Genomic DNA, 66,453 nt, shown 5'->3' on the forward strand with positions numbered 1-66,453 from the left:
TTGGCCATAGGGACCTTCGTCTCGTGGATACCCCACACATAGTTCCTCTCTGATCTGATCATCTGTTTAATTCCTGGAAAAGTTGTATTTCATGAACGATATCAGGTGTCGGCGTCACCTGCTGTTAATCGCACCCTCCCCTTGTACATCAGCGAGATGAAGTACCGATATTACGTCAAGTTCTTTGGTGTTCTTCAAAGATCAAGATCCTAGTCAACATTTTTGAAAAAACGAATCATTTGACAGATATATGTGAATTAATATATATTTTTAAAAGCTTTAAAGCAGATGGGTCGATGCCCCAACTGAGAATATTTTAAATACAAAAAAAAATGTTTTATGTGCAGAGGGAAACTTTTTATGATCTCATTAGTGGAGCATTATAAAATATCAGCATTTAAGTTGGTGAGGGACTAGGCCAAAAAAGGAAGCCTTTGGATTTTCCTTAATACCAGTCCTAAGGCCTTAGATAAAAACTATAATTATACCAATTTCCTCTGAGATGTGTTCAATATTCTTTTTACGTCGTGGGTCTGATTGTTCCATCTTAGCAGCGGCGGTAATCCACAGACTCGCATCAATCGGCCATTGGAACCCTGGAAGGAATTCTATACATTTATGTTCGTGTTTCTTGACCAAATCGTACCTATAGAGCCACGGCTAGGCTATTGGTGGCCGTCGGAGTTGAAAGCTCTAAATCTGGGTAATTTAAAAAACAGAACGTTAATTTAGTAAAAATAATACTTTAAAAAAAAAAAAAGTGATTTTCAGTGCTTGGTTTTATCTCAGATGTGACAGTTCCTAATTCTGGTAATTTTGAGCAGCAGGACACAAGGGGCCTGATCTTCCCCAAGAGCGATCTGCTCCCCTGTACCTGCCACCCTAGGCCAGGATACATCATTGGGTGGATGGGGCACATAACATAGCCCTCTATTCCCATCAGCCTGATTAGGACAACCAAACTCTAGAAAAAGCTCAACTGCCAACTCAGCCAAAGATTTGACTCACAAACGTAATCACAAACTCAATGAAACTTGATCAGCAACTCAGCCAAGTGCAACAAAATCGTTGAGGGTCTCAAGATGTCTATATTGACGTCCCTCAAGGAAGCCTTTTTCTCAATGCGGTTGCTGTTGGGAGTTGTTTTGGTTTCTGTCACAATATTGAGTGAAGTCAGTTGAGTGAAGTCAGATGACTCAAACCTCGGGGAATTTACATGTTTAAATATATAAAATGTATAAATACCATAAAACTCGGTGTCGTCGTTAGGGATGATGTGGCGGTTTCTCTATCTATACTCTGTATTATAAGTAGTGTTTTTCTATGTTGAGGACTGAATCGGCATCGACTACTGGAGCGGGTTGAAACAATTTTGCTCCTTTTTAGTAAAAGAGACCTAGAAATTCCATCCCCTGCGTCCGCGCACAGTCATTGGATAAATGGAGGGCTGTAAATAATTAAAGAGAGGCATTTTGTAATGTTCTGACCTCTCTGCTCTCCACATCCTCCAGTCTGATGCTTAAAGGATCTTCTCGTCTCCTTAATCTCTTTCATGCACAGTATTTCAGGATCCAAGTCGTATAAAACATGATAGGATCAGGGCTCGTAATGATAAGGGGTATCGTTAAAGAGCTATTCTGTACCAGAGTTTTAAAAGTGATGCAATCGCCATAGCAACCAGTGGACCGCTTGCCCAATTGCTGTACCGCATACTAGAATAGTTCTTTATACAGTCCGTAGACCCCATGAGCCAAAACTAAATACTAATTTAAAACTAAAACCTATTACACCTATGAGTGCGTTATTGCAGTTTATGAAAAATAAACTTCACAAAAGAATCACAGAAAATGTAGAAAAAATACGCCAAAAAAGTGTAATAATATAAAAAAACTACGAGGCATTTCGTAGCAGGAGCGGGTGGTTTTGTGTCAATAGGTAGAGAAACGAACATTGATCCGATGCTTTATGGCAATATAAATGAAGTCCGTTCCTCCATAGACTTTCATTAGTCAGTGTGTCCGGCTAGGGTGGTTAGGACTGAGCCATTCTATTATTTCCCACATGCAGTATGATATGGGGTCAGGGTGTTTAGTAGAGTGTACTGTATGCGAGCTCTATTGGAAACAACATACAATACAAGTAATAGTGAATACTAATACTAATACTAATAATAATAATAATAATAATAATAATGTCACTGTGATGGATAATACTAATATTATTATTATTATTATTATTATTATTAGGTTATGGTCAGCCACCAATCAAAATGGATACATAAGAAGCTATGAATTTAGATAGTTATACAGCCGAATATTACATAAACATGCCGTGTTGCATATGTTCTTGTGGCAATGTTTTAAAGTTCCGTTTTAGAATGAATCAACGCTTTCATTTTAATTCAATTTGCGACTGGTTTTATGGCCTAATCATTCGGGTCATAGGCCGTGTGAATAAAATACATCATCATTTTCAGGTTTCTAACATTGGAAATTAATAGTTTTAGAGAATCGTTAATTGACATGTAATCCAACAAATACAATTGTTTATCACTCAGCAATCAAATTCCAACAGGACGAATTCATCCAAAAGGAAGACTCCCTTTAGACCCATTGGCAATGGACATCACGGTTGGTTTATGTCTTCTTAGTAGTCACATAACCCTTTCTTCTGTTGGTTATAATGGTCGGCCAAGTGATGGTCGACCATGGTTGATGTCACCTACATCTTCTCCCCGTGGAACCAGGTCCCATCTCCTCTCTTCTTCCTTTTCTCCTCTATAATTTGGCCTCAGTAACTGCTCACTCGTAAGCCGTAGAGTAACGGCCTGATGGTTTCCAGTTGGAGGCCAACTACAACCTTCTGGATCTCAGCGTCCATTGGATCTTTTAAGGTTTTGTAATGTTCTTGTAGTTTGTGATAACAAAGTATCCACTTTGCCCAAATGTAACTTAATGCGCCTAATGTTATTTTGGTTGAGGCATAGGCTGGGTCGAGAGAAAAGAGAGAGATGCTTGGGATAGGCATACGGCTCCTGAATCTAAGACGAGACCAATGACTGATTAAGGTTCAAGTCTTTACAGCAGGAGAAACGGCCGACCAGACGGGGGCCGAATGGTTCTTATCCGCCTTCAAATTCCATCTCTCCAGAAGGTCCAATTTTGTACCCTGGAACAAATATTTTGGGACAGCATTTGTCTGGGATGAAAACGGTTATTTTATCGTTGACCGCCGCCTCTTTATGGATAAAGAAGACTAATTGTTCCTAGGCGTGAATGGGTTTTTATAGCAGGAACGGGGAATTAATAGCCAATTCTTCCCATCCTACAAGAAGATGCTAACCAGAAGCTATAATGAACTGGATATTAAACACAATAAACCCGCGTTACTTCAGCATAGAGAAAATCATATTACATGTTAAGTGCACTCCTTCCAAGACCTACAAAATAATTCATGTACAGAGTCCTAAAAAGCACCGCTCCCTCCGCCCCCCCCGGGTGAATCATCTCGCGGCGTTCGCCGAGCTGGGTGGACAATGTGGGTCAGTGTGATGTTTAAACCCTTAAGTGGTTCCACTAATCTCCATTAATCTGACTTTAAAGATGAAACATAATGCTTAATACAAGAGCATAAGAGTTGTTAATGCATGCGCCTGCAACGGGATGCGTTAATACATCGCATATTCAGATAAAATATGCACTTGGTGATTGTTTGTTTTATTAACCCATTAGAGAGAGGGTAAAAAATGGATTTCCACCCCCCCTCCCCTCTCTTAAGCCCCGAGTGTTTTTGTTTTTAAGTTCAGTTCATTCGCTTTGAAAAGCAGGGTTCCATAACCCATTTCATTAAGCCGCGGAGCGCATCCGTTATTTCACGAGCCCCCCTAGAAATATTTGTTACTTTTTTTTTTTTTTTTTTTAATCATTGCTTGTCCAAATAATATAAATATAAAATTTATATCCAGATTTTTAGTTCGCACAATTTTAAACTAAACAAACAAAAAAAAAGTTAAGACGAGTTAAAAAAAAAAAAAATAAGTGTTTTTTTTTTTTGCATTTTTTATTAAATCCACTTGCCAAAAAATGTAAATAAAAAAAAATATATACAGAATTATTTCTATCACTGTTTATCCATTAAATTACGCTTTAGATAGATTTGGGTGTCAGGGGCTTAGACGTTATGTATTTTGTTCACTCAAAGGGTGGCGGATAGAGTGGATAAGTGGAACATTCTTCCAGCAGAGGTGGTAGGGATTAATACAGTGAGATAATTTAACCATTCATGGGATAAGAATAAGGCTTTTTTTTTATATAAGACATGGCCATGTAAGATTTGAGATCCAATGCCAGCTAAGGAGTGGTAGACTAGACGCCCATCAACTCTTTTACTTCCTATATAGTAATATATGGGAAGTATTTTTTTGTATTACTAGTATCACATTACAAAAAACCTTTTTCAAAAATATTGTGCTTTTTTTCTAACTAATACGTCTATGGAGGAACAGACTTCATTAGCATCGCCATAAAGCATCAGCTCAGTGTGGGAAAATCACCCAAAATATCACATGACTGACAGCGACGGCGGCTCCAGGTCTGCAGATAAAGGGAGTTTATTGGAGCAAAAACCAGGTTTTTGTCAAAGCCTTCCAATGCCGCTGCGTCACACCCGTTGCACTATAGATAGCCCTTATAATGTACGTTATTATGTTATGTTGACCACACAATAATTACTAAATAATTATTATTTTTGGGGTAAATCTATTAATTAAGCAGTTGGAATGATTTCATTATTTGTTAACAAAGACATTGGGCCCGACTGGGAATGACTCGGCGGACAGCGCACTTTAAGGCCAGCGGTTTCAGGTAGCCGCCAGCTGGATAGGCGGCGCGTTTTTATACTCACACAGCGTGCGGCCCTGCGATCCAATAAGCCGCAGGACCCTATCTGCTGCTGGAGCGGCCGTATTGGTAATTACGTGGCCCTACCGGCCCCCCAGGTATCTGCCTATTGTGTCAGATGGACAGTCCGGGCCTGATTGGGATGATACTTGATAGATGGAATGCTAAACTTTCTATAATAATTTGCTTTAACGTAATTAGCAGCCTTTTACAGGAATTCCTGTTTTTTGGCTTTTTTTGTGCAGAACGCCAGCACATCCCTGGGTGCCGTATATTTCCAGATGCCACATTTGGGAAGAATTTGCCCCAAAATAATAAAAGCATTGTCACAATAACAGTTCCCTGCGCTTTATCCCCGCTTCCCCATCTGCTACATTCTTGAAACACAGAATCTGCCGACAGATCAGCCCCAATTCGGCCCCCGTCTAGTCGCCCGTTTCTCCTGCTATAAAGACTCAAACCTTAATCAGTCGTTGGTCTCGTCCATATGCCCATCTTATGCATGTTTAAATCCCCTCTACCACTTCTGCTGGGATGCTATCCCACTTATCTACCACCCTCTCAGTAAAACTAAACTTCTTCCCCCATGTTCTTAATCTAAGCGCGTTTTCAGCGGTCTCTCGGAGCTCCTGGTCTGGAATATCAATCGGGGGAATTTCACATGGAGGAAGCAGAGCGGCGGGATTATGATTATTATTATTTTTGATTTTTTTTGCGCAGACGAAAGCTCATGTTGCCGAGCGATGCCTTAAACCCTTGGCCAACGGATCATCTCATTGGCCAAACGCTCCCTGGAACTCGACCAATGGACGACTGCATTTGCGACACCAACATTCTATTTTGGAATGTTCGCTTCCACGTACAGAATCTCCCCTTTCTTTATCTGCATTACGCTCTATAACAGCGCGATAATAATAATAATAATGAATAATATAATGAATAACACGATTCTCCGGGTTAAGACGAGCCGCTGTGTGCGTTTCTCATTAATCATACGCCGTTTATTAATGCCCTGTCAATGGTTAACAGAATCGCCGCGCTGTCAGCCCTCCTCCCCGTTAGCTTCGTGCAAACAGTGGTGATTAAGTACCAGATTATAAAAAAAATAAATAAATAAATAAATAAAAATCATCATTAATATTTAAGCGGCTGTTTTTTCGAAAGTTTCCTGTCCTTTTACGCTAATAGCCCCCATTAAAACTTGTTTACAAGCCAACGGCGAGAGCAACCGCGAGCAGCACTTTAAAAAAAAAAACCGGAGAGCGAGGTTCCCCCAAGAGGAGGGCTCTCAGCGTGCGAGGAGGGAGAGGCATCCGATCGATGGACTCCTTAAAGTAAGACTGTCTGCCCCGGCCCAATGGAAACGAGCCGCAGCGCAGACGCGAGGCAGCTGGCGGCGCCCCAACTTGTTAATTAACAATGAACCAAACGCGAGGTCTCTGGCACGCGCCGGCGCGATATTCGGGATCATTCGCCAAATCACTTCCTATTACCTTGTAAAAAAAAGCGAAGGAGTCGCCAGATAATGACTTTGTTTAACGAACTAGGAGTCGGAGCGCTGGCAGAGCTCCTGCGTCTTGACTCCCGGCCAAGAGTCTGTTTAATGCGCCGTCCGCATTGACTTCACATACGTGTTTCCGAGCGTACGTGTAGAACGTCTTTATTCCACCCCGGTTTTAGAAGACCAATCAAAGAGGACCTTAAGGATAAAGTAAGACGCAGTGCACATCCCCCGGCCCCCCCGGCCAGCTATCTCACCGCAGACAGCGTTATTGATCGGACGTATGTGTGAAAATGTTTATATTGCTGTTTTCGCCCCGGATTCGTCGGGTTATTTTTGCTCACGGACAGAAGCGTTAAATAGTCTGGAGAAACCGCATTTTCTAATGGCTGCTGCTTACGTTGTCTGGGGGGCCGGGGAGAGGGCCGGGAAAATGTATTAGGAATAATTATAAGGATCAGCAACCATCATAGAAACCTAGACGAGTAGAATAGGATAAGAGGCCATCTAGTCTGCCCAGCAAGCCTGACTTGGTCATTGGCACGACTCCCCTTTAGGCGAACAAAATTCTCCTTGAGCATAAATTCCAGCGCTGTATACAATAATATACCCCCCCAGAGCTGTATACAGTAATATAACCCCCCCAGAGCTGTATACAGTAATATAACCCCCAGCGCTGTATACAGTAATATAACCCCCCCAGAGCTGTATACAGTAATATAACCCCCAGAGCTGTATACAATAATATACCCCCCCAGCGCTTTATACAGTAATATAACCCCCAGCGCTGTATACAGTAATATAACCCCCCCCAGAGCTGTATACAGTAATATAACCCCCCAGCGCTGTATACAGTAATATAACCCCCCCAGCGCTGTATACAGTAATATAACCCCCAGCGCTGTACACGATAATAACCCCTCAGCACTGTATACAGTAATATAACCCCCCAGCGCTGTATACAGTAATAAAACCCCCCCAGCGCTGTATACAGTAATATAACCCCCCGCGCTGTATACAGTAATATAACCCCCCAGCGCTGTATACAGTAATATAACCCCCCCGCGCTGTATACAGTAATATAACCCCCCAGCGCTGTATACAGTAATATAACCCCCCAGCGCTGTACTCTGTAATAGCACCTAGTCATGTGATATTTTGGGTGACTTTCCGGCTCAAACACCACACTGAGCTGATGCTTTATGGCGATGCTAATGAAGTCCGTTCCTCCATAGACTTTCATTAGTCAGAGAGTCTGTGTGACTAAGACAGAGTCATTCCTTTGTTTCCCACAGGCAGTATGAGGAGGAGTCGGGGGGTTTAGTAGATTGGGGGTCAGATAACAGAGCGAGAACTCAAACAAACGGCTGATATGCAGCTGCCTGAAAACATTATATTATGGGCAAAAACTGGATTACAAAAAGAAACCAGTCCAATATTTTTTAAACATATTTTTTTATTCGATAGTAGTAATAAAAATGGTCGGATATCCCCTTCTATATAATTTAGGACAGATTGTAAGCTCTTTGAGCCGGCCCCTTCTCACCTTATGTTTCTGTAAATCCAAATTGTTAGGATGCACTTCTTGTACATTAATAACAAATAATAATAATAATATAATAATAATAATAATAATAATAATAATAATGACTGCACTGGATCTCTTCTCACTGATTGGCTTCTCGTTGTAGGTAGGTCTATATCCATGAAACGCTGTAACTAATGCAGGACGTAGCAGAGGTCAAGGCGGGGTAAAGGTTGAAGGTTAATTAGCCTGTTCTCCATTTGTGTCTCTGGAATAATGAGGTTCAAGGCAAGTAGATAAATAAATTATTAAGCGCATCATATGGACAGATCCGTATACTCCATCGATCCGTATAAACTTGAGTTTTGGTGACAGGGACACTCCAGCCATTGCAGGCACTTTACTGCATATGATATCTTGTGGGGTCCCTTTACAGTTTTGTGATGTTCTCCATGTAAACTCACAGGGGGTTCTATAGAATCCCCCTCCATGTATGTTCATCTTTTGCCCCCCACCCCACCTTCCATGCTGATATGTTGCTGCACGTGATATACTCGCCTCCTGTCAGGCTATGGGAACACTTGAAGCAGCCAATCAGTGGCAAGGATGATCAGACTCCAGAGGAGAATGGGGGAAGCTGCAGTAATGGGGGAAGCTGCAGTAATGGGGGAAGCTGCAGTAATGGGGGAAGCTGCAGTAATGGGGGAAGCTGCAGCTCCAGAGGATTTCCCACTAGGTAGACGGATCATGTGCTACGCAGTCAAGGTTTACATGGTGCTAAAGGAAACATTAGAGACGGACCTTGGGGGGTCAGAACTTCCTTCTCCAGCACCCAGATGTAGGATCACATGACATTACAGGATGGGGAGGCAGGGGGCAGATTCAGCAAGTGCCCCAGTAATTAAACAGCACTTAATATGGACTATCCAACCCTGTCCAGAAAACATATACAGAATTGGAGGACGAAAAGGATCCAGTTATTATGTAAATGCTGTCTTCTGACCCTGACTTACAGAGCCCTTAACCCCTTAAGGACAATGGGCAGTCCCTCAACCCATTGAAAACAATGCATTTTGTCATTAAGGGGTTAACAACTCCGCACGTCCCCTATACCTCTACCCTCCTATCCAAATACCCCCCAACCGCCCTCTTCGCTCCTCTCGTGACCTGCGTCTCTCTTCTGCCGTCATTACCTCTTCCCCCTTCCAGGATTTTCCCCACGCTACACCCCCCTCTCTGGAAATCCCTCCCCGTCCCGTCAGACTTTCTCCCTCGTCTCCGACTTTCAAAAGCTCTCTGAAAACCCATCTCTTTCTAAAAGAGCACAATCTTTCCTCCCAACACTCTCAGCCAGCATCCTAATCAACCCATCTGAACCACCAACAGATCATCCGGACCCGACAGACTCATCCCCACCCAAGCCGTCCTCTCCCTAAACCACCGACTAGATTGTAAGCTCCCGGGAGCAGCGCCCTCCTCTCCTTTTGTACCAGTTTGTTATTGTGCGGGACTTTAAATGATGCCACTGACAGCCGTCCCCTACTTTCATCGGCTAATTTCGATTTTTGTCCAAGAGAGAGAACCTTAGGACTGAAAATCAGTCAGAAAATGCTGGCTCTGCCACAAGCTGCCACCGTGCTCGTCTTTAATTACGTTCAATTTCAAGCTAAAATAGGCTTTCCATGAAGTTGTAATAAGACCCCTATTCCGGAAAAAAAAATTGTGGATTATTGTTGAGATATTTAACAAAATTCTGCCCTAAATGGAAAAGATATTTTTTTTAACGCATATAACGTATATCATCCCAATCCCAATCTTTTTGTTCTTCTTTCATTAGAAATCTGGTTATGATGATGTCATGTCACGTTAGGATTCGGGAAGTGAAATGTCCTCGGTTTGGAGAAATGATCGTTCTCTCTCTGTAGACGCCACGGATTGACAAGGAGCAAATTCGGAAATTGGGAGAGAAAAAATTGTGACAAATAGACAAACAGAAAGGGGTCACGAGAAGCGGCGGACGGAAATAATAGAAGGTTTATTGAACCAGTCACCCACATAATATATTCCGCTATGTACAATTCTAGCATTTTTAGTGTAAAAAACAAAAATCTCTTTTTTTTTTTTGTACGAGACAATTTTATGTCCTGTTATACGTAGGTTTTAATAAGTCTTATTTCTTTGAATTGAAGGTGGGGGAGGGGATGGGTTTTTTTTGTTTTTTTTACAGGGTTTGGGTGCTGGAGGGGGGGGGAATTTTATTGCAATGGGTTATGGGATCATTTTTAAAAAAAAATAGTTACAAAAAAAAAAAACACTTATAAACGTGAAAGCTATATAATGAGACGTTTGTTCCAAGGAAATGTGTGTATTAATATTCATATTTCGTTACATGCCCCGGCCCCTTTTGATGGATATCCTTCCTCTGCTACCTAATTATGGGCATCCATCTCAGTACTGTACATGCCAAAAAATTTGGATCCAAAATTTAGAATTTCATATCCTGCTCAGCACTTTCTAGGATTTTTATATAGTTGTAGGGAGGAGAATACGGTTATTAAAGTATTTTTAACATATTTTAAAAAAATTTAACACAATATTATATATATATACAATATTATATCTTCTGAGGCTCTGACCTGTCCTTTCAGGGAATTATTAAATATAAAGTCAACAAAACATATACTGTCTAATAGAATTTAAGTCTATGGTGTTCCGGGCCCTCTTGGACTGGTTGAGCTGCCACCTACCAGCACCATAACTGAATCAAGTATATAAGTCACCTATAGGATGAGTCCCGATCCCGGCCAAGCTGGCAATGACAGGGTGGCCCTGGCACTTTAAGGCCAGCGGCCACCTGATGACTTAAGTGCGGCCGACAGATAGATATGTGCCACTGCTTGCTACATTTTCAGGCAGATCATGTTAGAGCGTGATGCTGTTGGCCAGTGGCCCACCGGGCAATTACCCGCTATGCCAGAAGGTCAGTCCAGACCTGGGCCAATATGTGATATTACATAGGAAGAGGTGGAACAGGAGTGGGGGTCAGATGTATGGGGGTTGACTTGTAATGTTGGGAGCAGGAACATAAAGGGACAGGGCGATGGAATGAGGGACAAGATGTATAGAGGGGTAAGATACACAGACGAGGTAGAAAATGCAACACCCCGGTGAGGTAGAGCAGTAATGGGGGGGATACACAGGGGGAGGTAGAGCAGTAATGGGGGGGATACACAGGGGGAGGTAGAGCAGTAGTGAGGGGGAGATACACAGGGGGAGGTAGAGCAGTAATGGGGGGGATACACAGGGGGAGGTAGAGCAGTAGTGAGGGGGAGATACACAGGGGGAGGTAGAGCAGTAATGGGGGCGAGATACACAGGGGGGTACAGCAGTAATGGGGTGAGATACACAGGGGGAGGTAGAGCAGTAATGGGGGTGAGATATACAGGGTAGGTAGAGAAGTAATGGGGAGATGTAATGTAGGGAGGGGCAAGGTGGAAGGGATGATGTATAGTAGCACAGAGGGGTAGGGGTTAGTGGTAGAGGGTCTGATTTATTGAGAACCTCCTTATTCACCCCTCTTTCTCCTACCCCAGAATCAGAAGCCCTTCCATGTTCCAGAAATCCATTGCCCCCAATAATTCTTTACTTGTGCCACGCATTGGGATAAATCAGCTATAGGGGCAGACCGACATTACTTAATACTCAAGGACTCTTAACGAAATAGTATAGATTTGGAAGAAACCCAATGAGGATGAGCCCCCCCCTCACATACATATACATGTATACATTACAAGTCCATACCATTCTAAGCCCATACAATCTGGCAATAACAAAGGAGGGCAGCAAAACCATTATATTATACATACAGACTCATTATATACATCGAATACATACATAATAATACACATATTACCATTAGCTTATTTTATAAAGAATCGTGTGAATTTCTGCAGAAACCCAACACTTAATTTACTTATTTAAAATTGCAAGAAGAATGGAAAAATGTGTAACGCATCCCTGTATTTACATATAGATGGGTTAATTTTCATTAATGTTTAACCATTTTGATTATAAAAATGATTTTAAAAATTGTGAATATTTGGATAAACACAAATATGATTTTTATAATATGGGCTCCTTCTAGATTGCAAGCTCTTGGAACAATGTGTTGAGAGTCAGAGGAACTAAACCGGATTGAACAGAACGATGTGTTTTGTTTTGTTGTTTTTTTAGTAACATCTCATCTAAAACACAAACCCTTTCATACAGCAAAGAACTGCCTCTTTACCCCTATAGGAGTCATGGGCACAATTAATATGATTTGCCCCAGCACCCATATACAGCAGATCTATCATTTAGCGCCTCCAGACACTGCGCTAGACGCAAAAGGTCTGCACTAATTGCAAGACTGCGTTACTAACATATGGAGAATGCATCTGATTTACAGTAAATATGACTATATATCAAATGTGTTATATACATATATATATATATATATATATATATATATATACATTTATTTTATATATATAAATATATATATATATTATATATAAAATGAATATTTGACCTTTAGGAAACTACATTATTAACTTCTAGTATTAGTGCACATATTGAATTAGGGTTTTCTTTTTAGGAAATATATATATATATATATTTATATATATATATCGGATCGGTTTCAGACACCTTATAATTCCGTGTTTTTAAAGTTAATCCTTATCACTCCAGTCAGTTGCTTCATATTTCTATTTAATAGTAATATTGGGCTCCCTGCACAGACACACGGGTAATAAAGTGGATACGAGTATATTACCGGTAATTAGGGTCAAATTAATTATAACATTGAATAATATTTCTCAGTCATTTATGTTACATTGTTAAGAAACCATATAAACCCCTGCAAAGAAGCACCTTTAGATCCAATATCTATGTCATATACATACATACACACACACACAAAACATGATTTTAGATAGATATACATTTATATATATATATAAATATATATAAAACCCTAAATTATGTGTATATAAACACATAACACACATAAATATAAAAATATATATAAATTTATAAATATGTATATATAATTATGTATTGTTTTATATATATATATATATGTAACAAATAATAAAAAATTGGTTATTGTATCCATTATTAGTCACTTATAGATACACCAGCCAGCTCCAAATAAAGCCTTGTACTTCTTCCACCTGCCGTTCCTGTCTGCTGTCTATAATGTGCATCCACTGAAGATATACTCTGTGCTGCACCATACAATGTAATCTACCCCTGATGTCTTCCCAGCTAAAAACTGATCTCTTAATGAATTACTAATGAGCTGAAATTGGACAGCAGGCTTAATTAAAGTGTAGTGGCAAAGTGTTTACCACATTGTAATTGAACTCATTAGGGCTATGGCTATGGCTTTTTCTCTTTTTTTTTTTGTTTAATTTTTTTTCTTGCTTTTGTTAATCAAATTAGCTCCCTGAAACGAGCATTAACAGAGGAAATATTGCAAATCAATGTAAGACATAACAACAGAACATCAGGATATTCATCTTTTTTTTCCTCCCCGGTGAACTGAAAACAATGGAATTCATGAGGATCCTAAATATGTTACGGTTCACAGCAAACTATTTTAAACCCCAATTTTAAGGATTTGATGAGTTTACTGGCAGTGATCTACTAAAGGGATCATGTAAATCAGGTGATTTGCTGGGTAAAGTCCCTTCTTGGTGATCTACTGACAATAACCCCTTTAAGTGATCCGTTTGTGTGTTATCTATAGGAGACGATAATTAGAATGACATAAGTAACTAATAAAATAAAGGAAAATTGTAATTAATGATGGTTATTTCAGAATTTAGAGATGAGAATTTATTTAGGGATCCAACAGAAACAATCAATCAATATATATATATACAAAATAGCAGTAATTATTTAGGGATCAAAAGATATATATATATATATATATATATATATATATATATATATATATATATATATATATATATATATATATATATATATATATAGGCTACTCAGTGGATCCCAACTCTCTACTAGGATTGCAATGGGTTAATGTGGTCAGATATGTAACACCAGTACAACTATGCAGACAGAAAGTGATTTCATGATGTCCTGGAATAGGATCTGAAACTGTTTCAGAGTGACTTCTCTTCCACTTGGCTGGAGGATAATAGAAGGAAATTGAAACCAAATTAAAACTGTGCCCAAAAAAAGAGAGGGGCTGTCTTTAGGCTGAGTTTATCTTAGGCTTGGCTGAGCTGAGGGACTTAAGCCCTGTAAGGTTTTTTAACGACTGCCCCAGAGAGTTACCCAGAAAAAGAAAGAATTCTATGAAAAGAGTAGAAGTCAATGGACTTGTTTTCTAACCCCCTTTCAGTTCATTTAGTGGGTGGGATTGTGATGTCTCTACCACCACCCCCCCTGACAGGCTGATCTCTGTCCCCCCTTGGAAAGTATTGGATTGAATGTGATAGGGTGAGGGATAGCACAGCTCTGGCTGACTGATAATAGGCGTTGAACATCACAGTCTGACACAGGAGATGGAAAGATCCCTTTGGAAGAATTAAAGAAAACATTTCCAAGACACAAGGACCCACAGACCAGCAAGGGAGGGCAAGGCAAAGGCTGGCAGCACATGGGTTGGAGGTGATCATCTCTAAGAAGGTTTGGCATCGAGCAGACATGAGGATCTGAGGAGCAGGAGAAGCCTTGTGTGTCTGAAGGCTTGTAAGGGGCACATTTCTTACCCCCACCAGCCAGCATCTCAGCACCTCTCAGGTACTGTACACTAATTAATAGCTCAAGGGCCACACAGGCTGGACTACAGGGCTGACTGGGATCCTTATGTCAAAACATCTAATTGCCAAGATTGATTCCTGGTATTTAAAAGTGTGATTTTAATTGTGTGAGCAGCTCCTGCCCCCATCCAACCCCCCCTGAACCAGGCAGATTGAGGTAATTGTGTGCAATTTGGTTGCCAAAAGATTAATAGCAGAGGCTGGACTGATTTGATTAAGTCAATTAATCTCTGATTACTGTGCTCCAGTTCCAGTGTCACTTGCCAAAGCAGACCATCTCAGATGGTTCTTGAAGATGTGAGATTGTAGCAATTGTTCTGGTTTCAGGATCTGGCTGGGAACCAAATTCCCAGTTTTATTGGGTATTTCAGTGATCTATACAATGTTCCTTGTTTCGTATTATTTAATTTATGTGATCTGTTCCAAAAACACTAAATGTTCTGTACTTTTCTTCTAATAGCTCTATAGGTGGCAAGAAAATGATTTGCAAAGAGAAACATTAGAAATATATTTCGTTAATCTGTTTGTTTATTTGCATGTTGGATTACAAAAAAGTAATAAATTTGCTTATTGGGGGAATATATTAATTTATATGTTGTAATATCTATATATATATATATGTCTGAGCTGTAGCTCAGATGCTGGTAGAATATAACTTCAAAGAAGAACTTAATTATAAGATAGATAGAAGATATAGCATGAGTAGAACCCATGTGGCTAATGAGTTTCTGCACTTGAACCATGTGCTAGTGCATGCTATTTCTGGAGCTATACTGACCCCTAAGGTGATTGGAGCTATCATTCAGCACCCCAAATACCCCCATCCTTGAGCTTTTAAGTACCATGCGCTACAGTTAACCAATTCACATTAATAGAGGCTGTGTACACCGGCTGTCCATTCACCCAGTACAATACAAACTAGTATTTCATTCAGTGAGCTGTCCATTCAGCACTACCAGAGTCTGTTAATAAAATGTATAGACCCTGTGCATTCAGCATCATCAGAGTCTGCTAATAAAATGTATAGAACTTATGCATTCAGCACTACCAGAGTCTGCTAATAAAATGTACAGAACCTATGCATTCAGCATCACCAGAGTCTGCTAATAAAATGTATAGAACCTATGCATTCAGCATCACCAGAGTCGGTTAATAAAATGTATAGAACCTATGCATTCAGCACTACCAGAGTCTGCTAATAAAACGTATAGAACCTATGCATTCAGCATCACCAGAGTCTGCTAATAAAATGTATAGAAGCTATGCATTCAGCATCACCAGAGTCTGCTAATAAAATGTATAGAACCTATGCATTCAGAATCATTAGAATTCGGTAATAACATGTATAGAGCCTGTGCATTCAGCATCATCAGAGTTTTGCTATAAGATGTACAGAGCCTGTGCATTCAGCACCTCCTGGTTTAATAATGGATAATGTCTATATTGTGCTCTCTATTTGCATTTTGCTGTCCATTGAGAATCAGGAAAAGGACCCATTGTCAATTCGTCTCAACTACTCCTAAAATATACTTTGCAGAAGGTTTCTCTTTATAAATGACCCCAGAGTCGGTCATAATATCATGTGGTTTTCTTTTAGTTTTTCTGTATACAAACTAGATTCTAAATATTTTCCAACTTCTCTAATTGTAATTTAAAAACCCAGCTATGATACCAGAGGAAACATATAGAACCAAGAGTACTGGAGAATAATTTACCAGAGGATGTATAATGTTTGATAACTATTCGGTAAACCTGGTACTTTACTCAGAGGGTGGTGGATAAGTGGAACAGCCCCCTAGCAGAAGTGGTGAAGGTTAATATAGCGAGAGAATTTAAACATGCATGGGATAGGCATATGGCTCCTGAATCTAAGACGACTATTATCAGGTGTATACCCAATATAAACTTCTCTATATGTATTTTCAATAATGCTGGATAGTCGTAATAATACATTAATGTATTGTTTAAAAACTTCATCTGAATGCAAAGGTGAAGAACAGAATGTGAAGCATAGTAGCTTTTGGGACCATTTTAGATAATGTGAGTTTGCAGAATAAACTAATGCTTATAAGTAGATGAATCAAAATTTGAAATCAAACATAATTAGGAAATGCCATTGGGGATGGGAAGAGGGAGAATTGCAAGTAAATTACCTACACTGGTTAATTTATGATGCAGAACAGCCTCATAGATCAGGAAGTTATGTATCAATAATAGATGGGTGTCCAGTGATAAAAATACAGAGATGGCAGGGGCATTGGGTAAGTGTGTCTATGGGCTGGAGATGGTTTAAAGGAGAATCAGATCTCACTTGTCTTAGAGGAAACTGTAAGTACTATTTTTTTCTCGTTTACTGAGAAGGTGGTAGATAAGTGGAGCAGCCTCCCAGCGGAAGTGGTGGAGGTTAATACAGTGAGGGAATTTAAACATGCATGGGATAGGCATATGGCCTTTGAATCTAAAACAAGGACTTATTCAGGCTTGAGTCTTTAGATCAGGAGAAATGGCCTGAATGGGCTGAATGGGTCTGATCTGCTGTCAAATTCCATGTTTCTATGTAAGTACTTCTTAGATACACCAGAAAACTCTGCTGTGAATTCAGAGCAGTCATTAGCACTCTGCTTTAAGTGAGTGTTAACAGTAAATAAAGAGATCTCCTGATTGTAATACTAGCAGAAATGCAATAATATCCCAGTGGGTGGTCATCAGTAATGACAAATGGATCTTTATAATGTGAAGCTGGGAGATGCCTTTGGAAAGTGCTTACAAGACTTCTCATATCCCTCCACTGGCAGTGATCTGATCCCCAGCCAAAGGTAGAAATGAATCGAAATGTTCAAATTACATTTCTCATTTCAGGTTAGTAATTAACATTATATTGTTGTGCTTAAAGAATATTCATTTATCTTCTTCATTGCCGCTTTGAACCCAATATATTTCTTTCACATACCAAAAAAAAAAAGTTTATTGTTTGTAAGTTATTAATATTTTTAATTAAATATCCCTAGTGGATTTCTGGATGTAATTGGGATTCAGCCCCTGTTTCTATAATCGGGACACTTGGAGATCATAGACAAAAATGGGACATTGTGGAATGAAACATATTTCTGAAAATTGTTACAAATTGCTTGTTAACATTGTGTTTTTTTATTAATAGAATCAATTCTGGAATTGCTGAGAAATAGAAATGTCTTAGAAATATTCACAGTAATTGTTTTCACGGAAAAATTATAGTTTATGCATTTTAAACAATGGATTTTCTATATATATATATATATATATATATATATATATATAGATAGATAGATAGATAGATAGATAGATAGATAGATAGATACATACATACATACATACATACAATCAGATGGGTGATAACTCAATCAGTGGATATATCTAATAAACAATAACAGAAAATATATAAAATATACGGTATAATATAATAAAATAATAATATTTTGGCAATAAATTATCATATAGTATTTTTTCATTTTTTTAGTAAAATATAGGGTGGAAGAGTGGATAAATAAGGATTCTACAATGTAGAAAATTATTAAATGTAATAAACTTTTCTTAAGAATCATTTTTAAAGCATAAGTACGGATGGCTTGTCTGGAATCTCATAAAGTAGAACACTAAAGTCTGTTAAATATTAAAGTTTTCTATAGTGGAATTTAACCTTTTAGTGCCATTTGAGCTTAATACATATGTTTTAGGATTCTAAAGGGTTAAAGTGATCAAAGGATCCTAATGAAAGGCAGGCCCTTGTGTATCTCCTTAGAGCAAGTATACCCATCTCTTCTTTTGTTGGATGGCTGGGGTTATTCCAGAGAACAGACAAAGCCTGAAGTGATGGCTTCAAATGAGTTCCAGGGATCCCCAGATGGGACCAGGCATCTCCACTGCAAAAAAGCCACTCATCTCATGGAAGGGAGAAAAAAACCTTCTTCTTCAGGGTATTGTGGTCAAGTATGAACATAATTATAAGAAAGAAAAGCAGTAACTATGTATATTGATACAATTGTTTAAGGAACTGGACCACTTAACCCTTTTCATGTCTTAGTGTACTTAGTGTGATACAATACATATTGGAGGTGAATGGTTAATGCAGACTCTCCTTTATGGTTATATTTGTTAGTTTTATTATTACTATGTATTGTACTAGATTCAATAGTTAAGATACTGATTATGATGAGGAAATTGTGCATTTTATGCACAGGAGATATTAATTTTGGTCAAAAACGGAAATTTGAGGCTAGAATTTCTAAGGGTAGGTACTAAATTCATTATATTACAAAGGGGATTTGATTAAGTAGAAAATCCACGCACTTTACACTTTTAACTGGGAAAAGGCCAATATACTTTGCTGGATGTGGGTATTTAATGCAAATATTTAAAAAAAAAAAAAAAAAAAAAGCATTCTAGGTGCCTTATTTATCCATTCCAGAAGAAGAAGAGCAGATAATCTATTGCTTTGGGTGCCAACACTAATGCATTACAAACTTACCAACCATATCCCAATTAGAATCAGCCTTTTATGGGCTGGTAATACCCCCTTTTGTAATTGTCAATGGTTTAAACTTTTTTGTACTAAAAAAATAAAATAAAAATTCCGTTTTACCAGATCCAGCTTGGATCTTCTGTTCTTATTATATAGGGAATATCCTGAACAATAGGGCAATTGCTACATCAGAAGAATAGATTTTAAAATTTAGACATTTTGATGAAAACAATGATTTTTCTAGTATTCCTTTTTGTCATCTATGTCCATGTGACTTTTTTTCTTTTTGAAAATAAAAACATGAAAGTTTAAAAAGGGCACTTGTGTTATAAAGTATTATTTAAGTGAAGGGTGGTGATTAAAGTTTCTGCACTTGTTAACCCTACTTACATGCATCTATAATATTTAGAGTAAGTAGTGTATATCCTCAATACCAGGATCTGTAAATTGTTTTTGGGCAATTAATTCACTTTTGATATGTTTAATTGTATCAGCTCGGTTCAAATGATCTCATCCTCATGCATTATGTGAATGCGAATATATATATTCTCATTACAAAAATATCAGTTATAAAATAATAAAGAATAGTAATAAGGAATAAAATCAATTGGACAATATATGCTAGGGTCCGATCTAAATTCAAAAAAATATATATTTTTAACTAAATAACTAAGGGTCTTGGACCTTTTTATGGTCCAGAAGTGTACTGGGAAAAGCGACAATTGCCAGCAGCTATTAACCTAGTTTGTCATTTTGGAAATGTTGAAGTGCTTAAAATATTTTTGAGTCCTAAATACGAATTTAGTGATAAATTAAATATTTTGTCTAAAAATCTGAGATTAAAGCTATGAAAACGAAGTATTTTTTTACCATTGTCAGGGGTTTTGCACATTTTTCAAAATTGAGGGGTTTTTTTAATATAAGGATTGTTTTTTTGATTCTCTTGATATATTAGCTGGTGTTTAATATACATAAATATTAAACTATTGTTTTATAATATACACTTTTAAAGGCAACATTTATGTCAGTGTTTTTCATTTGGAGTCATGTATAGCAACTTTAGGTTTTTACAATGGGAACTCATTTTTTGCGAATAATCGTGTAATTCTGTATTCTAGTTTCTTGTTAGATATTGGTATGGGGGGGTCTTAGTATGCTAAATAGATTTCTATCAATGCCTATAATTCTGTAATTCATTATCCCCAGTGAGTTGTTATTTAAAAACATTTGCTTTATTTTATTATTATTATTATTAAATAATCATTATTAAATCATCAGCTGTATAGACATATATTTATATGCCACTTTATTAATGGGATTTGTAATTTAAATGATCATATATTTTTCACCTAAAAATGTCAAACAATTTAATTAAAAGGGCCCAAATAACTGCTGTAAAAATAACATTTTAAAAATCCTAATACCGTAATTTACACGTTTTATTACTATTATAATGATTATAATATTGAGAACTACCTATATGTGTGTGTTTTGTGGTATATAGTATAGGTATATATAAGTAATAGCATTAGATAGATTAAAGATATGTGCAAATCTATCTCTCTCTCTCTCTCTCTCTCTATATATATATATATATATATATATATATATATATATATATATATATATATATATATATATAATTATTGTAGAATGATCTACTTGGTGCTAATTACTCCCCACTCTAGGTTTTCTACATTACCCATTAAACCCCTCTCTGTCTAAAATCTAAGGCAGATAATCTTTAGGATTATTTGATCTTTAAAGCAATTCATTTTTCTTATTTCTGGACAGTTCTGACATTTGAAAGAGCTGCCAGGAGACTGGAAATGTCATAAGAACATACCCCCACCCAAGGGGAGTCCCTGAGTGGAAGGGGTTAATGGAGAGGCTGTGACGTCAGATGGTGGTCCAGCAGAAGTGGGTAGGCTGCAACACTGAGAGCAGTGTCTGGGGTGGAAGGAGCATTGGACTCGGCACTCACCTGGGCTATATGAGGACTGATCACCTCCTTGCATGCAGGCATCTTTTTCTTCCTTTAATTTTCATTACAAAAGAAAACCTGGAGAGGATTTAACCCACCCTTAATACCCCTCAAGATGCAGCGTGGGCAAAATTGATCACTCGTTATACCTCCAGCATCATGCCCAGGATCATCCTGTAAGAGACTGCTGCTATCATAGTAGGTGTATGCTTTTCGCTTCTTTGATAAATACTGGCCAAAAAAAGGGAATTTTACAAAATACATGTTTTTTTAATATAATATGCGATAGTCACAATTTTTTATGGAGAAGTTAGATTTCACTGCAGGCTTTCTGGTCTCTTCTAGATTATCTTAAATGCTTTATTTTCTCTTGAAATGTATTTCAAGACCTGATTCTGTTACTTCAGTATCTGCATATACAATATATATTATATGTTATAATGATTCAGGTGCCCACATAACTATAATATTTTAGGCATGTGACCCAGATCAAATATTATGTCCCAGGGACCCCTGAAAGGGGATAGGGGGTTTGCTATAAAAAAAGGTGAGACTAAAAGTATCAATGGATTTTAGCTTTGTTTTTGTTTTTGTTTTATGTTTTTTGATTGTAGTCTTATAGAATTGGTACTGACTTTTCTGAGATAATATTATCTCCTGTTATTGAATCTAGTCCTGTAATTGTCTATAAGGAAAAGTGAGATTTTCACATAGGTTTAGGAAACAATATTCCTATTATTGGGGAAATGTTATAAAAAGTTACCTTTTTTTGTACTGTTCTAAACATTTGTAGCGATGTAATAATTTAACTGCAAGCGATTTCAGATCAACTAAAGACGTCCTACAATAATTAGCCCACTTTACTTAAGTGGCTACTAAACGTTAAATAAATTGTTAGGTTTTGTGTCTGCAGGGGGGTGTTTTATTTGAGGGGAAAAAACGAAAATTCGGAATCCTACAAATTCGGAATCACGTACAAGTTCAGGAAGAATTATCACCGACTGATCTATATCTTATTTTAGGCAGGATATATTGGCATTTTGCTAAAATTTTAACTAAAAAAATGCCAGTTTAAGCTACAAATTAAATGCTTGAATTCAAATATTAAAAATATTATTTCAAATAAAAATGCATGTGTAATAAGCTAATAATTCTAAGATATTTTCAGATATTTTTCTTTATTTCATTTTTCTTTATTGTGCAAAAACAACTTCTTTAATTTAAATATATTGGTAAATATTAGTACATCATATGTTCAAACATCTTCCCGATAATTAGAAAACTGTAACTAGAAAAATCTACAATCCACATATTAGCTTAGTCTTATATTTTACGATTTTCATTAAAATGTACAAAGTAATTTCCATATAACATGTAGTTAAATTAATTAAATTAAATGGATGTAGAAGAAGATTAAAAAGAACATACAATGTATGTCTATTAAAAAAAGGTGTGTAATAATCAGTAAAGTTTGTAAATAATTAATCAGAGATGAACAGATTAATACATAAACGTGTAGACCAAATAATTGCTACAATTAGTTTAAATAAAAAAATGCATTATTAGCTTTTTATTAATAATCATAAGCAACGCAGGAATTATTATCACGGATTTCATGTTAAATAAATAATGATTTTGTTTTACTAATCCTTGTAAAAAAATAATAAAAATACTCTATATTTTAGACAATAACGTTTAAGATTTTGTTTAAAAAATGCATTTTTTGAATTAAAGTAGAAGGAATGTTTAGCACCCCCCTGCCCCCAAAAAAAAATAACTCAAGACATAGAAAATTTTAGAATTTTTTTGGCATTAACCAGGTTAAAAGGTTAATGGTTTGGGGCAGTATTACAATAAATTAGTCTCCATTATTAGTAATAGCACTAGGATTTAATCCTTAGTGCTATTGTGGCCTCAATATTTTAGAAATATTCCATTTTTTTTCCTTAATAATTTCATCATTAAGCCTGTAGCAAAATTTTAACATTAAGTAGGTTAATTGCACGTTAACTAAGAGTTAAATCACTTGGAACCTTTGCTTTCTAGAAGCCCTCTAGCGATACATAGAACACTGATTGTTAACAAATGTAAATTGTGTATTCATTGCTATGCTGCAGAAAATTCTACTTCATTTATAGTTTATTTAGCTAGAAATCTACCCGTTTATCTAGAACATTGTTAAAAATAAACACAATTAAAACATACTCTCTAGGATATTTCTTCTTTTTAAGGGCATTTAATTTCTTCTTTTTTTAATAGAAAAATCTATATCTCTTTAATACCGGTTATTTATTGATTGTGTGCATGGGTTCTAAATGGAGAAATTTATTATTATTATTTGTGGGGAGTTTTGAAGAAGCCAATTCCTTGAAATAATTAATCACATCCTCTTTTTCATATGAGAAATAACGGCGACATATTTTATTTTATTCTGTTTTTCTTTTCTTCCAGTTAAGAAGAGGGCCGGGGGGAAAGCTGTTTGTGTCCGCGACCCCTGAGAAATGGCTACTAGTCCACTACCAGTGACCAGTGACATCTTGTTAGCGTCTCCCCCCAGTTCCTACCAGCAAGACTCTCTGGGCCAGTCTAGGTCCAACAGCTCGAGTATGAAGCCAAACCAAGTCAGCCAGGTTATACTCTATGGTATTCCCATCGTGTCGCTGGTCATTGATGGTCAAGAGAGGTTGTGTCTTGCCCAGATCTCCAATACCCTCCTTAAGAACTACAGTTACAACGAGATCCACAACCGAAGAGTAGCACTGGGTATCACTTGCGTACAATGCACTCCGGTCCAGTTGGAGATATTAAGGAGGGCAGGAGCTATGCCAATATCTTCAAGAAGGTGTGGGATGATAACCAAGAGGGAAGCCGAGAGACTGTGCAAATCCTTCCTGGGGGAGAACAGGCCCCCTAAACTTCCAGATAACTTCGCATTTGATGTCACCCATGAGTGCGCGTGGGGCTGCAGAGGAAATTTCATCCCAGCCAGGTATAACAGTTCCCGGGCAAAATGCATCAAATGCACCTACTGCAACATGTACTTCTCACCAAATAAATTCATCTTCCACTCCCACCGCACCCCAGAGGCGAAATACACGCAGCCGGATGCCGCTAACTTCAACTCGTGGAGAAGACACTTAAAGTTGTCCGATAAGAGTCCTCCGGAAGAGATGATATTTGCCTGGGAAGACGTGAAAGCCATGTTCAACGGAGGGAGTCGCAAAAGAGCCTTAAGTCACGGACACTGCCATACCCTTTCTAGTGTTAAGCCATCCGGCGGGGTCCTGCCGCACATGATAGGGCAAGATCTCAACCAGAAGAGGCCCAGGTTCGAGGAAGAGGAGGAGATAGAACCTTCCAACATTACCAACAAAACCCAACGCAGTTACCCTGTCATTCCAGTCCCCAGCAAAGGGTTTGGCATGTTGCAAAAGTTCCCCGCGAGCACCCTTTTTCCAAGCCCTTACACCTTCCCGGCATTTGGCCTGTGTCAGAAAAAAGATGACAATGACTCGGTAAACGGCCAGAAGACAAGCGCGTTGTCGGGACTGTTCTGGCCTGGGAGAAAAGATGCATTTTACCCGCCTTTTTGTATGTTCTGGCCACCGAGAACCCCTGGTGGTCTCCCCGTCCCTACGTATCTCCAACCTCAACCCAGCGCCCTGACATCCATCACAGACAACCCAACACTGAGACAGGCCTTCCTCGAGCTGTCTGACCAAAGTGACGGCAGCAACGTCAGCAACACTGGCGACAACCTGTTTGAGACGGAATGTTCCAGCTCTCCGGTGACCAATGACATCAGGCCACCGTCCGAAACCAGAGCCAACATCTTGGACGCACCAGCGTTCCCCATCAGAAAACAGAGCTACCATTCGGCTTTCAGGCCGGTGGTGAAAGATACAGAGAGCATTGCTAAGCTCCATGGGAACATGGAGGACTTCACTTCAGACAGACACGTTTCTCCAGGAACCAGCTGTAGCTACCAAAGCGACAGCTCGGACGAGGAGCAAGAGGTGGACGTCGAGACGAACAAACAGCAAGACGATGAAGAAGAAGACAGCCTCAGTAGTCAATTTCTCCAAAGCAGAGGACTTACAGAAAACACAGAGAAAGCTTCCAAAGACAGATCTCCCTTCCCCAGGAACGAGACGCACGGGGAGAGAGCCGAGAGCCTGGAAAATCACCATTCCACCCCAAAAGACTCGAGCATCTGTCATACATCATTGGAGGAGATCTGCTACAAAGATGTAAATAGGTTTCTAAGCTAATTATTATTATTTAAATGCAGCTGCGGGCTGAGCGCTCGGCGCAGGCATAATAAGATTGATAGCGGGATGCCCTCCAGGAACGAAGCCTTTCGACGCGTTTAGCTTTTTAACACCACGCCACAGAGATCAAATGTTCAACATGCATATTAACCTTCTCTTCTTGGGCTTTTTACATATTTATGAACAAATACAGAGGGGGGGGTGACAAAGCGGCACGCGCTGTACGGTATAAACCTATTTGTTTCAAAGTTTTATAATAATAATCATTTTTTTATATAATAATTTTTTTTTTTTGTGTGCAATGAAGAGAACGGGAGATCAAAGGGATTACAAAAAATAATGTTTTAAATTAATGGTGGGATTCAAACAGAAAATATCGAATTTTTATTAAAAAGACGTGACCTCTAAGAGTTTGGTGGAGGTCATTTTTGAGATTTTTTTTTATTTAAACAAAAAAAAATTCTATTAAAAAAAAAACCTACATAATAATAATAATAATACCGTATATTATTAGAAGGGTCCACAAAAGAAAAATGGGGATTGCGTAATGTTTTTGCCGCTATATGTGTCTCCGCAGTAAAAAAAAAAAAAAGTTTTAATATAAAAACTAAATGTACAAAAAATTCCTAAAAAATGGGGTCGTGGATTATTTGAGAAATAAATACGCGTTACAAAATAGCTTTTTTTTTTTTAGATTTCAAAATAATTTTAAACCTTAAAACCACTGATTTGTCTTTCCCTTTTATGTTCCCCAAAATGCATTTTATTCTTATCAGGGATGCAAATATAAAAACCGAAGGGTTAACACGAGAGGGCAGAATGTGGCTTCTGATATTTTTGTATCTGGTTCTCGCATAGCGGATGGGGCTTTAACGTAAAGCGCGTTAGACGCATCCTGCGTAGCGTTGGGGAGGGAATATTTCAGGAAAGGTATAGAAATGCAGCCGCTGCGCTACGGAATGTGCTGGCGCTATATAATCTAAATGTAATGTAACGTGTCTGTTTGTTGTAGCCACAGAAAAGCAAAGAAGACAGCAGCCCCAGCTTATCGAAAGAAGATTCATTCCAAGGTATTATTTCTCATTCATTCTTATAGAAATCGGTCAGCAGATCGGCCCCATTCGGCCCCCGTCTAGTCGTTTCTCCTGCTGTAAAGACTCAAACCTTAATCAGTCGCTGGTCTCGCTTTAGATTCAAGAGCCGTATGTCTATCCCATGCATGTTTACATTCCCTTACTGTTTTAGCCTCTTCTGCTGGGAGGCTGTTTCACTCATCCACTACCTTCTCAGTAAAGTAAGCCTTCCTTATCAGACATCAGAGCGTCTGGTGGTTCACTTCTGTAAAAAAAAAAAGGTGCACAAATACTTTTTTTTTTATCAGTTTAGGTGTTTAGTCTGCTTGTTGAAATTCTACATTTCTGCATTTTAACCGGTCTTGGAAAGAAAAAGATTATTTTAACACCAATTTCACCCGTCAGTCGCAGAACAGAACAAGAAGGTTTATTCCGGATCGATGAGATTGATAAGATTGATGGGAGTTATTCCCGATTACAAGTATTTCAATACAGCGAAAAAACACGGGCCGATAATTATAGAACAAAAAGAGAAATCACAGAAAAAAAATACATGGCCTTTATTGCACCCCTGAAAAGCCAAAAGGGATCTTAGACGGCACAGCCTGCTGGCAATCAAACGGTTAACTGGATAGAGGTGAAAAAAACGTTATAAAGAGAATTAGGCCTACAACGTTTGCTACGAGGAACAGCCTCCCAGTAGAGGTGGTAGAGGGTAATACAGTGAGGGGATTAAACATGCATGGGATAGACATACGGCTCCTGAATCTAAGACGAGACCAACGACTGATTAAGGTTTCAGTATTTACAGCAGGAGAAACGAGCGACTAGACGGGGGCCGGATGGGGCCGATCTGCCGGCAGATTCTGTGTTTCTTATGCCAGATTATCCAACCCCTTGACAAAAAGTATAAGAAAATAAAAAATGGCCTATTTGGTAAAGCTGATACTCTTTGGCTAAACGTTCTGCGTTAGAGGGGAAGCCCTTCTTCTTCTGGCTGATTCTCTGAAAAGACCAAATTATCCTGAAACCCCCCCAATCTGATGTCCCCGTTACCAAATATCCTTTTCTTTTTCCATGGCCAATATGTGACCACAGGAAATAATTTTAAGCATAAACATATCATTTCCGTATTTTCTTATTATATAGCCTCTTATGTCATAAAATATTTAAAAATAAATATAAATAAATATATATAGATGAGAGGGGGTGGTGGGTAGGTGGAAGAGCCTCCCAGCAGAAGTGGTAGAAGTTAATACAGTGAGGGACAGGGACGAGACCAATGACTGATGAAGGTTTGAGTCTTTACAGCAGGAGAGACGGGGGCCGAATGGGGCCGATCTGCCGGCAGAGTCTGTGTTTCTATTTTATTAATTAATATTTATTGATTTATTGATTATTTGTTACTTGTCCTCATTGCAGATAAGAGCAAAGAGATGCATTTCTACATAACGGAGTCGGAACCATCCGGCGGCGAGTTCTGGCGGCAGATCGCAGGTAGCGTGCTTTCTCACGACACATCCGGCGCGCCGTAGCCCAAAACATAAGTCTCTTTCGTAACGCGGCCGTAAGCCCGAGAATTCTAGAGCGAGGGAAATGAGACCCATTCTAATCAGATATTACACCGGGATAAACGCATACGAAGGAGACAAATAAAAAAGAGCATTAACGGCAGCGGGATTATTAATTGCCGGCGAATGCATCAAAAAAAATAAATAAAAAAGGGGGGATTTTTTAGAAATCCGCACAATGAGAAAAGCTCGGAATGCTAATAATTGAAACGTTTTCCTCGCAAACCTTCCATTAAAAAGGATCACCGTTTATTGCTTTTTTATATCTGTCAGAAAGACATTAAAGGTGTTTTACGACGTCGCCGGCGACATTTATATTATCTCCGTGATAATGATCTGCTACGGAAAATGTATAATACATTTACAAAAATTACATTATACAAATTAAATGAAACCACCTTTTTTTTTTTTTTTCTTTTTTTTTTTTTTACTGATTGCTAAATCTCTCCGAGGGCTCGGGAAGAACGTGATTGGAAGTTCTGATACTAAGTTGCCTAATGCGGCGTCTTAAGGAGAGGTTTTTGCTTTCTTGGGAGAGAAAAAAAAAAAAAGAAGAAGAAAAAAAATAAAAAAATAAAAAAAAGGGAATCTAATTTTCCATTTATGTAATGCAAACCGCCTTGGCTTTGACTATTCACGGTTAATTGACTGTCAAACGAGGTTGTTATCCTCGGGCGATGTCTGCAAATTTGCCTGTCAAATGAGACAGAGAGAGCGCGGAACGGAGAGAGAGGGTGTGAGGAATACACGTAGCTGTTCACGGAACGCTGCGGAATAGAGAGAAAGGGCACGGGCTGGTGGATAGTCAACTGGAACCACCGGGGTCCGTGGAGAAGAAAGCCTCTCTCTTCTTCTTCATAACCCTACGGAAGATCTAAAAACATGGACCATGTGGTCTTCTTTCCAGAAGAACGCAACTTCTCAACGAGACCTTCGTTGGGAAATATCTAGGTCGTCCGTGTTTCGTGCCGACGTTGTGGTCGGAGAACATGGTCTTCTACTGGGTTTATTTGCTATGTGATTAATATTCTACACCTATACGTAGCCCAATCAATAGCAAGTAAACCCAGAAGAAGACCATGTCCTCTGGCCATGTTCTCAGGAGCCGTATGCCTATCCCAGGCCTATGGCTCCTGAATCTAAGACGAGGCCAACGACTGATTAAGGTTTGAGTCTTGACGGCAGGAGAAACGGGCAGACTAGACGGGGGCCGAATGGGGCAGAAGGACCTTCAGAGGTGCCACTCGGCGTGATTTATAGCTTGTATCCATAGCAGTCCGAAACAAAAGCCGAAATCCAAAACGGTGGGGGCAGAGAAGGTAGATTAGTCGGTTCTACCAGGTTTCTTCTTCGAGACCTTGACGTACTGCATTGAATTGTGATTGGTTGATGGTTGCCAAAGTCAACTGGTTATATCCATACTGGGAACATAAGAGGGGACCTGTCCGTTCTCCCTCAATCCTGTGTCTCACAGAAACAGTGTTTCCAGATTAAAATAAGCAACGACTCAAGATCTGCTTGACCATTCCTACCCGTTAAATTATATCTCCCCCATTGTTAAGTTGCTGATTGTCGTTGATTGGCTCAGGCAGCCCTTTTGCAAGGCTGGGAGAGAAGAAATGAGAGACTTGGACAATTCTGATTGGACAAGAAACTGATTAGCTAATGATAGAATCGTCCATGATTCTAAACTCAAATATCATCATGGTGTGTGGCGAGCTCACAACGGATCCTCTTTAATAACCTGTAGTAAGAGGGGGATGACATCATATTATGGATCTTACTTTTTTTAGAACGTATATATTACTAGCCCAGGATTTATGACTTATCAAAGCCGATAGTTTAAAAACCAGGAACTACAGGGAGATAAGAATTACAAACTCCGCCACCAGAACCTCACACGTCTACGCGTCCCCCAGACATTAAACAGCCGCTGCCTTCTAACCAGCGTATTGTCTTAAAGCATAACTAGATTTGGTTACAATAATAACGGTTAAGGAATAAAACTGTAAAAATGTATTTATTATTTTATGAAAAATTATTTAATTTTACTTATTTTTTAAGTTTTATTTATTTATTTTTCCGTGGACAGAATACTCCAATTCTACCAGTTTTTTTGATATCTTTTAGAGAAACATTATTCAAAGAGGAGATATAGAGTAGAATTAAGCTTCAGAGACCTAGGTGGTCCCTTTTTGGGGGTTTTTTACCTTTTTTTTTTTGGTTTTCCCATATGTTATATAAAAGCCTTCCGCGACCCGGCCAACCATCGCCGTCCCGTTCAAAAGGAATTAGGATTCCACCAGCTGCAAAAGTTCCCAGATAGGAAGTCTGAGAACAGCCCCTCAAAGACGTTATACAGTCCAAAAAAATACTATTAAATAATTCTTTAAATATTAAGGTTTCCCCAGATTCAAAATAAAAATAAAAGTTTTGTTAGGTTTTCTTCTTTTCCAGAATATTATGATATAAAGTATTGTGTTTTAATACCAATACCCACAGGCTCTTATATCCAAAATACATTTATATTTTAGCAATTTTTTGGGGGAGTGATAAAGGGTCGTTGGAACACAGGAGTGATGGGAGTGATAAAGGGCCATTGGAACGCAGGAGTGATGGGAGTGATAAAGGGCCATTGGAACACAGGAGTGATGGGAGTGATAAAGGGCCATTGGAACACAGGAGTGATGGGAGTGATAAAGGGCCGTTGGAACACAGGAGTGATGGGAGTGATAAAGGGCCATTGGAACACAGGAGTGATGGGAGTGATAAAGGGCGATTGGGACACAGGAGTGATGGGAGTGATAAAGGGCCATTGGAACACAGGAGTGATGGGAGTGATAAAGGCCTCTGTCTGCCTATGAAGAGATTCCATTAAAAATCAGCCGTTTCCAGCAACAATAGTCATTTACAACATTAACCCCGTCTGTGCTGAATTTCTCATCCATTTCATTTATTTTGATGGACAAAAGGTGCTTTTTTCAAAAACAAGGACATTTCTAAGTGACCCCAAACTTTTTGGGCTGTAAGTAGCAAGATTGAGAAGTGTTTATTTCTAATCCAAGCAATTCATTTAATTAAATAAAAAATGACAAATTTGATCTTGTAAAAGTCCATTTATCGGCTGGGATTCCACTGCTAGAATCAGTGGTCCCCGAAGAGATCGGGGGGGTCTATTCACTAAAGAGAAGAGATGAGCCCTAAAACTTTCCAGTGTCGAGGACAAACTCCTACATAATACTTATAATAGAGGAGATTCCTGAAAACGCCCCTTAATGATTAAACTATACATTATACAGGGCCAACAGGAAAAGCTCTGCGGGGTTTGCTCTCCATATTGTTCTGTGATATGACGTGGTTAAACATGTAACGGTTCATTATTATTATTATTTATTGTTTTATATGGCGCCATCAAATTCCGCGGGGCTGTACAATGGGGAGACAGGACATAAAAAGAAAAAAAAGTAACAAGAGCCAAGGAGGGCCTTGCCCAAAGAGCTTACAGTCGAGTGCAATCGAGTTTCCAACACATTTTGAATTTATCAGTTTCAGTTTTGAGATTACAATAATCCAAATCCAATCGACCCCATACGGCCCCTGTCCAGTCACCCCCTTCCCCTGCTGTAAAGACTCAAACCTTAATCAGTCGTTGGTCTCGTCTTAGATTCAGGAGCCGTATGTCTATCCCATGCATGTTTAATACCCTCACTGTATTACCCTCTACCACTTCTGCTGGGAGGCTGTTCCCTGTATCTACCATCCTCTCAGTAAACCCAGTAAACCCAGCATAAAATGCATAAAAGTCTATTTATATTCTGAGTAAGATAATGGTTAATCCGCCAAGCCAGGCCTGTAACCTCTTGCATGCCTGCGGCAAAATGTGTACTGAATGGGCTCTTAATCTGAAATTTATGTCGACATTTCACTCCCCACGGAAATGTTTTAATCTTAAAAAAGTCAATTACTCCGTGGCAATAAAAAGGGGACGAAATGGTAAGAAAATCCAAACGCAACCATCATAAAATTAAGCTGCTTTTCTTTATTTTCCGTAGGAGAGGCCAGCCAAGAAAACAGCTCGCTGAAGAAAGATGTTGGAAATATGGGAAAAGGTAAAATTCTTTCCAAAACAGTTTCATTTTCCTGTCTGGGAAGGGGGTCGCCATATATAATTATATATGTAGGGGACAAAGAGCTGTATAGATATATATATATATATATATATTATGTGATCATCTTGGCCATAGTTATAAGACGCTGGGATCGCTCTTCACCCCTCCCCCCAAAAAATGTAATATATATATATTTATTTAATTCATATATTTGGGTTCAAAATTCTAACTTTTAATCTCTTCAATAAGAGAAGAGAACATTTTTGGATTTAGTAAAGTAGAATGTACAAGGATATGATGGATGGGATTGATCTAAAACTAGAGGGTGGTAGATAAGTGGAACAGCCTCCCAGCAGAAGCGGTAGAGGGTAATACAGTGAGGGTATTAAACATGCATGGGATAGACATACGGCTCCTGAAGACGAGACCAACGATTAAGGTTTGAGTATTTACAGCAGGAGAAAGGACTGGACGGGGGCCGAATGGGGCCGATCTGTGGGGAGATACATAGTATGTACCAGATGTGCATTATGTGGTCTCAGTCAAATAAAATTGACTAAATGTTTCTGTGATGAGAAAAATAACCACAGGAACGTTTTAGGAACATTTGTATCAAAATCCCACACATTCTTTTGATTTTTTTTTATCTATATGTTTTTATATATATGTTGTTTTTATAAAATGGGTTATTTGTCCTAAACAAAAACCTCTAAACTCTCTAAAAACGAAATATAGATTATATTAGAAAGTATTTTTTGGGGGCAAATGGTTGCCATAGCAATTAATGGAATGGATTGCAAAATGTATCATAAATACGATGCAAAAACCCAAAGATCCCATCCAAGGTCCGACGGAGCCGACAAAAAGACCAAAAATTGGCAATTCGGAAGTATCAATAAACTTTTTTAGTTCCTAGAACCAAAACTAATTGTTCTAGAACCGTTCTAGAACCCAGGCCAACGGACTCATGCATTTACGGCCCCTTATGTTTTATTCTCGGGGGGTGACAGAATTAACACGGTTCTACTTTTGGTCTGAATTATAAATATTTTGATAAATTTTCACCTGGTTTCATTACCCTTAACCCCTTAATGACAAAGCCCATACACGTACGGGCTCAAAATGCACTGTTTTCAATGGGTTTAGGAACCGCCCATTGTCCTTAAGGGGTTAAAAACTCCTTTATTCTTTTCCGGCGCACGAAGGAGATCCGGCATAAAGCAATTTATGGCCGTCCCTAATGAACTTATAAATGAGCATCGTTCTTCGGATTAACCCCTGCATTGCCGAAAGGCACCGAAGAAGCAGGGGGTTCTACACGCAGCCCCCTTACATCCATTAAAAAGGGTTATTTGTAAAGCCAGGTAGACGGCCGTCTTCTTGAACCAAGCAACGCATGAATAATAAATGCACCTGGGGTGGATATAATTGAGATGAATGCATTCTTATCAATCAATACATGACACGGTAATATAATACTTTAAAAATAATATATTGCATTCATTTATATTCATGGCCTTCTGCATTAAATCTATTCAGAGAAGATGTTTAAGCTCGCTGTGTTAGTCTCTCTACCACCTCTGCTGAGAGGCTGTTCCTCTCGGTAAAGTCCTTTGACCACTATTTTGTGTTTCTGTCTATTTCAGAAGAACTTCAGAAAGTTTTGTTTGAGCAAATAGATCTGAGGAGGCGACTGGAGCAGGAATTTCAGGTTTTAAAGGGGACTCCGTCTTTTCCTGTTTTCAGTAAGCATCATTTTCTCCTTAAAAACTCACTTTCACTCAATTTCATTACAATCTGCCACCAAAATTGGCCTTTCTGTATATATATATATATATATATTTTTTATTATTTTTTTTTTATTATTATTATTATTATTTTTATTTTTTTTTTTATTTTTTTATGCAATTTTATTTTTTACATTATTTTTAAAACAAATTTTTACTGACTTAAGTCAAAAAGGCATGCTGGGTAGCCAGGTTTTAAGCACAAGAGGCAGGTGATTTAAGTAAAAATGTTTTTTAATATTTACATTTTAAAATTTAATAAAATATATCGGCTGTTTTTATTATTTAATATTTACCTTCTGGCCACATATTGTCTTTTAAAAAGTAAGAATCATAACATTTATCCAAATATTTTTTTAAAAATATTTTTTATATTTTGTCTATTTTGGGGTTTAAGTTTTGCTAGTTACTTAATTCATAATAAATTACACAATAATATTAATATTAATAATATTAATTATAATAACAATAATAATGATTTTATTTTAAGTCTATACTGATTTTAAAATGCAATGAGATTTCTGACATGAATACAATAATAAATGATTAGGATTTATCTTTAGTGCCAACAGATTTGTCACAATTTATAAAATGTATAATGACATTTAAATAATTGAAAATGAGACAGATGCTATAGATTGTCCTACAAAAAGTATTTGGCTAAATTACTGGGAACAACACTTTTTTTTGTTTTTTTTTTTGCCACTTTTTGTTACTTTTCAAGGATGTCGTCACTTCCCAAACCTTCCCATTAAATTTGGTCCATCCCTATTGGATGATGGTTGTACTATAACATAGTTGGTGTTTAATCTTGTTATTGAAAGCGTTCCGTCTTAGAATGTTGGGACGCATCTCGCTGAAGTCCCGTGAATTTGTTAGGTGGTTCCAAAGATCTTCTAAGTAGCAGCTCAGATGTTCCGGGGGAGCCATTTGGCCGTCTTGTGCCTTTTATCCGGATCAATATATAAATATAAGATGAAGGTCAGGGTGGATTCTCTACGGGGGCGACCTTGGTGTCATTTTGAACCTTGTCTTTCTTTGAGTCGTGGGTGTGTGAGTAATCAGCCCCCCCCCATTGGAAGGGTTTTCCTTCTTAGATTTCTTGACGTTAACGTCACGGAGAGGCAACAAACGACCCGCCAAAATATTATGGAAGGTTCTTTGATCCCTAGAAGACAACAAGATATGGTCAAGAGACGTACAATAATGGTGACCTCCCCCCGTAACCAGATATGTCTTGAAACATGTGAATCAGTTATGTGAGGTTATGTTATGGGGCATAAGGCGGTTTTGCCAAAAATATAAGCCAGGGCTATGGTGGCAAGCGCCCCTTGCGTGTAATAAATAGTCATTACCAGCTCATGTGATCAGTGCCAGCGTCAACGCACCCAGTTCTTCGCCAAGAAGCCTTGGGTTTGGAGCCCCCTTGAAATCTTTTTGGACCACCGGATGATATAGAATAGGCAAGACACAGGGTCATTCATTTCCTAAAGATTGCTTTATTGTAACAGATGATTTCTTACTCCACATTCTAATTTTTTTTTAAATAGTATACTTGAGCGCAGTTGAAAGGAACTCACTCTGTTGTCTAAATCATTATACAAAGGGTTAAAAATACATATCCTTTCCAGACCTGCTTAGGTTGTTTGCGAACCAAACCGATATATATTATTTTATTTCCATCTGCCTTCTCCCGAGGGGCCGTCTAAAAGCTTCCGCGCTTGAGACAATGGGGCTTGTTGGGTTGCTTCCCGTTCTCTCCGATAATTCCGCGCGGCCGGTTAGAACCTTGGATTAGCCGTTTAATGTGTAGACTGCGGCCATGACGGCCATCAGCCCCATCGTACGCAGGCTTTACACATACATTCACCGCGTATCCCGGAGCACACAGCCAATCAGCACCTCTTTCCTTGTTAAATAATTTCTATTCATTGGCCGACTCAGAGGTGGGGAACTTTTCTATTTAGATAGAAGTTTTACGTTGCTCTTAGTGGGGGGAATAAGGGGAATGTTTCGCTTGTCCTACTCTTACATAGTAATTTTATATTATATTTATTTCTTTTTTTTAAAATGTGTATATATATATATATATATATATATATTACATTAAAATAATTATTTTATATTATATTTATATTTTTTTTGTATATATATATATATATTACATTAAAATAATTATTTTATATTATATTTATATTTTTTTGTATATATATATATATATATATATATATATATATTACATTAAAATAATTATTTTATATTATATTTATATATATATTTTTAAATGTGTATATATATATATATATTACATTAAAATAACTATTTTATATTATATTAATATTTTTTTGTATATACATATATATATTACATTAAAATAATTATTTTATATTATATTTATATATATTTTTTTAAATGTGTATATATATATATATATTACATTAAAATAATTATTTTGGCCCTTTACGCTATCACCCACACAACATTTTTGTAAATAGAGAGTTTTTTTCATTTGACATTTTTTTATTTAATTTATTTATTTTTATATTGATTATTATAAAAGGTCATTTCCTTATTATTTTGCTGTGAATGCATATAATAAAAAATAGGGGGAGTTTTTTGGCTCAAAATGTTACAGTATGAAAAGTATTCTCATTTAAAAAAATATATATATATTAATTTGTTCTCTTGACACTTGAGGTCATCTAATTAATTTCTAATTAATGTATTGAAATATATATATAAATAATTTTAATCCATTAATTTAATCACATTAATTATAATACATTGGTATGTTTTGTTTTAATATAAATCTGGAATTAAGTTTTTGGGTTTAAGAGTGAAGGGGCCGTACCCTCTATGATTAGGCTTTTGAAGAAATTGACCAGTTTTTACTGTTCTTGTGTGAATGAAATACCTAATGAACCTTTAAATGAGTAGAGCGATGGCCGCTAACCGATAAATACAAAGCAGTGGGAAGCATCGCTATTAATTTGTCTTTAGAAATGAAATGTTTGGGACCTCTGGCAATAATTCGGTTAAAAGCAGGATGGCAAAGCATTTTACGAAGTAGAACGTGCCGCGGAGAATGAGCCTCGCAGGTCTCCATGGGGTTCGAACATCGAAAGCTTCGGGGTCCAGGATACCAAATATTTGAGCCTCAATTTTAAGACCCGGTGTCCTCACCCCACATAATCCAGAGAAAAAGACCAAAAAAAAGGAGGGCTATTTATTTATGGAGTCACATTTTACTGTAAATATTGGATAATTTAGGGATTATTTCACATTTTGCTTTAAACATTGAATAATTCAGGGCCATGGTGACATGAATGAGTTTTGGCATTTTTTTCGGCATGATGTTTTTAGTTTGCCTTCGTTTTTGGTGAAATCAGGCACAGGCAGGCTGTTGGCCGGATGTTCACGCTTACACCGTGTTGATGATGAGCAGCTCCCTGTTACATCAGCCTTTAAGAAACCCTTCTTATCCCGTCAGCTTTCTGGATACCCTGCTTAGCAGACAATCTTTTCCATCGCCCGTTGAACCCTCGCGATGGATCGAATCATTTCGCTCTTATTTGCTGGCTCAATACAATGACATATTACCCAACGCAGCGCTGGCTGTTTGAGCTCCACCGCCAAGCACCGTCTATTATATGAGGTGACCCCAAGCAGAGCCAGGCTGGTGATGACGGGACGGCCTTAGCACTTTAAGGCTAGCAGCCGTCAAACAATTGTGGCTGAGTTTTCATAGACTCTGCCGGCAGATCGGCCCCATTCGGCCCCCGTGTAGTCGCCCGTTTCTCCTGCTGTGAAGACTCAAACCCTAATCAGTTGTTGGTCTCGTCTTAGATTCAGGAGCCGTATGCCTATCCCATGCATGTTTACATTCCCTCACCGTATTACCCTCTACCACTTCTGCTGGGAGGCTGTTACACTTATCTACCACCCTCTAGTTTTAGATTATGACTTCTAAATGGTTCTAACATTTCTGCTCTTTGTACCATAGAATAAGTAAAGTTTGCCTTAACGTACACGCATGTTTGTTCATCAAATGTAGAGTTAATTTTTAAATGTTTTGAGTTCATGAGTTGATTTTAATTTTTAAATTAATTAATTAATTGTATTTTTTTTTCCTCAGATAATTTTCATGATCAAATGAAGCGGGAGCTGGCATACAGGGAAGAAATGGTTCAGCAGTTACAAATTGTAAGTTATATAAGATTCATGTCTGTGTGTGTATATGTCTATATATATATATATAAATGTATATGTATGTATGTGTGTATATGTGTATATATATATATATATATATATAAATGTATATGTATGTATGTGTGTATTTGTGTATATATATATATATATATATATATAAATGTATATGTGTGTATATGTGTATATATATATATATTAAAGACGGCAGGAGAGTTCCAGATAATGCCAGGGTCTAGCTAAGATTTGGTAAATGTGATGATAATAATAATAATAAACCACTTAGGCCTCATCCTAATTTAATTTAGAGGCCATTTAAAACTCAAATGGCCAAAGAGGGCCACATTTGTTTTGGGGAATGGTTAGAGATGTGGCTAAGGAGTAGGGTTTTATTAAGACGGATATATATATTTATATATAATTAGTACTAAGGATAAGAATTGTGCGTTTTATTTACACTGTTTAACTTATAAAGCCGTTTCCTGCTGTTTCTATACACATTATCGGGGCTTTTAGGGCCGTAGAACCCTGAGATACCCTCATACCCAGCAAACATTCCGAGCTCCTAGAAAAGAGGGGCATCAGGGGAGGAAACACCACAAGCCCTCTGCTAGCCGTTATCTTAAGTCATACAGAAACCTGCCCTCCCTTCAGTTGGTTTTATTTTTAAATCCTCTTTGGCATCCTAAGACCGCGTACCCCTAACTTCTGCTTCAACAAACCTCCTACTCGGCCTTCTCTCCCCTCTTTTTGTTTCAATTACCCATACTTGGTTGCCACTTAATAAAAATAAGGTCATAATAATAATAATAATAATAATAATAATAGTAATAATAGGAATGGAGAACACACAGGGACTGTCGCTTTTAATCAGCAATGCTTGATACTTCTTACAGTCCCTACATTCAAAGGGTCTGACAAAACTAGAGCTGGCAGACAAAGACAACAATAGATTAGGGAGAGAGGACCTGGCTCACAAGCTTACAATCTAGAGATCATGGGGTGTAGCAGGAAACATTGGAAGTACTGGTTATGATCCCCATTGCACAGCACATATTAAATGAGTTTGTTTTGTATAGTGATTTGTCCTATACATTGTGCTAGATATGGGGCTGAGCCAAGCTTAGCAGAACTGGCTGTAATAGTTCAGGGCTATGGCGCCATCTAGTGCTTACTCTAATTCTGACAGTTTCATCTGCAGAACCGTACACACTCTGCTTACTTTATTATTATTATTATTATTATTTATCATTATTATTATTATTATTTATTAGTAGTATTATTTGTTCAGCGCCAACAATGTCCATAGCGTTTCTTACATTCCATACATTAAAAGGGTCGGACAAAACTAGAACTGAAAGATTAAGGCAAACCAATATATTAGGTAAAGAGGGATCTGCTGGCTAGCATACATTACATGTATTAATTTAACTCTAGCAGATTCTGTAGGACTGTTTAAAATGACATATCACATGTTAAAACATACAGAGAAGGAGAAGATAAGCCAGGGTCTCATGAGCTTACAATCTATTTCTCCTGGAGAAAGTACCACTTATATATATATTCTTACATATTTTATAATATATGATGCCATGCCTAATGCTCAGCTACTGGATAGGAATGTGGTATGACTTTGGGTTGAAAGAGTCTCAAATGTCATGAACATGGCACAATGTCACATTATTTGGGTGTATCTTTGCAATGTTCAGTTATAGTTTTCAGAATTGACCGCTGTGTTATTTCACATATTTTGCAGATCCCATATGCAGCCAGTTTAATAAGGAAAGAAAAACTTGGAACACATCTCAGCAAGAGTTAAAAGGTAAATACATGGTTAAACCCAGAGCCTCTACTCCGCAAAATAATCTGTCATTGCCTTCTGTTTGAGCGGTTATTCAGGGTGCTCGGTCAGAATAGTATCCAGAGATGTGACTTGGCAGGGACCTGCCCTAGACCTTACCCGGGCAGAACATCCATGACCAGGTGTAGAGACGAGAGAAATGAATTAAATAATTAATTCGTAATCATTTAAAGAAATATTTAAATAAAAACATTGTAATAGAACACCGCGGAGTACTTCAGACGTAAATAGTATTCATATTAAAGTCATTTTAAGCAACATCTTTGGGCATCACCACCATCCAGATTAAGAATAGAAAAGAAGTGGAAACTTTCAAGTCTGGACTATAATTTTTGTTCTTTTTTAATGCACTTTATTATTATTATGATATTAAGGGACATTCTTTGTATTTCTTTCTTAGAGCTGAGTCGACCTGGTGAATATTTTGTAAGATGGAAAAATAAAAAGACTTCAATTTGTATAAAGACAAAAGTCAGCAAATATGGTGGACTTTGGAAATGAAGGACGATTGATGGACCATTGCATATAGCAGCTAATACATAATGTCTGGGCTTCCCGGCAGCACCGAAGTATGTGACAACGTGCCCCGGGCTTACGACGGACAGAACCGCCACTGATACATCCAACCTTTGTACCCCGGAAAATAATAATAATAATGGCCGGTCGGCTTGGATTGTTAAAAGCCGCCACCAACACCATGTTGGAAGAGAACTGCATTCCATTCTTCAATGGTGTAAAAAAAACAAGATGGCGGAGACCCCAAGGATGAACGTTTAATCTGAGGACTGCGAGTCGGCATTGGCCCTACTGATATTATATTCTGCTTGCTGTATGGATTAAACTGTATGCCCCCTTGAAAATAATTTGCAGTTTAATATTAAGTGTAATTATGAATATAATCTCTGTTCTAAAAAAAAAGTATTTATCTCCGTTCTTGTAGTTTCTTTAATATTTATGTGGATAAAATGTCTATAATAAAACAAAATCAAGTGATAGATCAGTTATTATTATTCATTGTTTTATATAGCGCCATCATATTCCGCAGCGCTGTGCGGCTCCGCGTGAATTTTCTTAGTACTCAAAATATTGGTCATGCTCTGTAAATTGGGAGTAAATTGGGTAAATAAATCATGATTTTTTTTTTTAATTGTGATGCTTGCGCTCAGGTTTGGGTATCCAAAACTTGTGGCCCTTAAGGAGACAGTTTGTGAACCATGGTCTTGTGTTAGCAGGGTTAGAATGCGCCTACTCAAATGTAACCTTCCCCAGAAGCATTCTCCGGAGACAAAGAATGTTTTGCTATTCGGAATGAGAGGATTCTACTACTACTCGTACTTTCTAGCAGAAGATGGAGGACATTTGGATTCTGCCCTTTCTGTTGATAAGAAAGTTCGCAGCCATGGAGTAACCATGGTGATGAGGGCCCAAGCTGGCTATCTAGCACAATGGGTAAATGCCCGGTGGGCTACTAGAATCAAATAACCCCACTCTGTGCGCATGGCCATTTCCCACAACCCCCCTCATTCAAATGTAAAGTCAGTAGGGCGGGTGCGGGCCCTGCCCCTAACATCATCGACTCTGCCCTCTGAAGTCATCGACCTTGTCCATGATGTCATCAGTCTACCTTATGAGAGGGCTCTGTGCAGCTGGAGCCTGGAAGTCTCAGGTATGCAGGTGGGTGGTCCGCCAACAGCTGCACACATGATGTAGTAGTGAGTGTACAGCCTGTATAACAGAGTAACTTTACTGCCCCCTCAACTATAACTCAACACACAGCCATTAACGTCTAAAACTTGGCAACAAAAGTGACTACATCCCTAAGTGGGCCCAATTAGCCATTTCCCCTACCCGGTGTCATGTGACTCGTTAGTGTTACAAGGTCTCAGGTGTGAATGGGGAGCAGGTGTGTTACATTTGGTGTTATCGCTCTCACTCTCTCATACTGGTCACTGGAAGTTCAGCATGGCACCTCATGGCAAAGAACTCTCTGAGGGTCTGAAGAAAAGAATTGTTGCTCTACATAAAGATGGCCGAGGCTATAAGAAGATTGCCAAGACCCTGAAACTGAGCTGCAGCACGGTGGGCAAGACCATACAGCGATTTCACAGGACAAGTTCCACTCAGAACAGGCCTCGCCATGGACGACCAAAGAAGTTGAGTGCATGCGCTCAGCATCATATCCAGAGGTTGTCTTTGGGAAATAGACGTATGAGTGCTGCCGGCATTGCTGCAGAGGTTGAAGGGGTGGGGGGTCAGCCGGTCTCATGGGGCTCAGACCATACGCCGCACACTGCATCAGATTGGTCTGCATGGCTGCCGTCCCAGAAGGAAGCCTCTTCTTAAGATGATGCACAAGAAAGCCAGCAAACAGTTTACTGAAGACAAGCAGACTAAGGACATGGATTACTGGAACCAATTCCTGTGGTCTGATGAGAAACTTGTTTGGTTCAGATGTCAAGCGTTTGTGGCGGCAACCAGGTGAGGAGTACAAAGACAAGTGTGTCCTGCCTACAGTAAAGCATGGTGGTGGGAGTGCCATGGTCTGGGCCTGCATGAGTGCTGCCGGCACTGGGGAGCTACAGTTCGTTGAGGGAACCATAAATGCCAACATGTACTGTGACATACTGATGCAGAGCATGATCCTCTCCCTTCAGAGACCGGGCCCCAGGGCATTATTCCAACATAACGACCCCAAACACACCTCCAAGACGACCACTGCCTTGCTAAAGAAGCTGAGGGTAAAGGTGATGGACTGGCCTAGCATGTCTCCAGACCTAAACCCTATTGAGCATCTGTGGGGCATCCTCAACCGGAAGGTGGGGGAGCGCAAGGTCTCTAACATCCACCAGCTCCGTGATGTCGTCATGGAGGAGTGGAAGAGGACTCCGGTGGCAACCTGTGAAGCTCTGGTGAACTCCATGCCCAAGAGGGTTAAGGCAGTGCTGGAAAATAATGGTGGCCACACAAAATATTGACACTTTGGGCCCAATTTGGACATTTCCCCTTAGGGGTGTACTCACTTTTGTTGCCGTGGTTTAGACATTAATGGCTGTGTGTTGAGTTATTTTGAGGGGGCAGTAAAGTTACTCTGTTATACAGGCTGTACACTCACTACGTTACATTGTAGCAGAGAGTCATTTCTTCAGTGTTGTCACATGGAAAAAAAAATATTTATAAAAATATATATATATATACTGTATATTGTTTTCATAGCTCTCTGCCAACATAAACCTTCTGGTCCAAGGCAGCAGAACGTTGACTCCAGTCCAGCTTCGGTCCCCTCTAGGTGGAGATCTAATCTCTGTTAATTAGCTGCTGGCATTTTTACAATGGAATTTATACTGGAAAAAAATGTAAGAGGGGGAAAAAAAGGAGCGTTCGGAATGATTCAAGGTGCTAACTGTATGCCATAAAATATACCATAAACCACCCAAGATAAAAGAGGAGAGCCAGAAACAAAATCAGAGTCCCGTGAGCTACAGAGGCAGAAGCATCTCTTTCCCAGGTAAATACACTCATTACGTCCATTACATACAAGATTTACTAATCACGCGTGTTGTTCAGGACCAGCCATGTTAGTTGTATAAATGGGGGAAAAAAATAGTATAGGATTCATACCTTTCTTATTAGACTAACGTTTTATTTTAGGATGTTTTCTCAAATCCACCACCCATTCCCGTGCTATGAGTTTTGCTTTGAGGTTGATATTCCAGAACACTCGTCTTATCATAATTTTTTTTTTGGCCTCTAATTCAATTAGCAATACAAATAAAAATGCAATTTTTTTATATATTTTAAGGAAATATTGTTTTATAAACTTTGTTATAACAAATTACGGCAAAAAAATAGTGTAAAACACAAGGGTGGAATTAAAATACTAAACGCGACCAGTCTTAGTATACAGGTGAAGTATTGTTAAGGTAATCACTAAAAAAAGTGTTAGGGCGACTAAACTATCCTTCTTACACCATTTGATGCTATTATTGTGCAACATTTTGTCTTATAAATATTTTAAGAATGTAACGATATATCGATATTGGCGGAAACTCACAAAAAAACAGTTATTGAATTTCATTTTTAATAATAATATTTATTATAATTATTTTATATATAGCACCATCATATTCCACAGTTATGTACTATGGGATATATATATATGTTTTCTATTATGTTTTATATTATGTTTCGGTTGCTGTTTTACAGAATGGCTCTGGATAACTCTGGAAGCGAGATGGTTGCAGACACGAACTCCACAAATGGTACGGACATTTTTATATGAAAGACTTTTTCTCTTTGTTGGGCTGAAATATTAAATGCTTAAGAGAGAAAGATCACAATTTGGGCAACATGCTAGAACGCTAGTAACATAACAAAACATAACACAACAATAGTTTTACTGAGAGATACATGGCACAGCCTTCCAGGTGAAGTAGTAGAGGCTTAACCAAGGATTGATTTAATTTAATAATAAGTTATATAGACACCTGGGAACTAGCTTGGCACTCAGATACAACACTTCTGAATTAAGTCACCTGTACTCAAGGAGGGGTATGTTTCATTAATGTTCGTCAGCTCAGCTGGTCTGAGAAAAGTTAAAAGGTGCGCTAATTCACTTATACAATAAAACTTTTTATAAATGTGTAAAATAATGGACTTTGAGCCAAATGGTTTCTGACTATGGTTGGCTTGCTGTGTGATTTTTAACCCAGGAGTGCAGGGGCTTCGATATTCCCTTTCTTTGTAAAAAGTCATGTTTGCCTCTTACTCTTGAGAGGCAGTACGGGAAGAGAAAAATTACTACTTTTTATGCCCTTTCTTTAGCAGGTTATACAAACAGGACCTATGAGATCATCATGGTGTCTATCGCAGGAAGTATTATGCTGGTATCTGGCGTTATCTTATTGCTGGCAATCATGAAAAGGTACATCATGTAGCACTGATAAAGATTCTGCAGAATACCCAGACAGATAAGGGCGATTTTTAGGATGGGGGACCAGCTGATCCCCATGATTTTCTTATTTCTCATGATATGAGGTCATGCACTGGCACCTTTTTTGGGTTGTTTTTTTTTTACTTGTAATTATATGTTGCCCTCAAGGGGCATTTAAGCTGAAATGTAGCTATGTCTTTAGTTTTGCTCTGGTCTTATACATATTTAGGAGGGACAAATAACCTACCTCCTCGTCCTTGTACTGAGTGTAATCTTGGAGTACCAGGACATCACTTCACGTAATAACGCCTCCAGAGGTCACACAGGTTGACCGAAGGGGTACTAGGGAGGGTTTCTGCTTGCTGTGACCTCCAATACATAGGAAAGCCTAGATCTAGTTTTTAGTTCACAGTCTTATTTAGTGAGTGCTGATGTGTGTGTGTGTGTGATAAGACTGTCAAGCGAGCATTGAGATTCTTTATAATGTGCTTTTACTCAGCCCAACAGTTGCAAGGGTGATAGGGGGGTATTACGTCAAAGCCAATACTTTGTTGGGCAATATACAAAACAATGTAAAGTTACAAAGGTTTTCAGAATGGTATTGGTCTCTTCTTCAGATGTAACATTTTATGTGAATATCACTTGTTTAAATGGTTCTTTGTCCTTCGTACAGGCGTTGGGGTGGCTGTGACTCCTCTTACAAAGAGTACCCAGAAGAAACAGGAGTCTCAAGTGTCAACGTGAATCGGAACACCCATGACAACATCTCCACAACTGACTTTAAAGGCCCGGTGCATATAACTTATGTTACAGAGAAGGAGAAACCACACTCAGAGATTCCCATCAGTAGGGTGAAGCTATCCAGAGAGGCTCTTCTCTATATTTCTCTGATAACCTGTATGAACCTTCACGATGACATTGATTCAGAAGAAAATCTTTGAAGATGTCTAAGAATCATTCCTAGAATCCTGACTTGGTTGGCCAAAAACCACCTGGTATGGCCACGTTCCCAAGAAACCAAGAAAGTCGTTGAAGGACACTGAGATGGTGTGTACTGTATATATGTCTAGAGGAACTCTCAAATTATCTGGTACTTAGTTACCACTTACCACGTCTTACCATGTCGGAAACATAGCAAACATAATGAATTATATCATTAGAGAGAAAAAACAACTGAAAAAAGTGAAGAAAAAGTGCATTTATTTTCAGTAAATGAATAAGAATTAAGAGTTCACACTAGAAAACTCCTTCAAGGCTCCACAATATAATAATATCTCCATTTGTCGGGCCTTTGTATTGGATCCACTTGCCATGGCAGATAAAATTGAAGATCTGTAATCAATGTGATGAAAACCAGGAATACATTTCTCATAATGGGATTCAGATTGAATTAATGTATTTTTATTTATGTATATTTTGAAGAAGCCAGGCTTTGTATCTTTAAAACAATGTCAACATTTTGTCAGTTCCATTGTACAGTTGTGCCTATGTTAAGTATCTATCGTGTATTTAAAATATTTGAAATAAAATTAAAGGTGTAGCAAAGTCCTGGTATTGTTCTTACTGAGCTCCACAAGCAAAATGGACACTTAACTGCATAAGTTGTATAATTTATATTGATAAGTGTGTGTTTGGACATCAGAGGTCTCTCCTATAGAAAAAATGTTGACGAAAAGACCTCTAAGGTCCAGGAAGCCTATGTGCCTATAGCATGGAACAGGTTAAAAAAGTATAAAGATCAGTGGGTGCTGGGTTATGTAGCAATACCTTTGGCATCCAGGTAGATAATTCTGATACCAGCCTGGAGTTTTTATAATAATTTTTTATATATGACACCCCAGCCTAAAAAGCTTCCTTCCACCAATTGGTGTACCCAAAACAAAAGTGCTTTGGGAAGACATTCTGGCTGTTAGGTACCCAGACATGTAGAGTATGTTCTCTCCTCCATACACAATGAAAGTTTTGTGCTGGTACATGTCAGAGGTGATACTCAGTTCCCAAAAACTGAATTGTTGTTGGGGGTATGTTCTGTCAATTTAACTGATTTAGTGAGGGTTTAGATATATATATATATATGGGGTTTTAGTATTTTTATAACATTACTCATGCTAAATATATAAGTATGATGTGTGTGAAGATGTAAATGACTTCTATACATGAGAAAAAAAACTCACTGATGCAACTTTGTGACCTTTTAAATTCATACATTGTCCGTTCATTTTTGTTATTACATATGGTTACAGCTACTTTTAGTCAATAGTATCAAAAACCACAAAAGACAAAACTGGTCATTTAATTTAATTTATTTATTATTAATTACAACATTAATTAATTAATAGTCCAATTAATTAGGCCACAAAGATCTGATCATGGTGACAGCTACCTCTGGACTCACGAAGAGTCACCTTTCAGCACACAGGAGAGGAAAAACCCCTTAGGGGAAACCTCTGGGGAACCATGGCATGAAAGATTGTCCTTCCCTCTGGACACTAAGAGGTTAACTGTGTATTTATACCTGTAGAGAAGAAATGGCAAAACATAACTGACAAATATCTTGACACAGACGCACAAAGCCTCTGTGGATGATTATGACTCCACCGCAAGCTGTTCTGTCCGCCAGAACCGATGACACCTTGGACTCTGCTCACCTAGGTTGATTCCTGTGCGCCAGACCCGTGGAAACTTTGGACTCTGCTCACCTACCTTGATTCCTGTGCGCCAGACCCGTCGACTCCTTGGACTTTGCTCATCCACCTTGATTCCTGTTCGCCAGACTCTGCTCACATAACCTAATTCCTGTGCGCCGACTCATTTGACTCTGCTCACCTACCTTCTTTCCTTTGCGCCGACTCCTTCGACTCTGCTCACCTACATGAATTCTTGTGCGGCAGACCCTCGGACTCCTTGGACTCTGCTCACATACCTTGATTCCTGTGCGCCAGACCCGCCGACTCCTTGGACTCTGCTCACCTACCTTGATTCCTGTGCACCAAAACCGCTGACTCCTTGGACTCTGCTCACCCACCTTGATTCCTGTTCGCCAGATTCTGCTCACATACCCTAATTCCTGTGCTCCGACTCCTTTGACTCTGCTCACCTACCTTGTTTCCTGTGCGCCGACTCCTTGGACTCTGCTCACCTACATGAATTCCTGTGCGGCAGACCCTCGGACTCCTTGGACTCTGCTCACCTACCTTGATCCCTGTGCGCCATACCCGCCGACTCCTTGGACTCTGCTCACCTACCTTGATTCCTGTGCACCAGGACCGCTGGCTCCTTGGACTCTGCTCACCCACCTTGATTCCTGTTTGCCAGACTCTGCTCACATACCCTAATTCCTGTGCTCCGACTCGTTTGACTCTGCTCACAAACCTTTTTTCCTGTGCGCCGACTCCTTGGACTCTGCTCACCTATCTTGATTCCTGTTCGCCAGACTCTGCTCACATACCCTAATTCCTGTGCACCGACTCCTTTGACTCTGCTCACCTACCTTGTTTCCTGTGCGCCGACTCCTTTGACTCTGCTCACCTACCTTGTTTCCTGTGCGCCGACTCCTTGGGCTCTGCTCACCTACATGGATTCCTGTGCGCCAGACCCGCGGACTCCTTGGACTCTGCTCACCTACCTTGATTCCTGTGCGCCAGACCCGCCGACTCCTTGGACTCTGCTCACCTACCTTGACTCCTGTGCGCCAGACCCGCCGACTCCTTGGACTCTGCTTACCTACCTTGTTTCCTGTGCGCCAGATCCGCCGACTTCTTGGACTCTGCTCACCTATCTTGATTCCTGTTCGCCAGACTCTGCTCACATACCCTAATTCCTGTGTGCCGACTCCTTTGACTCTGCTCACCTACCTTGTTTCCTGTGCGCCGACTCCTTGGGCTCTGCTCACCTACATGGATTCCTGTGCGCCAGACCCGCGGACTCCTTGGACTCTGCTCACCTACCTTGATTCCTGTGCGCCAGACCCGCCGACTCCTTGGACTCTGCTCACCTACCTTGATTCTTGTGCGCCAGATCCGCCGACTCCTTGAACTCTGCTCACCTATCTTGATTCCTGTGTGCCAGACCCACCAACTCCTTGGACTCTGCTCACATACCTTGATTCCTGTGCGCCAGACCCATGGACTAGTTGGACTCTGCTCACCTAAATAGATTTCTGTGCACCAGAGCTGCAGACTCCTTGGACTCTGCTCACCTACCTTGATTCCTGTCCGCCAGAACCGCTGACTCCTTGGACTCTGCTCACCTAAGCTGATTCCTGTGCGCCAGACCTGTGGACTCTTTGGACTCTGCTCACCTACCTTGATTCATGTGTGCCAGACCCGGCTTTTCCTTGGACTCTGTCATCTACCTTGATTCCTGTGCGCCAGACTCGTCGACTCCTTGGACTCTGCTCATCTACCTTGATTCCTGTTCGCCAGACTCTGCTCACATAACTTAATTCCTGTGCGCCGACTCCTTTGACTCTGCTCACCTACCTTGTTTCCTGTGCGCCAACTCCTTGGACTCTGCTCACCTACATGAATTCCTGTGCGACAGACCCTCGGACTCCTTGCACTCTGCTCACCTACCTTGATTCCTGTGTGCCAGACCCGCCGACTCCTTGGACTCTGCTCACCTACCTTGATTCCTGTTCGCCAGACTCTGCTCACATACCCTAATTCCTGTGCTCCAACTCCTTTGACTCTGCTCATCTGCCTATTTTCCTGTGTGCCAACTCCTTGGACTCTGCTCACCTACAATGATTCCTGTGCGCCAGACCGGCCGACTCCTTGGACTCTGCTCATCTACCTTGACTCCTGTGTACCATACCCGCCGACTCCTTGGACTCTGCTCACCTACCTTAATTCCTGTGCGCCAGAGCCGCAGACTACTTTGACTCTGCTCACATACTTTGATTCATGTGCGCGAGACCCGCGGACTTCTTAGACTCTGCTCACCTACCTTGATTCCTGTGCGCCAGAACCGCTGACTCCTTGGACTCTGCTCACCCACCTTGATTCCTGTTCACCAGACTGTGCTCACATACCCTAATTCCTGTGCTCCGACTCCTTGGACTCTGCTAACCTACCTTGTTTCCTGTACGCCAGACCTGCTGATGCCTTGGACTCTGCACACCTACCTTGATTCCTGTTCGCCAGACCCACCAAATCCTTGGACTCTGCTCACATACCCTAATTCCTGTGCGCCAGACTCTCCGACTCCTTGGACTCTGCTTACATACCTTGATTCCTGTGCGCCAGACCTGCAGACTCCTTGGACTCTGCTCAACTACCTTAATTCCTGTGCGTCAGACCCACCGACTCCTTGGACTCTGCTAACCTAAATGGATTCCTGTGCACCAGAGCTGCAGACTCCTTTGACTCTGCTCACCTACCTTGATTCCTGTCCGCCAGAACCGCTGACTCCTTGGACTCTCCTCACCTACCTTAATTCCTGTACGCCAGACCCACCGACTCCTTGGAGTCTCCTCACATACTTTGATTCCTGTGCGCCAGACCCGCGGACTCCTTGGACTCTGCTAACCTACATGGATTCCTGTTCGCCAGAGCCGCCGACTCCTTTGACTCTGCTCACCTACCTTAATTCATGTACGCCAGATCCACCGACTCCTTGGACTCTGCTCACCTACCTTGATTCCTGTGCGCCGACTCCTTCGACTCTGCTAACCTACCTTGTTTCCTTGCGCCAGACCTGCCGATGCCTTGGACTCTGCACACCTACCTTGATTCCTGTTCGCCAGACCCACCAATTCACTGGACTCTGCTCACATAAATAATTCCTGTGCCCTAGACCCGCCGACTCCTTGGACTCTACTAACCTAAATGGATTCCTGTGCACCAGAGCTGCACACTCCTTTGACTCTACTCACCTACCTTGATTCCTGTACGCCAGAACCGCCGACTCCTTTGACTCTGCTCACCTACATAAATTCCTGTGCGTCTGACCCGCAGACTCCTTGGACTCTGCTTACCTACCTTGATTCCTGTGCACCACACCCGCCGACTCCTTGGACTCTGCTCACCTACCTTGATTCCTGTGCGCCAGAACCGCTGACTCCTTGGACTCTGCTCACCCACCTTGATTCCTGTTCGCCAGACTCTGCTCACATACCCTAATTCCTGTGCTCCGACTCCTTTGACTCTGCTCACAAACCCTAATTCCTGTGCGTCGACTCCTTGGACTCTCCTCACCTACCTTTATTCCTGTGCGCCAGACCCGCCGACTCCTTGGACTCTGCTCACCTACCTTGATTCCTGTGCACCGACTCCTTAGACGCTGCATATTTCATGATGAGTTTTTTATGAGATTTAGGATTGTTTTTTCTCCATATTGTCAGTTTTCTTCTTTTGTGATTAATTAGTCTGAATTAATAATTAATAACAGTTTTAATAAACAAGGGATATCAGCTGTTACCAAACCTAAGCAGTGTTTGTGCTTCTAGTGAAATACAGAAAATAATAAATGAAAACTAATAATACATTGAAATCTGCCCATGAAACGGAATTCATAGTCATTCATGGTCACTGTTGGCAAACCAGCAGCACTATACCCTCATTCTTCCGTTACCTCCTCAGTGAATTGTGACATCATCGGTGTCTGTGACATCATAGGTCTCTGTGACATCATAGGTCTCTGTGACATCATTGGTGTCTGTGACATCATCGGTCTCTGTGACATCATCGGTATCTGCCTATAAAGCTGCAAGCCGCTCCTCTTTCCCTTTAGTGCAGTTGGGCGCTCGACACTTCAAGGTGCTATTCCATAGCGAACTTAAAGTGTTGCTACCAACTATTTCAAACGGTTATGGAGAAGAAAAGCAAATCTAGCCCTGTGCAGGATTGCTGCCTTCTTTCTGGACTTCGGTGGAGTTTAAAGAGATGCTGCCCCAGAAAACTGAGAACATTCTGCAAAAGAGTAAGATCAGCTTTCACAAACGCTGTAAGGCGGACGAGGAGGAGAGATGAAAGCACGCAGCACTTGGCCAGTAGAGTCATACTCAAAAGAAAGAGAGAGAGTAGCAGTTCAGAGGAAGAAAGATACAGAGAAAGGAAGAGGATGAGAGTAACTGCTAATGACAGAGATGATGGCATCAAAGATCTGGGGCAGCAGGGGGGACAAAAAGGACGCGAACACCTGAAGCAACGCATGCTGGTGAAGGGAAAGTTTCCCATCAAAAGACGCAGGAGTCAGGAGGAGAGTATTGTTCCTGCTAAAAGATTTAGGAACCTTCTCCCCATGACAGTCTCCGGCTTCACCTTCCATTCCGTGCTGGGACAAGGAGCCTTTGGAAAGGTTGTTTTGGCTTCTGTCCCTACCAGGGACTCCCCGGTAGCGGTTAAGGTCATCAAAAAGAAGGCCATGAAGACTGAATATATAATAAGAGAGAGGAAGATTCTGGAGGTGGCTCGGAACAGCCCATTCCTGTGCCATGGATACGCAGCCTTCCAAACACAGAGATGCGCAGTCCTTCTCATGGAGTATATGGCTGGAGGGAGCCTCGAGTCATATCTGCGGAGGTTGGGCTCCTTCACCGAGACCGCCTCTGCCTTTTATGCAGCAGAAATGGTGTGCGGCATCCAGTTCCTCCACTCTCGGGGAATAATACATCGCGACCTGAAGCCGAGTAACGTCTTGCTTGATGGAGAGGCTCATGTAAAGCTCGGCGATTTTGGGTGCGTTGCAGAAAATATTTTCGGGACTGCACAGACCACAGGAATTTGCGGCACATTTGCCTACATGGCCCCAGAAGTACATCTCAAGCAAGCATATGGCGTTGCCGTGGACTGGTGGTCCTTCGGGGTGATGCTCTTCCGCATGCTGAACGGAGATTACCCTTTCTTTGCCGGCGATTGCAGGAGGACACATTTCCTTCATATCGTGCATGGCAACCCCCGCTATACCAAAAAGCTGAGCAAGAAAGGTCTGGACATCTTAAAGCATCTCCTGAAGAAGGACCCTCAGCGTCGCCTCGGGGTGAAAGGAGACATCAGGCGGCATTCGTTCTTTCAAAGCATCAAGTGGGACGACATAGAGAGCCGACGTGCAACTCCCCCGTACCGGCTGGAAGTAAGATCAGATCTCCACCAGAAGAACCTCCGCAATATTCCGTCAATTCTGCGGACCCCGGAGGACATTTCCTCTTCATCCAGTAAAAAGGGCCTGTCTGGCTTTACCTTTGTAACCCCAGACTGGATGAATTGAAGGATGGACAGTGCCCCGGCCAAGTGACTCCCAAACTCTTGTTTCCAAAGACAATCCCAATAAATGAAGGAAACAAAACACACTTTTGGTTTTTGTATCTTCAATTCTATAGAACTCTGGAAGGCTGTAAGTGGGTGTGACCTCACAATACAGTCTCTGCCTTTGTGACATCATACACCGTGACACCTTTCATATACTCTGAAACACAGAGTGTAACAAATAAAACTAAATTTCAAACATGTACTTTTGGCACCTCGCAATTAACACAATCCCGGTGATACTTCGGCCAGCTGACCGGCAAAAAAGGGCAACACAAAATCTGCCCCAAAACAATGAATTCCGAGGCCAGAATAAATATTAGTACCCCCCATGTCCGAGTCAGAAAATACCCCACAAATAAATAAAACGCCCACAGTAACCCTTTCATTTCCAGCAACACAGCCACATCCTATGAGCTGGATTATCAATTAATATATTACCATAATTATATATAATTACCATTTATTTACACATTATTACTACTTATATAGAGCCACCATATTCCGCAGTGCTGTACAATGTGTGTTATTATTATTGATTTATATAGCGCTATCATACGCTGTACAATGTATTTTATTATTATTTACACATCGCCACCATACTCCATAGCGCTGTACAATGTAAATAACACCTGATCCTCTAGATCCCTCTAGACTGTAAGCTTGTTTGAGCAGGGCCCTCCTCACCTGTTGTCTCTGTTAGTCAATTTATGTTACATACTACTTGTTATGTCTTGTCTACCCATTGTACAGCGCTACGGAATTTGATGGCGCTATATAAAACAATAAATAATAATAATAATCTCTATATATTGCTGTATAGATTAAATAAACAAAATATAGCAAACCTAACTGCGGATTTATCTAACAAAACTGTTGAAATAGAAAAATCTGGCAATGCTCATTTAATACACAGAGTTAACAAAACTGTGACATTTTCTAAAAGCAAGTGTTGCTATAAAGGGAATAAGGTCAATAAATTAATCACAAATAAACTTAAAAAAAGAAAACAACAAATAGGTTAATCACTAAAATTATAGATACTGATAAAAAAGTTATGAACCCTGATAAAATCGGCCTACGTTTTAGAAAATTTTAGCAAACTCTGTACAATCTCCTATCAATACTTCACCGAGGAATATTTTAAAGATAAAAGATCAAAAGTAACTAATGAACAGATACTAAATATCACCTACATGAATTCCTGTGCGGCAGACCCGCCGACTCCTTGGACTCTGCTCACCCACCTTGATTCCTGTTCGCCAGACTCTGCTCACATACCCTAATTCCTGTGCGCCGACTCCTTTGACTCTGCTCACCTACCTTGTTTCCTGTGCGCCGACTCCTTGGACTCTGCTCACCTACCTTGATTCTTGTGCGCCAGATCCCCCGACTCCTTGAACTCTGCTCACCTATCTTGATTCCTGTGCGCCAGACCCATGGACTAGTTGGACTCTGCTCACCTAAATAGATTTCTGTGCACCAGAGCTGCAGACTCCTTGGACTCTGCTCACCTACCTTGATTCCTGTCCGCCAGAACCGCTGACTCCTTGGACTCTGCTCACCTAAGCTGATTCCTGTGCGCCAGACCCGTGGACTCTTTGGACTCTGCTCACCTACCTTGATTCATGTGTGCCAGACCCGGCTTTTCCCTGGACTCTGTCATCTACCTTGATTCCTGTGCGGCAGACCCTCGGACTCCTTGGACTCTGCTCACCTACCTTGATTCCTGTGTGCCAGACCCGCCGACTCCTTGGACTCTGCTCACCTACCTTGATTCCTGTTCGCCAGACTCTGATCACATTCCCTAATTCCTGTGCTCCGACTCCTTTGACTCTGCTCATCTACCTATTTTCCTGTGCGCCGACTCCTTGGACTCTGCTCGCCTACCTTAATTCCTGTGCGCCAGAGCCGCAGACTCCTTTGACTCTGCTCACATACTTTGATTCATGTGCGCGAGACCCGCGGACTCCTTGGACTCTGCTCACCTACCTTGATTCCTGTGCGCCAGAACCGCTGACTCCTTGGACTCTGCTCACCCACCTTGATTCCTGTTCACCAGACTGTGCTCACATACCCTAATTCCTGTGCTCCGACTCCTTGGACTCTGCTAACCTACCTTGTTTCCTGTACGCCAGACCCACCAAATCCTTGGACTCTGCTCACATACCATAATTTCTGTGTGCCAGACTCTCCGACTCCTTGGACTCTGCTTACATACCTTGATTCCTGTGCGCCAGACCCGCAGACTCCTTGGACTCTGCTAACCTAAATGGATTCCTGTGCACCAGAGCTGCAGACTCCTTGGACTCTCCTCACCTACCTTAATTCCTGTACGCCAGACCCACCGACTCCTTGGAGTCTCCTCACATACTTTGATTCCTGTGCGCCAGACCCGCCAACTCCTTGGACTCTGCTCACCTACCTTGTTTACTGTGCGCCGACTCCTTCGACTCTGCTAACCTACCTTGTTTCCTGTGCCCCAGACCCGCCGACTCCTTGGACTCTACTAACCTAAATGGATTCCTGTGCACCAGATCTGCAGACTCCTTGGACTCTGCTCACCTACCTTGATTCCTGTGCGCCAGAACCGCTGACTCCTTGGACTCTGCTCACCTACCTTTATTCCTGTGCGCCAGACCCGCCGACTCCTTGGACTCTGCTCACATACCTTGATTCCTGTGCACCGACTCCTTAGACGCTGCATATTTCATGATGAGTTTTTTTATGAGATTTAGGATTGTTTTTTCTCCATATTGTCAGTTTTCTTCTTTTGTGATTAATTAGTCTGAATTAATAATTAATAACAGTTTTAATAAACAAGGGATATCAGCTGTTACCAAACCTAAGCAGTGTTTGTGCTTCTAGTGAAATACAGAAAATAATAAATGAAAACTAATAATACATTGAAATCTGCCCATGAAACGGAATTCATAGTCATTCTTGGTCACTGTTGGCAAACCAGCAGCACTATACCCTCATTCTTCCGTTACCTCTTCAGTGAATTGTGACATCATCAGTGTCTGTGACATCATTGGTGTCTGTGACATCATAGGTCTCTGTGACATCATCGGTATGTGCCTATAAAGCTGCAAGCCGCTCCTCTTTCCCTTTAGTGCAGTTGGGCGCTCGACACTTCAAGGTGCTATTCCATAGCGAACTTAAAGTGTTGCTACCAACGATTTCAAACGGTTATGGAGAAGAAAAGCAAATCTAGCCCTGTGCAGGATTGCTGCCTTCTTTCTGGACTTCGGTGGAGTTTAAAGAGATGCTGCCCCAGAAAACTGAGAACATTCTGCAAAAGAGTAAGATCAGCTTTCACAAACGCTGTAAGGCGGACGAGGAGGAGAGATGAAAGCACGCAGCACTTGGCCAGTAGAGTCATACTCAAAAGAAAGAGAGAGAGTAGCAGTTCAGAGGAAGAAAGATACAGAGAAAGGAAGAGGAGGAGAGTAACTGCTAATGACAGAGATGATGGCATCAAAGATCTGGGGCAGCAGGGGGGACAAAAAGGACGCGAACACCTGAAGCAACGCATGCTGGTGAAGGGAAAGTTTCCCATCAAAAGACGCAGGAGTCAGGAGGAGAGTATTGTTCCTGCTAAAAGATTTAGGAGCCTTCTCCCCATGACAGTCTCCGGCTTCACCTTCCATTCCGTGCTGGGACAAGGAGCCTTTGGAAAGGTTGTTTTGGCTTCTGTCCCTACCAGGGACTCCCCGGTAGCGGTTAAGGTCATCAAAAAGAAAGCCATGAAGACTGAATATATAATAAGAGAGAGGAGGATTCTGGAGGTGGCTCGGAACAGCCCATTCCTGTGCCATGGATACGCAGCCTTCCAAACACAGAGATGCGCAGTCCTTCTCATGGAGTATATGGCTGGAGGGAGCCTCGAGTCATATCTGCGGAGGTTGGGCTCCTTCACCGAGACCGCCTCTGCCTTTTATGCAGCAGAAATGGTGTGCGGCATCCAGTTCCTCCACTCTCAGGGAATAATACATCGCGACTTGAAGCCGAGTAACGTCTTGCTTGATGGAGAGGCCCATGTAAAGCTCGGCGATTTTGGGTGCGTTGCAGAAAATATTTTCGGGACCGCACAGACCACAGGAATTTGCGGCACATTTGCCTACATGGCCCCAGAAGTACATCTCAAGCAAGCATATGGCGTTGCCGTGGACTGGTGGTCCTTCGGGGTGATGCTCTTCCGCATGCTGAACGGAGATTACCCTTTCTTTGCCGGCGATTGCAGGAGGACACATTTCCTTCATATCGTGCATGGCAACCCCCGCTATACCAAAAAGCTGAGCAAGAAAGGTCTGGACATCTTAAAGCATCTCCTGAAGAAGGACCCTCAGCGTCGCCTCGGGGTGAAAGGAGACATCAGGCGGCATTCGTTCTTTCAAAGCATCAAGTGGGACGACATAGAGAGCCGACGTGCAACTCCCCCGTACCGGCTGGAAGTAAGATCAGATCTCCACCAGAAGAACCTCCGCAATATTCCGTCAATTCTGCGGACCCCGGAGGACATTTCCCCGTCATCCAGTAAAAAGGGCCTGTCTGGCTTTACCTTTGTAACCCCAGACTGGATGAATTGAAGGATGGACAGTGCCCCGGCCAAGTGACTCCCAAACTCTTGTTTCCAAAGACAATCCCAATAAATGAAGGAAACAAAACACACTTTTGGTTTTTGTATCTTCAATTCTATAGAACTCTGGATGGCTGTAAGTGGGTGTGACCTCACAATACAGTCTCTGCCTTTGTGACATCATACACCGTGACACCTTTCATATACTCTGAAACACAGAGTGTAACAAATAAAACTAAATATCAAACATGTACTTTCTGCACCTCGCAATTAACTCAATCCGGGCGATACTTCGGCCAGCTGACCGGCAAAAAAGGGCAACACAAAATCTGCCCCAAAACAATGAATTCCGAGGCCAGAATAAATATTATTACCCCCCATGTCCGAGTCAGAAAATACCCCACAAATAAATAAAACGCCCACAGTAACCCTTTCATTTCTAGCAACACAGCCACATCCTATGAGCTGGATTATCAATTATTAGATGGAGAAGACAAGTGACCTCTAGAGACCTGTCGCTATAATTACCATTTATTTACACATTATTACTACTTATATAGAGCCACCATATTCCGCAGTGCTGTACAATGTCTGTTAATATTATCATTTATATAGCGCCACCATATTCCGCAGCGTTTTACAATGTGTGTTATTATTATTGATTTATATAGCGCTATCATACACTGTACAATGTATTTTATTATTATTTACACATCGCCACCATACTCCATAGCGCTGTACAATGTAAATAACACCTGATCCTCTAGATCCCTCTAGACTGTAAGCTTGTTTGAGCAGGGCCCTCCTCACCTGTTGTCTCTGTTAGTCAATTTATGTTACATACTACTTGTTATGTCTTGTCTACCCATTGTACAGCGCTACGGAATTTGATGGCGCTATATAAAACAATAAATAATAATAATAATCTCTATATATTGCTGTATAGATTAAATAAACAAAATATAGCAAACCTAACTGCGGATTTATCTAACAGAACTGTTGAAATAGAAAAATCTGGCAATGCTCATTTAATACACAGAGTTAACAAAACTGTGACATTTTCTAAAAGCAAGTGTTGCTATAAAGGGAATAAGGTCAATAAATTAATCACAAATAAACTTAAAAAAAGAAAACAGCAAATAGGTTAATCACTAAAATTATAGATACTGATAAAAAAGTTATGAACCCTGATAAAATCGGCCTACGTTTTTGAAAATTTTAGCAAACTCTGTACAATCTCCTATCGATACTTCACCGAGGAATATTTTAAAGATAAAAGATCAAAAGTAACTAATGAACAGATACTAAATATCACCTACATGAATTCCTGTGCGGCAGACCCGCCGACTCCTTGGACTCTGCTCACCCACCTTGATTCCTGTTCGCCAGACTCTGCTCACATACCCTAATTCCTGTACTCCGACTCGTTTGACTCTGCTCACATACCTTTTTTCCTGTGCGCCGACTCCTTGAACTCTGCTTACCTACCTTGTTTCCTGTGCGCCAGATCCGCCGACTTCTTGGACTCTGCTCACCTATCTTGATTCCTGTTCGCCAGACTCTGCTCACATACCCTAATTCCTGTGCGCCGACTCCTTTGACTCTGCTCACCTACCTTGTTTCCTGTGCGCCGACTCCTTGGGCTCTGCTCACCTACATGGATTCCTGTGCGACAGACCCTCGGACTCCTTGGACTCTGCTCACCTACCTTGATTCCTGTGCGCCAGACCCGCCGACTCCTTGGACTCTGCTCACCTACCTTGATTCTTGTGCGCCAGATCCCCCGACTCCTTGAACTCTGCTCACCTATCTTGATTCCTGTGCGCCAGACCCATGGACTAGTTGGACTCTGCTCACCTAAATAGATTTCTGTGCACCAGAGCTGCAGACTCCTTGGACTCTGCTCACCTACCTTGATTCCTGTCCGCCAGAACCGCTGACTCCTTGGACTCTGCTCACCTAAGCTGATTCCTGTGCGCCAGACCCGTGGACTCTTTGGACTCTGCTCACCTACCTTGATTCATGTGTGCCAGACCCGGCTTTTCCATGGACTCTGTCATCTACCTTGATTCCTGTGCGGCAGACCCTCGGACTCCTTGGACTCTGCTCACCTACCTTGATTCCTGTGTGCCAGACCCGCCGACTCCTTGGACTCTGCTCACCTACCTTGATTCCTGTTCGCCAGACTCTGATCACATTCCCTAATTCCTGTGCTCCGACTCCTTTGACTCTGCTCATCTACCTATTTTCCTGTGCGCCGACTCCTTGGACTCTGCTCACCTACAATGATTCCTGTGCGCCAGACCGGCCGACTCCTTGGACTCTGCTCGCCTACCTTAATTCCTGTGCGCCAGAGCCGCAGACTCCTTTGACTCTGCTCACATACTTTGATTCATGTGCGCGAGACCCGCGGACTCCTTGGACTCTGCTCACCTACCTTGATTCCTGTGCGCCAGAACCGCTGACTCCTTGGACTCTGCTCACCCACCTTGATTCCTGTTCACCAGACTGTGCTCACATACCCTAATTCCTGTGCTCCGACTCCTTGGACTCTGCTAACCTACCTTGTTTCCTGTACGCCAGACGTGCTGATGCCTTGGACTCTGCTCACATACCATAATTTCTGTGTGCCAGACTCTCCGACTCCTTGGACTCTGCTTACATACCTTGATTCCTGTGCGCCAGACCCGCAGACTCCTTGGACTCTGCTCAACTACCTTAATTCCTGTGCGTCAGACCCACCGACTCCTTGGACTCTGCTAACCTAAATGGATTCCTGTGCACCAGAGCTGCAGACTCCTTGGACTCTCCTCACCTACCTTAATTCCTGTACGCCAGACCCACCGACTCCTTGGAGTCTCCTCACATACTTTGATTCCTGTGCGCCAGACCCGCGGACTCCTTGGACTCTGCTAACCTACCTTGATTCCTGTCCGCCAGAACCGCCGACTCCTTTGACTCTGCTCACCTACATTGATTCCTATGCGCCAGACCCGCAGACTCCTTGGACTCTGCTCAACTACCTTGATTCCTATGCGCCAGACCCGCCGTCTCCTTGGACTCTCCTCACCTACCTTTATTCCTGTGCGCCAGACCCGCCGACTCCTTGGACTCTGCTCACCTACCTTGATTCCTGTGCACCGACTCCTTAGACGCTGCATATTTCATGATGAGTTTTTTATGAGATTTAGGATTGTTTTTTCTCCATATTGTCAGTTTTCTTCTTTTGTGATTAATTAGTCTGAATTAATAATTAATAACAGTTTTAATAAACAAGGGATATCAGCTGTTACCAAACCTAAGCAGTGTTTGTGCTTCTAGTGAAATACAGAAAATAATAAATGAAAACTAATAATACATTGAAATCTGCCCATGAAACGGAATTCATAGTCATTCATGGTCACTGTTGGCAAACCAGCAGCACTATACCCTCATTCTTCCGTTACCTCCTCAGTGAATTGTGACATCATCGGTGTCTGTGACATCATAGGTCTCTGTGACATCATAGGTCTCTGTGACATCATTGGTGTCTGTGACATCATCGGTCTCTGTGACATCATCGGTATCTGCCTATAAAGCTGCAAGCCGCTCCTCTTTCCCTTTAGTGCAGTTGGGCGCTCGACACTTCAAGGTGCTATTCCATAGCGAACTTAAAGTGTTGCTACCAACTATTTCAAACGGTTATGGAGAAGAAAAGCAAATCTAGCCCTGTGCAGGATTGCTGCCTTCTTTCTGGACTTCGGTGGAGTTTAAAGAGATGCTGCCCCAGAAAACTGAGAACATTCTGCAAAAGAGTAAGATCAGCTTTCACAAACGCTGTAAGGCGGACGAGGAGGAGAGATGAAAGCACGCAGCACTTGGCCAGTAGAGTCATACTCAAAAGAAAGAGAGAGAGTAGCAGTTCAGAGGAAGAAAGAGAAAGGAAGAGGAGGAGAGTAACTGCTAATGACAGAGATGATGGCATCAAAGATCTGGGGCAGCAGGGGGGACAAAAAGGACGTCAACACCTGAAGCAACGCATGCTGGTGAAGGGAAAGTTTCCCATCAAAAGACGCAGGAGTCAGGAGGAGAGTATTGTTCCTGCTAAAAGATTTAGGAACCTTCTCGCCATGACAGTCTCCCGCTTCACCTTCCATTCCGTGCTGGGACAAGGAGCCTTTGGAAAGGTTGTTTTGGCTTCTGTCCCTACCAGGGACTCCCCGGTAGCGGTTAAGGTCATCAAAAAGAAAGCCATGAAGACTGAATATATAATAAGAGAGAGGAAGATTCTGGAGGTGGCTCGGAACAGCCCATTCCTGTGCCATGGATACGCAGCCTTCCAAACACAGAGATGCGCAGTCCTTCTCATGGAGTATATGGCTGGAGGGAGCCTCGAGTCATATCTGCGGAGGTTGGGCTCCTTCACCGAGACCGCCTCTGCCTTTTATGCAGCAGAATTGGTGTGCGGCATCCAGTTCCTCCACTCTCGGGGAATAATACATCGCGACTTGAAGCCGAGTAACGTCTTGCTTGATGGAGAGGCTCATGTAAAGCTCTGCGATTTTGGGTGCGTTGCAGAAAATATTTTCGGGACTGCACAGACCACAGGAATTTGCGGCACATTTGCCTACATGGCCCCAGAAGTACATCTCAAGCAAGCATATGGCGTTGCCGTGGACTGGTGGTCCTTCGGGGTGATGCTCTTCCGCATGCTGAACGGAGATTACCCTTTCTTTGCCGGCGATTGCAGGAGGACACATTTCCTTCATATCGTGCATGGCAACCCCCGCTATACCAAAAAGCTGAGCAAGAAAGGTCTGGACATCTTAAAGCATCTCCTGAAGAAGGACCCTCAGCGTCGCCTCGGGGTGAAAGGAGACATCAGGCGGCATTCGTTCTTTCAAAGCATCAAGTGGGACGACATAGAGAGCCGACGTGCAACTCCCCCGTACCGGCTGGAAGTAAGATCAGATCTCCACCAGAAGAACCTCCGCAATATTCCGTCAATTCTGCGGACCCCGGAGGACATTTCCTCGTCATCCAGTAAAAAGGGCCTGTCTGGCTTTACCTTTGTAACCCCAGACTGGATGAATTGAAGGATGGACAGTGCCCCGGCCAAGTGACTCCCAAACTCTTGTTTCCAAAGACAATCCCAATAAATGAAGGAAACAAAACGCACTTTTGGTTTTTGTATCTTCAATTCTATAGAACTCTGGATGGCTGTAAGTGGGTGTGACCTCACAATACAGTCTCTGCCTTTGTGACATCATACACCGTGACACCTTTGATATACTCTGAAACACGGAGTATAAGAAATAAAACTAAATATCAAACATGTACTTTCTGCACCTCGCAATTAACACAATCCGGGTGATACTTCGGCCAGCTGACCGGCAAAAAAGGGCAACACAAAATCTGCCCCAAAACAATGAATTCCGAGGCCAGAATAAATATTAGTACCCCCCATGTCCGAGTCAGAAAATACCCCACAAATAAATAAAACGCCCACAGTAACCCTTTCATTTCCAGCAACACAGCCACATCTTATGAGCTGGATTATCAATTAATATATTACCATAATTATATATAATTACCATTTATTTACACATTATTACTACTTATATAGAGCCACCATATTCCGCAGTGCTGTACAATGTGTGTTATTATTATTGATTTATATAGCGCTATCATACGCTGTACAATGTATTTTATTATTATTTACACATCGCCACCATACTCCATAGCGCTGTACAATGTAAATAACACCTGATCCTCTAGATCCCTCTAGACTGTAAGCTTGTTTGAGCAGGGCCCTCCTCACCTGTTGTCTCTGTTAGTCAATTTATGTTACATACTACTTGTTATGTCTTGTCTACCCATTGTACAGCGCTACGGAATTTGATGGCGCTATATAAAACAATAAATAATAATAATAATCTCTATATATTGCTGTATAGATTAAATAAACAAAATATAGCAAACCTAACTGCGGATTTATCTAACAAAACTGTTGAAATAGAAAAATCTGGCAATGCTCATTTAATACACAGAGTTAACAAAACTGTGACATTTTCTAAAAGCAAGTGTTGCTATAAAGGGAATAAGGTCAATAAATTAATCACAAATAAACTTAAAAAAAGAAAACAACAAATAGGTTAATCACTAAAATTATAGATACTGATAAAAAAGTTATGAACCCTGATAAAATCGGCCTACGTTTTAGAAAATTTTAGCAAACTCTGTACAATCTCCTATCAATACTTCACCGAGGAATATTTTAAAGATAAAAGATCAAAAGTAACTAATGAACAGATACTAAATATCACCTACATGAATTCCTGTGCGGCAGACCCGCCGACTCCTTGGACTCTGCTCACCCACCTTGATTCCTGTTCGCCAGACTCTGCTCACATACCCTAATTCCTGTGCGCCGACTCCTTTGACTCTGCTCACCTACCTTGTTTCCTGTGCGCCGACTCCTTGGACTCTGCTCACCTACCTTGATTCTTGTGCGCCAGATCCCCCGACTCCTTGAACTCTGCTCACCTATCTTGATTCCTGTGCGCCAGACCCATGGACTAGTTGGACTCTGCTCACCTAAATAGATTTCTGTGCACCAGAGCTGCAGACTCCTTGGACTCTGCTCACCTACCTTGATTCCTGTCCGCCAGAACCGCTGACTCCTTGGACTCTGCTCACCTAAGCTGATTCCTGTGCGCCAGACCCGTGGACTCTTTGGACTCTGCTCACCTACCTTGATTCATGTGTGCCAGACCCGGCTTTTCCCTGGACTCTGTCATCTACCTTGATTCCTGTGCGGCAGACCCTCGGACTCCTTGGACTCTGCTCACCTACCTTGATTCCTGTGTGCCAGACCCGCCGACTCCTTGGACTCTGCTCACCTACCTTGATTCCTGTTCGCCAGACTCTGATCACATTCCCTAATTCCTGTGCTCCGACTCCTTTGACTCTGCTCATCTACCTATTTTCCTGTGCGCCGACTCCTTGGACTCTGCTCGCCTACCTTAATTCCTGTGCGCCAGAGCCGCAGACTCCTTTGACTCTGCTCACATACTTTGATTCATGTGCGCGAGACCCGCGGACTCCTTGGACTCTGCTCACCTACCTTGATTCCTGTGCGCCAGAACCGCTGACTCCTTGGACTCTGCTCACCCACCTTGATTCCTGTTCACCAGACTGTGCTCACATACCCTAATTCCTGTGCTCCGACTCCTTGGACTCTGCTAACCTACCTTGTTTCCTGTACGCCAGACCCACCAAATCCTTGGACTCTGCTCACATACCATAATTTCTGTGTGCCAGACTCTCCGACTCCTTGGACTCTGCTTACATACCTTGATTCCTGTGCGCCAGACCCGCAGACTCCTTGGACTCTGCTAACCTAAATGGATTCCTGTGCACCAGAGCTGCAGACTCCTTGGACTCTCCTCACCTACCTTAATTCCTGTACGCCAGACCCACCGACTCCTTGGAGTCTCCTCACATACTTTGATTCCTGTGCGCCAGACCCGCGGACTCCTTGGACTCTGCTAACCTACATGGATTCCTGTTTGCCAGAGCCGCAGACTCCTTTGACTCTGCTCACCTACCTTGATTCCTGTCCGCCAGAACCGCCGACTCCTTTGACTCTGCTCACCTACATTGATTCCTATGCGCCAGACCCGCCGACTCCTTGGACTCTCCTCACCTACCTTTATTCCTGTGCGCCAGACCCGCCGACTCCTTGGACTCTGCTCACCTACCTTGATTCCTGTGCACCGACTCCTTAGACGCTGCATATTTCATGATGAGTTTTTTATGAGATTTAGGATTGTTTTTTCTCCATATTGTCAGTTTTCTTCTTTTGTGATTAATTAGTCTGAATTAATAATTAATAACAGTTTTAATAAACAAGGGATATCAGCTGTTACCAAACCTAAGCAGTGTTTGTGCTTCTAGTGAAATACAGAAAATAATAAATGAAAACTAATAATACATTGAAATCTGCCCATGAAACTGAATTCATAGTCATTCTTGGTCACTGTTGGCAAACCAGCAGCACTATACCCTCATTCTTCCGTTACCTCCTCAGTGAATTGTGACATCATCGGTATCTGTGACATCATAGGTCTCTGTGACATCATAGGTCTCTGTGACATCATTGGTGTCTGTGACATCATCGGTCTCTGTGACATCATCGGTATCTGCCTATAAAGCTGCAAGCCGCTCCTCTTTCCCTTTAGTGCAGTTGGGCGCTCGACACTTCAAGGTGCTATTCCATAGTGAACTTAAAGTGTTGCTACCAACGATTTCAAACGGTTATGGAGAAGAAAAGCAAATCTAGCCCTGTGCAGGATTGCTGCCTTCTTTCTGGACTTCGGTGGAGTTGAAAGAGATGCTGCCCCAGAAAACTGAGAACATTCTGCAAAAGAGTAAGATCAGCTTTCACAAACGCTGTAAGGCGGACGAGGAGGAGAGATGAAAGCACGGAGCACTTGGCCAGTAGAGTCATACTCAAAAGAAAGAGAGAGAGTAGCAGTTCAGAGGAAGAAAGAGAAAGGAAGAGGAGGAGAGTAACTGCTAATGACAGAGATGATGG

The 66,453-nt window shown here is 41.0% G+C and overlaps 1 protein-coding gene across 1 annotated transcript; it reads left to right on the top strand.

Moving 5' to 3' along the window:
• Positions 1-23,736: 23,736 nt before the first annotated feature.
• SKOR2 (SKI family transcriptional corepressor 2) lies at positions 23,737-40,605 on the top strand. Its single transcript, XM_053457966.1, has 8 exons — positions 23,737-25,489; positions 26,523-26,580; positions 28,006-28,080; positions 32,207-32,263; positions 33,910-34,008; positions 38,186-38,253; positions 40,013-40,078; positions 40,518-40,605. Exons 1-7 carry the CDS (start codon positions 23,741-23,743, stop codon positions 40,073-40,075), a joined length of 2,169 nt encoding a protein of 722 aa, XP_053313941.1. The 5' UTR covers positions 23,737-23,740; the 3' UTR covers positions 40,076-40,078; positions 40,518-40,605.
• The last annotated feature ends 25,848 nt before the right edge of the window (positions 40,606-66,453 follow it).

The sequence above is a fragment of the Spea bombifrons genome, chromosome 1 (genome assembly GCF_027358695.1).
Source record: "Spea bombifrons isolate aSpeBom1 chromosome 1, aSpeBom1.2.pri, whole genome shotgun sequence".
Classification (NCBI taxonomy): Eukaryota; Metazoa; Chordata; class Amphibia; order Anura; family Pelobatidae; genus Spea; species Spea bombifrons.

Coding starts and splice junctions, on each gene's coding strand:
- SKOR2 (XM_053457966.1), top strand. CDS start 23,741: ATGGCTACTAGTCCACTACCAGTGACCAGTGACATCTTGTTAGCGTCT. Junction 28,081..32,206: donor GTTCTGGCGGCAGATCGCAG/GTAGCGTGCTTT, acceptor TATTTTCCGTAG/GAGAGGCCAGCCAAGAAAAC. Junction 34,009..38,185: donor TCCGTCTTTTCCTGTTTTCA/GTAAGCATCATT, acceptor TTTTTTCCTCAG/ATAATTTTCATGATCAAATG.